General features: G+C 42.6%; 1 protein-coding gene across 1 annotated transcript; it reads left to right on the top strand.

The window, feature by feature from the left end:
* The first annotated feature begins 35,475 nt into the window (after positions 1-35,475).
* Sepsecs (Sep (O-phosphoserine) tRNA:Sec (selenocysteine) tRNA synthase) lies at positions 35,476-68,968 on the top strand. Its single transcript, XM_052734928.1, has 11 exons — positions 35,476-35,647; positions 36,181-36,335; positions 39,019-39,137; positions 39,463-39,621; positions 41,280-41,433; positions 45,273-45,375; positions 50,032-50,161; positions 50,296-50,387; positions 58,903-58,996; positions 60,921-61,011; positions 64,673-68,968. Exons 1-11 carry the CDS (start codon positions 35,534-35,536, stop codon positions 64,977-64,979), a joined length of 1,518 nt encoding a protein of 505 aa, XP_052590888.1. The 5' UTR covers positions 35,476-35,533; the 3' UTR covers positions 64,980-68,968.
* The last annotated feature ends 2,964 nt before the right edge of the window (positions 68,969-71,932 follow it).

The following is a 71,932-nucleotide window of genomic DNA, read 5'->3' as shown; positions in this document are numbered from 1 at the left end:
ACTGCTAAATTACCTGCATCAGAGATAAACATTGCTAGGAATTTTTTCATGCCGATCTTGAACTTCAGGCTTTTCATACTGATGTATAAGGTTTAAGTGTTGTTTTTCTGGGCTGGACTCTTCTGTTCTGTTGAGGCAGGGTGTCTTAGAGTTTCTATTCCTGTGATGAAACACCATGACCAAAAGCACCTTGGAGAGGAAAGGGTTTATTGCACTTCCCACTTCCACAGCTCGGTTCATCAGGTTCATCATGGAAGGCAGTCAGGACAGGAACTCAAAACAGGGCAGGAACCTGGAGGCACGAGCTGAAGCAGAGGCCATGGAGGGGAACTGCTTACTGGCTTACTCCTCATGGATTGCTTGTCCCGCTTTCTTTGTTTTGCTTTGCTTTTCTCTGAGAAGGCCAGGCAAATACCATGACAGGCTCCAAATGACCCAGTTAAGAATTAGACCTCAGTTCCTGCTTCTTGAAACCGAGCAGACAGTTTCTGAGGAAGCCACGAGCAAAGGACAATCAATCATTAATGACTCTGATAGCAACTCAAGGTATACTAGACCTGAGCCAGCCCTGCACAGCCCCATAGTAGCCCAAGGTAATGACCACATAAGGACAAAGCCTAGGACTTGTCCAGGCCTGCCCCTAAATGGAAAAGCTATAGCCTTAACTAGCCCTTGCTAGCTCTAGCCAGTTAGGAATGTACTAACATAATTGCCACTCACCTAAGCCAATCGCTGATAAAATGACCTAACTGCCCTAAGAACTCCCCTTAGCTATGCTTAAAAGATGCCTGCACTTAGCCAGGCGGTGATGGTGCATGCCTTTGGTGCCAGCACTCAGGAGGCAGGGGCAGGTGGATCTCTGTGAGTTCGAGGCCAGCCTGGTCTACAGAGCAAGATCCAGGACAGGCACCAAAACTACACAGAGAAACCCTGTCTCAAAAAACCAACAACAACAAAAAACCAAGAAGCCTGCACTGTCCCTCTTGAGGTCTTTGCCATTTTGTACAGGTATATGACCCCACATGTATGCTGGTATAATAAACGCTCTTGTTGTTTGCATACGTGGATGGTGGTCTTTTGTGGGATTCTCCAGGACCCTAACATTCTCCTTTCCCCTGCCTCTCTCTCTCTCTCTCTCTCTCTCTCTCTCTCTCTCTCTCTCTCTCTCTCTCTCCTCCTTTTCTTTTTTCCTTCCATCCTTTCTCAGAATCTCTCTATGTATACCTGGATGTCCCCCAGTTTGCTATGTAGACCAGACTGCCCTCATAGCTGGCCTGCAACCTGCTTTCTTATAGTACCCAGGACCACAAGCCCAGAGGTTGTTCCACCTGCAATTAACTGGGCCCTTCCACATCAATCAATAATTTTAAAAAGTCAGACTGGGTGGTGGTGGTGCACGCCTTTAATCCCAGCACTTGGGAGGCAGAAGCAGGTGGATCTCTGGGTTCAAGGCCAGCCTGGTCTACAAAGCAAGTTCCGGGACAGCCAGTGTTACACAGAGAAACCCTGTCTTGAAAAAAAGAATGGGCTTGCTTACAGCCAAACCTTACAGAAGTGTTTTCTCAATTGAGTGAGGCTCTTTCCTCTCAGATGACTCTAGCAGTTTATGTCAAGTGGACATAAAAAATCACACTGCACAGAATCTCATTTAGGTGAAGATGTCCTTGAACTTCTATGTAGCCAAAGATGACCTCAAACTTGTGATTCCTTTGAGTCAGCCTCTGAGTGCTGAGATTTCAGATATACATCACAAGTCTGGGTCCAGTTTTTCACTGTTATGAATTGTACAATTACTATCTTTGCATATCCGTTCTTTTCTTGTATATGTTGGCAAGCTCTGTGCATAAATTCACACTCCAGGAGAGGATGTTCGTAGAATTATGAGCTATCTCTGGCCTATAGTTACTCTGGACATTGTTGTACATGACTCTAGTAGACACAGAGTTTCTCTCTCTTGAGTGTGTGAGCTTTGGTACTGTTTCCTGTCTCTTCTAGGAAGACGGGTTTTGAAAGTTATTGCTATGGCTGAGATGTGGTTTGTTCATACTGCTAGAAGCTTGTTCCCAGTGTGACAGTGTTGGGAGGTAGCAGGCCCTTGAATATGTGGGGCCAAGTGGGAGATGATTAGGCTATCGGGAGCATTAGCCTTGCTTAGATTAAGGTGAGTTCCTGAGAGAGCAAGTGTTATAAAAAGCCTGGGCCCTGAATCTCTCTGGCTTCCTTTTTCATCACATGACCTACCTTGTGGACCCCTTTCATGTGGTCACCTACCATGTTGTAACACAGCTATGGGGGACTTAATCAAAGGCTGGACAGTTGGGTTACTCAACCTTTGACTCTCAGCCTCCAAAACAGTGAAATGAATAAACCTCTTTCCTTTATGAAACACTCAACCTCTCCCATGTTGCAACAGCCACAGATAATGGATTAGAACAGTGATCTACTTATTCAATAAGTGTTGAGTGTATGTGATGCTGAGTTTTAACTGCCAGCTTGACACAATCTAGAATCTCTTGGGAAGGGGGGCCTCAAGGAGGAATTGTCTAGATTGGGTTGGCCTGTGGGCATGCCAGTGAGGGATTTTATTTATTTATTTATTTATTTATTTATTTATTTATTTATTTATTTATTTATTGGTTTTTCTTTTCTTTTTCCTTTTTTCTTTTTCTTTCTTTTCTTTTCTTTTTTTTTTCTTTTCTTTTTTCTTTTTTTTTTCTTTTTTTTGATTTTTTCGTGACAGGGTTTCTCTGTGTAGCTTTGTGCCTTGCCTGGAACTCACTTGGTAGTCCAGGCTGGCCTCGAACTCACAGAGATCCATCTGGCTCTGCCTCCCGAGTGCTGGGATTAAAGGTATGTGCCACCACCGCCCGGCGAGGGATTTTTTTTTAATTGCATTAATTGAGGTGTGACGATCCACCCTGAATGGGGAAGCACCATCTCAGGGCTAAGGGCCCTGGACCAAAGGAAGAGGCGAGAGCGAGCCGAGCACCAGCATGCCAGCGCTCATCTGTCCCTTCTTCTGACTTCAGACTTGATATGATCAACTGCTTCCGGTTCCTGCCAAGTAACTTTCCTGTGATGGTCGGCTGGAATCTGGAACCCTGAGCAGGCAAACTTTCCCCCTTCTGTTGTTTTTGTCAGGATGCTTTATCACAGCAGAGGGAACGAACCTAAGGCAGGGCACCAGGCGTTAGCCCTGAGCTGGGAGGAGTCCCAAGGTCAGTTAAGTGAGAGGGTCAAAGGTGTCATTAAGATTCACTTCTCATCATCTTTAGTGGAATACTGACCTTTCTCTTTAGGTTTGCAATCTGTGGTCTCAAGATAGCTCCCACAGCTCCTGTATGTCATTCCGTGACTGTATCTGAACACAAGGAAAAGGAAAGTGGGGGACTTCTCCTCGTGACCATGCATTTTATTGTGTTGTTTAGTGTGGAAGAAATACTTTCCCAAATTCCCAGCAGGCTTACCCCCTGTGCCCATCGGCTGGGTGGAGTGATCAGCTCAGGCCCCAGCAGCAAGGATGTCTGAGACAGTAGACCAGTGTTTTGAATGTCCTGAGACACACATGAGGCCTGGAGGAAGTAAGGAAAATTGTTGTCAGGGTTAGCACTTAGGGATCTGTACTGGCCTGCCCTTAGGGTCCTGATAGGATATAATACGTCAGCTGCAGTTACTAAGAGCACCCGCTGTGCGCATTCCTTACGTTTCCTTATAAAAGGTGGGCCTTGTACACCTCCTATCTCTCTCTCCTTTCTCTTTCCCTTCCTGGTCCCTAGGGACCAGTCCCTGCTCCCTTCTCTGCCCATTTTCTCTCCCCTTCCTCTCAATAAACCCCCTACGTGGGCCCTGTTGTATGGTGTGACTCCTTCCCGCCATTTTTAAAATACGACAGTCAATTTACACCTACAGTGCCTGCCTTAACTGCTGGCAGCATTTTAAACTTGGGTAAGTAATTCTCTCCTTTTGCAGCTTTCCCACCGGAAAACCAGAGACATTAACACTTGCTTTGAAGACTAGAGTCCGTATTAATTGAAATGACTGAGTGTGGGGGCATGTGATAGGGATCAGTAAATGCTAACACTCTTTCTTGGTACTCATCCTATTTCCATGGTGCTCCATCTTCATAGAAATTCCACTAAGAATCGAGTAAGCAAGAGGCCAGGGGGGAAAACGCAAAGAGAGACAGAGAATGCATTTCATGTAACAATACAAGTCTGTGCAATTCATCAATGGTGTGGCTGAAGAAATCAGAGTTTATTAGTCCAGGATGCCAGAGAGAAAGTGGAAATTTGAGCCAGTTACAGGGAGATGGATAGCAGCTAACCAAACTGTGCGGCTCCACATATACATAAAAAATATGATCGGGCAAAGGATACCAGCTACCAAATGGGCTTTATTTTTAACTGTTTAATAGTTCATGAAAATATGGTGGTGCTTTTTAGTGGGTGTAATGAACTTTAGGCATGTGAGACGTCGTGTAGCTTTCTAGTGCTAAATTTTTTTAGTGCAGCAATAGGAGACTTAGTGTGCAGTTGTCTCTCTGTGTCTCCTGGCTGCTGACTCCTCTAAACTCTGCAGGGTGTGGGTGTGGGTGGAAGGGAGGGCTGGTTAAGACCTGGGGAATAGATCAATCCCTAATGAGTTGAAGTTGCCTTCTTTGGCCTGAGTCTCATTTCTTCCCTACAAATCTTTCCCCTCTCCTGTGTAAGGCACATGTGGCTATTTTGGTTTCTGGAGTGTTTCAGAGGCAGCTGCTGATATGTGGGTCACAGGGTAGGTGACTATTTAGCACTGGGAGCTAAGTCCTCTATATTCTAGGAAGACACAAATTTGAAAGGTTGCAGGTCATTGATCTGGTTTATAGAGTGGAGTTTCACATGCTGGAAGCTTGGAGGTGATGGGCTCTTTAAGAGAGGCGTGGTGGGAGGCAGTTGGGTCATTGGAAACATTGCCTCTTAGGTTTCAATATCAGAAACTCAGCTTAACTTCTTGACTATAAAAAGAGAATTGATTGGTCCCAACAACTAAAAATGTCTAGGCCATACTGACTTCAGATATGACTAGATCTAGAACAGTGGTTCTCAACCTTCCTAATACTTTGAGCCTTTAATACAGTTCCTCATGCTTTGTTGACCCCCAAACCATAAAAGTATTTCACTGCTACTTCATAACTATAATTTTGCTACTGTTATGAATCATAATGTAAACAAATAAATCATAATGTAAATAAACACATAATGTAAAAAAATGTGTTTTCTGATGGTCTTAGGTGACCCCTGTGAAAGGGTTGTTCAACCCCCCAAAGGGGTCGCAACCCAGATTGAGAACCACTGATCTCGAAGGGTTAGTTTGCATGTCTCCTGTCTTGCCTGTTTTCCTCTATTTTGGCCTCAGATAAGGCAACCCCTAGTTCTGGCAGGGTACCTGTCAGTACTTAGTCTTAGCAAATCCAGCAGGAATAAAACAAGCATAAACACAAACAAACGCCATATCGGAACTTTCCCAGCATTTCCAGGAAAAGCGATCTATCTACTCTAGATGAAAGTAGTAAGGACAAAGCTGATGCTGAGCCAACCAGTGCCAGTGCAGAAGGACCATGATTGACAGTTGGCATCAGATTGGCAGTGCTACATCTCATACTTGCTATTTGGGGGGAAGAAGTGGCAAATGACTGATCCCGTTGGCTCTTTTGCAGCATCTTGTTCCTCCTCATCCTTGTTTCCCTTCTTGGATGCTGGAAACTCTCAAGTAGCATCTGGGTGAGAGGTGATACTGTTTGGGGTGGATGAGGTTGGTAGCGCTGCCGAGATGAGCCTGTGCCTGAAGTGAGAGAGGAGAGCGTGTGAGGTTGCACATTCTGTCTAGTCAGTGCTCATTTGTTAGAGGCCATGTTGAGGTGCTTGGATGTTTCTGTTTGAAAACTGAGGGAGCAAAGATGTCCCTGTGTGTCCTAAGTGAGAGAAGAGAATACTAATCAGGGTGACTGCGTTCAGTTTCACCCTGGAGAGAAGTCAGTGGAAGAGGTAAGGTGGTTCCCATGTCAAAAGAAAGGCCAGCCTCCAAGGTCTTCAGAAAAAGACCTATAGGACACCAGGAATCTCCTCCTGACAACACCCCCCAAATTACTGGGAAAAAATTCTCTGAATTGAGGCAAAGGTTTAGAAAACTTCTAGACTAAAGGCTGTTTGTATTCTGCTTAGAATTGAACGTTGATCCTGAAATTTGTACATTGCAATGAGTCTAAGAAAAACACAGCATTGTGATCAGTGTGGAGGTGGTTAGGATGAACCTTAATATATCAGTATACACACTCATACATATATATATACATATATATCAGTATATAACTGATATGTCTGTGCTGTAGTTTGTTGTCTAAAGTCTCATAATGCTGGACGCCTTGCCTCCGGGGTAACAGGGGGTATTGGCATCTTTAGGAAATAGTCTAAGTGGAGGGTATGTCAGTCAGGGGCTCTACCTCCAAGAAGAGAATGATGTTTTCTCGTGGGACTGGGTCAGGCCTTGTGGGTCTGGATTAGTCACTGAGAGGATGGGCTGACAGTAAGCTTGGTACTCCCTAGGTCTTCTTACATGTGTCCCTGCCATGTGATGCTATCTTCCATGAGCTCCTCACCAGAGTCAAATAAATGTTGGGCCATGTTTCTTGGCCTCCAGATCCTTTCTTTAATAAAGTACCTAGCCTCTGGTAGTTTGTTATAGCAATACCAAGCAGGCTAACACAAAGTATTTGTAGAAAGAGAAAGATGCCTGTAACAAGTATGAAAATAAGGATATTCATGATGTTAATTTGCTTGATTATAACAATTATTTTGCTACATATATTTATTAAAACCTTGCATTGTACATCTAAAACATTCATTAACTCAAAAGGCTAAAAATACTATAATTTGCATATGAGCCCCAGGATAGCTGTAAATGTGACCCAACATAAAACTGTAAGCTTATTTAAAACATTGATGCTTTGCTTTGTTTCGTTTTGCTGTTGTTTGTTTTGCAGCTCTTATGCATGAACTCTTTAGATGATGTTGTATTGCAATGTCAATAGGTTGGACACATGTCATTTACTTATAGGTTGGACACATGTCGTTTACTTCGAAAGGTACAAGTATTTGCATAGAAAATGTTTCAATGGCTCTATATAAACGATAATAACAGAGGATATTACTCTTTGGGTAGTGTTTTCAAAGATACTTGTTTTCTCTAGATCTCATTTGATATTTGATACTTTTCAGAATGGGCATCTACTACTTTTATGAACAGAAGAAACAAACTATCTTTAATGATGTTTTGAAAGTATCCAGAAGTATCATCAGTCTCAGAAGACGGACTTTGGAGCCTGGTAGTAGGTTATCCATGACATAGGGAAGTCCTATAGCACAAAGGTTATCCCAGATAGCAGGGCAACAGTGTTTACTTCCTGCCCAGATTGACCTAGCTCGATGCTTGCGCTGGTGTCCTGTGTTATGTAGAAGTTAAGCGGCTTCCTAAGCTTGACTTGCCTATTGGATTGTTAGGGGCTCAATCCCTCACCTGTAGCCCCACGCTTTCTCCAGAATGTGATTCTGTTTGGAGATAGATATTTGTGTGTGTGTGTGTGTGTGTGTGTGTGTGTGTGTGTGTGTGTGTGTGTGTGTTACATGTGTTCAGGAGTCTGCAGAGATCAGAAGGGGAGATGAATCTCCCCAAAAGCTAGAGTTTAAGGCAGTTCTGAGCTGCCCAATGAGTCTTCTAGAAGAGCAACAAATGTTTTTTGGCTTGTTTGTTTTCTTTGTATAGACCAGGCTGGCCTGGAACTCAGGGATATGCCTGTCTCTGCCTCTTGAGTGCTTGGATTAAAGGCATGTGCCACCTTCCCTGGCTACAAATACTGTGAGCCATCTCTCCAGTCCAGGAGACAAATTTTTAAACAGGTATTAACTCATTAGAACAACACTCCATCCAATCTGACAAGTGCTTCTATAAGAAATTCAGATAGAAAGATCCAAAGTGTCCTCATATACAACAAAAGCCACTGGAGACCATGAGGACAAGACAAGACATATATAAGCCAAGAGAGAGGACATCAAACAGGCTGGCATCATGACCTTGCCTCCCAAGCCTGGAGAACTGTAGGAAGTATTTTTCTGTTGTTAAAGCCAGCTGGGCTGTGATATTTTGTTACAGTTGTTCTAGGACATAGGGCACCAGTACAAAGATAATCACTGTCTTCAGTGTCTGATGAAACGTGGAAATATTTTAGCTAGTCACTGTCACATATGATCTCTTCTTCATTCTGAATACCTTTCTTCAACAAGTATTTCCTAGACAAAACTGTCTCTGTTTATGATCTCATGTAATTATATGCCTCCTCCATTTCACTCATCCCATTTCAGAACATACATTTATTCAATTAAAAATAGGTGCTTAAGTCAATGATTCATCCTTGAAGTCGAGACACGCAGTAACATGATGGCAACATTACTGTGTGCACCGGTGAAGAGCCATCCGTTAATTTGTTTGTTACTTCCTGCAGCTATATTAGGCAAACCTGGGCTTATTTATTTGATTTTTATTTTTTGGATGATGCCTTGAGAATTTTAGGCAAGCACTATACTACTGAGCTATATCACCAGGATAAAGTTTAAGTTTCCTTATTTACAGATCATGCTTCATTGACTATTTTGGCACTTTGTGTGTTGAGTTATTGATAGGAAGAGGTGCTCAATTCTATTACTTAACGGGAAAATGACAATTCAAATCCACACTATCGCTATCCAGTAAAGTGGACAAGTCATGAAGATGAACACTACTAAATGTTGACAAGGGTATATGACAACTGGAATTTGTCATACATTGCTGGTGAGAATGCAAAAATTGCAGCGACTGGCAACCTGTATGACATTTTTGTTTTAGGGCCTGTGGATTGAACCCAGAGCCTCATATGTGGTAAGCAAGAACTGAGCTACATCCCCAGCCCTTGACGTTATCCTTCAAAATTAGATGCATCGCTATCCAATCTGGAAATTCTACTTCCAGATACCTAAGCAAGGGAGATGAAAACATAGGTCCAAATAAGAATGCATGCATAGCAGCTTTATCATAACAGCCCCAAGCGGGAACAATCAAATGTCTATCACTGTTAAATGGGTAAACTGAGTATAATAGATCCATGCCACAGAAAACCACCCATCAGAAGCAGAGAACAGCTCAGTAGCTGAGCAGGAGCCTAGCAAATGCAAAGCCAGGTTCTATCAGCAGAATTGCAAATAAAATAACATCAAGAAGCCCTCCCAGCAATAAATAAATAATAAATAAAATAAGAACTGTATTGACATAGATAAAATCAATACATCTCAAAGGTATGGTTTTAAGAGAAAAGTCAATCACAAAAACTTCCACACAATATAAATCCATTTATATGCAAAACTATAGTAGCTGGGTGTGATGGTGCATGCCTGTAATCCCTTATTTTAGAGATAGAGGCAGGAGAATCAGAAGTTAAAGGTCATTCTTAGTGTGGTGATTTATGTGTAATTGCCCCCCATAATCTCACAGGGAGTGGCATCATTAGGAGGTGTGGCTTTGTTGGAGTGGGTTTGGCCTTGTTGGAGGAAGTGTGTCATTGTGGGGGCAGGCTTTGAGGTTTGCTGTGCTCAGAATACCACCCAGTGTCTCAGTTGACTTCTTGTTGCCTGCAAGATATAGGACTCTCAGCTACTTCTCCAGCACCACATCTGACTGCACACCACCCTGCTCCCCACCATGATGATAATGGACTGAACCTCTGAAACTATAAGTGAGCCACCCCAATTAAATGTGTTCATTTATAAGAGTTGCTGTGGTTGCCGGGCGGTGGTGGCCCACGCCTTTAATCCCAGCACTCAGGAGGCAGAGGCAAGCAGATCTTTGTGAGTTCGAGGCCAGCCTGGTCTACAGAGTGAGATCCAGGAAAGGTGCAAAGCTACACAGAGAAACCCTGTCTCGAAAAACAAAAAAAAAAGAGTTGCTGTGGGTCATGGTGTCTCTTCACAGCAATAAAAACCCTAAGACACTCAGCTACAGAGTAACTTTGAGGGCTGTCTGAGCTATGAAAGACCCTGTCTCAAAGTTAAATTAAACCCGAAAACAAGCAAACAAAAACTTTATAATAACAAAAAGCAGATCAATGATTGTCCACAGCCAAAGTGAGGGTGTTGAATATGTTCTAGTCAGGTGTATGTAGCAGGTGCCTGAACTAAATGAACTTATCAAGAGCAAACACGTGGCTCACAGTATTGATGGGTCCAGTCCATGGTCATGTATGTATGGCCCCATTATGTATGGCTGGGAAGCAAGAAAGAACAGAGATGAACTGAATGGTGGCCCTTCCCCCCCCACCCCCCCCGACCTAAAACCTCTTACCAGGCTTCATATTTTAAAGGTTCCAAAGAAAATAAAAGGCCAAAAGTAAGAAGCAAAACCATCCACTCTCTGACCTTAACCAGACCTTAATAGCTGGAGCCTGACCCAGTGGTTCCTGATGCCCTGTATGATCAATTAAAGCCTGACTTCCAATTGTCCCTAGTGCCTTGCCTCAAATGGCCAGTCTCAGGAAAGACAAATGGTGTCATAAAATTTACTACCTGACAAGATAGCGAGCTGCCCACATCTTCTCTCCTCAAGTGAAAAGCCCAGGAGCCAATGACGGGTAACTTCATCTAACTGCTATAAAAAGGACCCCCTTCCCCTCCGGCAGGATCTCTTTCTCCTTCTCCCTCTCCTCTCCCTCTCAGTATTCCCCTTCATTTCTCTACACAGCGTCTATTCTTTCTTAAACCTTTTATATCAGTTTGGGTCTGGTAAATACTCTTATTCCTGTGCCCTGAGCTTGTTCCCAGCACAAATTCTAGCACCTTCCAGTAGCTGGGGACCAAGCATTTAGTACATCGACATTTGAGGGACTCTCTAGACCCATATATATGCAAATGTGAGCAAAGTCTCTTCCTATTTTGATTTTTGCTGAAGTATTGCTCAAAAATGTGTGTGTGTGTGTGTGTGTGTGTGTGCGCGCGCGCGCGTGCGCACAAATGTGTGGAGGTCAGAGGAATAGGTTCTCTCCTTCGACCATGTGGATTTGGGAGATTAAACTCAGGTGATCAGTCTTGGTGGCAGGTGACTTTACTGCTGAGCCATCTTGCTGACCCCGAAGTATACTTTTGTATGCAACATCAGCATTGTCAGAATAGTTTTTGATTCAGTTATTCTGTGCAAGTATAAAAATATTTACAAATTTTGACAAGTATAGTTTGTTTTGGGTAGCTAAAATCATGATTTTTTTTGACAGTTAGAATGCAATTATGAGTTACATACATTGTAGCTGAAGTTTTCCTGGTCCTGCTCGGCTCCTGAGGCCCTGCAGCTGCTTGGACCCAAGTAAACACACAGAGGCTTATATTAATTAAAACTGCTCTGCCATTAGCTCAGGCTAACTATTGACTAGCTCTTAAATTAATCCATAATCTTTATGTTTAGCCACGTGGCTTGGTGCCTTTTCTCAGTTCTGCCTTCACATCTTGCTTCCTCTTTGTCTGGCTGGTGAATTCTGACTCAGCCTTCCTCTTCCCAGAATTCTCCTCTCTGCTTATCCTGCCTATACCATACTTCCTGCCTGGCTAATGGCCAATCATCGTTTTATTTATCAACCAAATCAGAGCAACACACATTCACAGCATACAGAAAGACATCCCCAGCAATACGTACCACATCCAATTGGAGACCTATCAAGTAAAAACAAATTTTTCAAAATTTGTGTTTGTATTAGAATCACAAGAATCCTTCATTTTTTTCACTCTGGAAGTTTTAATTGATAATAGTGTGACAACCGTAATGACTCCATTCATTTAACCTTCGAGAAGATAAATTTAAAAAAACCTCCAGTTCTATGGGCTGGGTGGGAAAACACAAACAGTGATTAAGGTGAGCTGGTTTTCTGTCTGAAGCAAATGACGGTGACATACAACGCTGACCTGTGAGTGGTTTTTGTTGTTCTTATTAAGATAGGATCTTGCTATGTGGCCTAGGTTGACTTTGAACTCATGATCTTCCTGCTCCTGCCTCCAAGTGCTGACGTGATCCATCATGCTTACTAGGTTTTTCTTCTTCCCACAAACTATCACATTTTCTACATACCTGAGAGTAAAATGGGAGACAATAACAAAGACATCTGTCACAGAATGATAAACAAGCTCTCCCTCTGCAGTCACCCATTCTGAGTGCCGTATTGGAGGTCTTTACATAGTCTGAGTACACGTCTTTGCTAAATATGTGTTACAATTTTTTCTCCCAGACTCTGGCTTCCTTTTCATTTCCTTAATTATGTTTTTACGGTAGAAGTGTAGAATAGTGATAAAGGTAAATATGTCAGGTTATTTTTATACTTACCACTTTTGGTGTCCTGTTTAAAATGAGTTATTTTCTTTAAAAGAAATGTTTATTATTTGTGTGTGTGTGTGTGTGTATGTGTGTGTGTGTGTGTGTGTGTGTGTGTGTGTGTGTGTGTGTGTATGTGTGTAGGCCATAAGGTGCCCTGGAGTTACAGGTGGTTGTAGGCTGCCTGACATGGGTATTGGGCACTGAATTCACATCTTCTGGAAAGAGCAGCAACCATGCTTCGAGTCGTTTCTCAAGCCCCTAAAGCAAGTCACTTTCTTAAAAGCACTTGGTGATAGGAATATTAATTTTGATGGAGTCTAGGGTATAATTTTTTTTCTTTTAAAGTTAGTGTTTTTGTGTTTCTGCTAAGAAATTTTGCCTACCCCAAGGCTAGAAAGTTATCGTTCTGTCATATTTTCTAAAAGTATTGTAATTCTAGCTCGTATGTTTGGTGTGTGATTAATCTCCAATTACTAATTGTAAATAATGTGAAGTAGGAATCGGAGTGGTTCATTCTAACCTATATTATACCAAGCAGCTTATTTAATGTCTGTGTCTCATTTACTATCTGCAAAGTATTAAAAGTCTGCCTCTGAGAGCAAACATTGAGTTAAATAAGTCAATAGAATTTGTCACATAGTAGGTGTTGAATAAGCAGTTCAATCAAGATCATTTTTTTATTTTTGTGCATCCCTGGAAAATGCTCCAAAATCATCCTCCTGCCCATTTTTCTCTTGTTCCCATTACTAGACAAGACCACCAATTAATATTAAGACAGATCCTAAAGCTTCCTCTGGCCGGGCGGTGGTGGCGCACGCCTTTAATCCCAGCACTCGTGAGGCTGAGACAGGTGGATCACTGTGAGTTCAAGGCCAGCCTGGTCTACAGATTGAGTTCCAGGACAGCCTCCAAAGCTACACAGAGAAACTCTGTCTTGGGGAAAAATGCTGCCCTCTTAGTCACATGATGGACTTGGTGTATGTTGTGAAACACCATGAGAGAAGCCTTGATGGGTTTGAGCAGAGGAGACATGCCACGCGGGAGGCGGCCAAGGGGACACGGCAGAAACTTAGACCATGCAGGCACGGCATCCACGTGGGAAGTTTATTATTAAAGGGGGAGGGGAGAGGGAATAGAGAGAAAGAGGGAGGGAGAGAGAGAAAGAGGGAAAGAGAGAGAGAGAAAAAAGGAAAGCAGAGGTGCCTCTTGAAGAGAGAGAGGGAAAGAGGAAGAAGAGGAGGAGGGGGAGGGTTTTTTCCTCTTAAAGAGGGCTTTATGTCAGGCGCTGGGCGGGTCCCCAAGGGGCGGGCTAGAATGCCCACTGTATGCACTGCCCCAGCTCTTGGAGGCAGTACAGTCTATAGTTAAGATAAAGCTCAGCGGGAGTATAGGACTAACTTGCCCAATATGGTATCCAGCAAGTATTGAGACTTGGTTCCAAATTAGACCAAGCTCAATGCTCACATCCTTTCCTAACTTCATAGTTAGACTTGACATTTAACCTGGACTTTTGGAGTCCTTTGAACATGCTATGATCTGTGCCTATCTCCACGTGGATAGTGATGCTCTGTCTGTGGTGTGCTGAGCCTCAGGTCCCTCCCCTGATACCCCGAGCTCCTCAGTCATGTCATTTCTCACATTCCCCTTTGCTGTCCACTAGTGGTTCACACCTAGTGAAGTACAGTCCTCCGGGAGTATTTGAAAATGCTGGGGTGGAGAGGTACAGCGTGCACCAATTGGTACTTGGTGGTCAAGACTCACTGAGGCTAAAAATGTCACCCAAGACCCTGGGGTAAATCCTCCAGCCCTGGGTGCCACGAGTTCTCCCTCCAAAATGCTGGCTGAATCCTGATTATGTCTAGACCCATTTCCAACTCACCTCCTCTGCCAGGCTTTGTGCCCTACCCTCGAGTTACCTCTCTGTCACTGGCACTCCTGTTTCCCTGCCTTCCTTCTCTTCATGGTGTAAAAGCCTGTCGAGGAACATTGGAGGCACTCTGGCCTCAGGAAGCAAGTCTGCTTAGTGAACTCCATCTAGCGCTCCCGGAGCAGCACAATGTTTCATTGCTGAGCCACTCAGTCAAAAAGTGGTTGCAAAAGGCTTCAATCAGTAGAGCTATCAGGATTTCTATAGAGGTTGTATTGAGAGAGACGTGAACAGTGGCTTTTCCGTTAGACGGAGTATAAATATGTATGCCCCAGATGCCTGTGAGAGAGCTGGGGGCAGGGGAGGTGGGATGTGGCACTTCCCTGGTAGCTGCTCCTCGCCTGGGGCTCAGGATGGTGGCAGAGTCAGGAGAGAGCAGAAACAAACCTCCGGTCAGCACTTTGTTCTGCTCTGGCAGTCACTGTGATTCATGGACCAGGCATTAATCCAGTAAGAAGCCACTAAATGGGCAGATGAACAAAAACAGGAGGGCCCTCCGAGAGCTGTCAATCATCTTTCCTAACACCTTTATGTAGTTGAAAGTGAAGGGTATTCCAGGAGCATGTGGAAAGTACCCAGAACCCCAGTCTCTAATAGGAACCTGGGAAATTTGATTCAACGGCTAATAAATTGAGAACTTATTTTATACAAGTGGCTGGGCAGGCACAGCGATAATAGGAAGAGTGGGGTTGATCTTTCAGGAGTTCAAAACGGGTGAGAAGTCTCAAGTTCTAGACGCAGCCCTTCATGTGTCCTCCAGAGTTTCCTCATTCCCTGGCTGGTGCCTCTTTCCTGACACCGACGGAATGGCTGCATCGGCCTCTCACCTGCTTTCCCTGACTAGCCCCTGTCCCATTCTCTGTGTTTTAGCACTGGGCATGAACCCAGGACCTTGCACACACTGGGCATGCATTCTGCCACTGAACTGCACCCCAGGTCTTCCTGTCCCATTCTTATCTAGAAGAGAACACCAGCATGTTCTCATTCCCTAAAAGCAATATGATCCTATCGCCATAACTGGCAGGAAGGCTTTCTCGAGCTCTCCCTTGTTTTAAGGAAGAAACTCAAGCTCCTTACCAAGGCCCTTCACCTTCCTTACCCTGTTGGCTCTCCCAGCCTGCCCATAGTGGGATTGTCTAATCCAGATATCCTCTTCTTGTTTTTCAGATGTCTTAGCTACTGTTCTGTTGCTGTGATAAAACACCCTAACAACCACAACTTAAGGGAGAAAGAGTCTATTCTGGCTCATAGTTCGAAGTCACAGTCCATTGTTGGCGAAATCACAGCCACAGGAACTTGGGGCAGCTACTCTCATGACAAGAAGCAGAGAGCAATGAATGCTTGCGCTCAGCTTACCTCCTTTGTATACAGCTCAGGGAATGGTACCACCTGCAGTGGCAGTGAGCAAATCTCATTTCAATTAACCTAATCAAGATAATCCCCCACAGGCATGTTCGCCCATCTCCCAGGTGATTCCACATCTCCTTAAGTTGACAATAGAGACTAAGACCACAGCAGACCTCTATGTTCTAAGCAGCTGCTCCCCCTACAATATACCCCCAAACCCTCATCCTGCTAGCCAAGCTTTCAAGACAGCCCCACCCCACCCCAATCTCCTCCTACTGCATCCCGGGTAAAGGTGTCTCCTATCTCTGCTTTCTCCTTTATCACATGCACTACACCTGAGTCCTGCTTGTCTCTTTCAGTCAACCATAACTGTCCCAGCACTGCAAGAACTCTGATTCCTCTTCACTCACTCAGCACCTGGTAGAGTCCCAGGCATCTGCTAGATGCATAGTGTTTGCTGACTGTACTTGAATGAGTGCTTCTGCAAGGTCATCATAAATAAGACAGGAACGGCTTATTCAGGGACAACTGTAATGTGCATTTATCTCTGTGTAATCTCTGCTTTGCTTTTAATACTGCACTTAGAAAAATTGTCATGGGCAATTGAATGCCTCATTGTTCCTGACTGATGGTTGGGAGTGGTTTGTTCTCAGAAAGGAGACAAAGTTTATTATCTGTGAGGAAATCAAAACACAAGTCTTCAGTAGAACACTGCCACTCTGACGTGAATGCTGGCTCAAATGGTCCATGTACAGAAGGTCCATGTGCTAGCAGGTTGAATATTTACATACGTGCTTGAGTTCGAAACTTTGTGATTTGATTAAACAATTCGCCTTACTTTGACTCTGTTTTACTTAACAGATTATACATCTGCTTCCAGAGTCTGTTATAAAAAATGCCATAAATTTGGTTAAGTTACAAACCTGTTCTTTGGGGCTGTAGAGATGGCTCAGCATCAAGAGTGCCTGCTGTTCTTCCAGGGGATCTGAGTGCAGGTCCCAACACTCATGTGGAGCAGCTCACAATCACCTGCAGTTCCAGCTCTGGCGAATCCAACACCCTCTGGGCTCCGGGGCACCCATCCACACATAGCAGATGCTCACACGTACACACACACGTACCCACTCAAACAAAAACAAACAAACCAACAAACAGGCAAACTGTTCTTTCACGATTCCGGAGGCCAGAGAGCCAATATCAAGGTGCTGGCAATCTGTCTTTTCCCATGAAGGGTCCAAGAGAGAAAGTTCCATTGCCTCTTCCGGTTTTGGTGGCTTCAGGCAGCCTTTGGCCTATGACTGCATCACCCCCGTATCTGACTATGTCTTTGCAGAACTTTCTCTTCCGCTTTTTACAGGGACACTTGACATTGGACTAAGGCAATTATTTGAATAGTCCAGAGTGACCTCATCTTGAGACACTTATTACACCTGCAAAGATTTTTTTCCAAGTGAGGTCACACCGACAGGAATTAGCATGTGAACATATTTTGAGGGCCACTCTACCAACGGTAGCCATTTTGTGTGTGTTTGTTTTGAGACGTGGTTCATAGCCAGGCTGACCTTGAACTCCCTGTGTGTCTGAGGGTGACTTAAGTTTGTGACTCTTCTCTTTCTACTTCTCAGGTGCTGGAATGGCAGGTTATGTCACCGTACCTGGCAAACAAACAAAAAAACAATTCACAATTTGTTTTGAATATTATACTTTCGTCGAGGCCACTGGGATGATGCCAATTTGCCTTGTTATTTTACCTTAACTGGGAAGAACTACCTGACATTCTTGAGAGTGGTGGTCTTCTATTTGGAAGGGGCCAGCTACAAACTGGGAAATATAAATAATATAAATATTAAGCGTAAATATAAATATTAAGTACAATGCCACCTACTGGTTGGTAAGAGTACCACATGGCAGTGCTTAGAGGAGACTCTGAATGCAGAAAGAGACAGCAGCACTACCGGCCAGCACACACAGCAGCACAAAGGGATGTTCAGAATCAGCTCCTTTTCAGCGCTGAGCCTCAGCATACTTACCTGTCAAAGTGGGAAACCCACGCCTTCATTTATCATCGAAACACTTATTATTTGCTCCTCCTCTGGGTGATAGGAGCTGGGAATACAATGGCTGGCCAGCAGGACCACAGTCCCTTCCAGTTATTAACTCCCTTTTGTTGGATTGTTGTATGGGTAGAAGGCACTAATTCAAATAAAGGGTCCCCTATCGTAGTTATGACATTATTGCTAGCCTTACATTCTGTCAGATCCAAATGTCTAACTACAGCATGCTTGGCACTGGTCTTGTCTGTTGGAGATCTCCAACTTTGAGGTGGCTGTGGGACAGTTTTTTGTTTTTTTTTTTTTTTTTTTTTTTTTTTTGGTTTTTTGAGACAGGGTTTCTCTGTGTAGTTTTGGTGCCTGTCCTGACTCTTGCTCTGTAGACCAGGCTGGCCTCGAACTCACAGAGATCCATCTGCCTCTGCCTCCCGAGTGCTGGGATTAAAGGTGTGCGCCACCACCGCCCGGCTGGGACTGTTCTTACATTCTGCTAGGTTTTTGTCCTCATCTAGCTTAGGTAACTCTTCACATCTGAACAATTACCAAGTCCCTGGATTTTCAAAGCAAAAAGAAGGAAGGGGTCCTAAATACACTACAATACACTCTTCCCTTTTTCCACCTCATTCTAGATGGTCCTTGGCTAGTGCATTCCAGGAGGGACTTTCCTGGTCTTGGCACTACTGAGTATCATCTACACAGTGGATAATGTACTTAATCTAGAATATTCAAAGACAATGGACTGGTGTCCTTAAGACTCAAAGAAATTCCAAATTCTAAGTCTAAAAATGGACCAGACAGACCTCAAACTCTCTTGGACAAGAGCTGTTCTTCATTGGGTGTTGAGGCACCATTGTCTAAGTCTCATGATTTAAAATGTTTTTATATTATTTATTTCCTGTGTATGAGTGTTTTGTCTCTATGCCTATATGTATGTGTACTACCTGTCTACCTGTGGGGGGGTCAGAAAAAGCCTCCAGGGGATGCTGGAATTGAACTCCCCGGTCCCCTGCAAGAACAGCAAACGCTCTTAACCACTGAGCCATCTCGTTAGCCCCAGGTCTTAGGAATGTTAAACCTAAACACAATTTCTTCTTCTCCTTTCTGCTAAGATCAAGCATCCTTCCTAGTCTTATTTGCTATGCCCTCTCTCCAAGGGCAACATATTTGAAGGGCTAGAAAGACTTACCCTGATACAGATGTTACATAATGTTTTCCTGAGTACACAGTACCTGTAAATATACACTGTTCTGATGTACAAGTTCAAAAAAATCCAAACTGCAACACAGTTTCACGTGGGTTTGGGGTGTTCTTTGATGTTTTTGTCACCTGCCAATGAGCTTTCACCACATCCACTCCACTCCCCCTCACATCGAGAGATGTTTCTAAGCTATAAAGAACTTGGAATGTATTTTTCAAAGGTACACTTTCCAACACTGAAGAAATTTCCTGAGCCTCGCCATTTGCCGCAGGGCAGATGATTTAAAGATCTCTCCTGTGATAGGTGAGTAACTGGAAAGCTGATGTAAGGACTCCGCAACATTGTTACCATAGAGCTGCTTCAGAGGAGGAAGCTGCTTGGGGGAATGTTTTCCTCCTGACATTTTATGCCTGCTGAAATAAGTCAAAACGCCCCGTGTTCTTTGTGTTCGAAGGTGACACTGGTACCAGCACGACTGTCAGCTGCTGTCAGTCCCCAGCTTTGGAAGCAATATCACCCCGCTTTTATTTTCGTTTGCTCAGCATGTCTTTGAAGCATCGCTGGGCTGTCTCTTCCACAGCTCACTGTTCAGCCAAATTGCACCATTTCAGCAGGAAGTCAGCTAAATACTTAAAAGCTAGTGGGACAGTCTTCCCTTGTTGAAGGTTTAAGCCTGTGCTTTTCAAAGTGTTTCTGGGAGAGACAGCATAACCTCCCCTGGGGTTCCCAGTGCGCTGTAGATTCCTGTACCTCATCTTCAGACCAATAGACCAAAAGAACTGCATTTTAAACAATATTTCATGGGGACCCCTATACACTCATGGGGTCTGAGCTGAGGGGTTCCACACACAGCACCCATGCTTGGTTGACTCCTCTGCCTTTGTTTACACATGGGTCATCAACAATTTTCAGAAGCTGGTTCCCAGAGTGTCTCCACAGGGGAGGCACATTCATCCGATGTAAGCCTTCCTTTCAACCCCTTTAAATAAAATCCTGTACAGTCAAATAAGGTCTTCTAAATGACCAGGTAGCTCCTGAACAAAGAAAACAACCAAATTCGTAATGTAAATATATTCCGAAAGAAGACAAGTTTGAGTAGTGGGAGCTGACTTACATGTAATCTTCAGCAGCAAGAGAAAAAGCCTCCAATTTGGCGGATAGACGGAACCCTTTCTGGTATATGCTAAAAAAACACAAACATGACCCACTGGCATCTTCCTCCTGAGACAAGTCGGTTAGGTCCAGCCAGGACATGTTGCTCTGCCCTCTGGTTTCTTAGATACCATCCTGCTGGCTTAGAGCTCCACTCCCAGCCATAATTCTGTTCAACCAGTGTTATGGTGTGTGTGTGTGTGTGTGTGTGTGTGTGTGTGTGTGTGTGTGTGTGTGTGTACATGTGGAGGCCAGGAGACAATCTTGGCTGTCAATCTCCAGATGTGCTCTTGTGTTTTTGTTTGTTTTTTTGGACAGGACTTCTTGGCTGCTTAGCAATTCACCTGTCCCTGCCTCTGAAGTGTTGGAGCTTTATGCCTGTGCTACTATGGCTGGCTTTTTATACAAATTCTGAGGGACTGAGCTAGGGCCTCCTGCCTGCAAAGCAAACACTGTACTGACTGAACTATCATTCTAGCGCCCTCAGATGCTCTTTTTATCTTCCAATTTTGAGTGATTATAGATTTGCAGGGAATCTGTAAACAACAAAAGCTATAGTGTAGAGAGAGATTTCATATACCCTGCATCCATCTTCCTCAACAGAAATTGGTGTGACCATGGTATAATGTCAACAGTCAGGAAACGGATCCTGGTCATTAGAGCGATCCACAGGGCTTTATGAGTTTTTACCAGTTTTGTGTACACTGTGGGTATGTGTGGTGTGTTCTTTAGTGTGCACTTTATCGAACGAAGGTGTGGATCAGGAGAGCCACAGAAAGGCCTCCTTCATAGTCATGCCCATCCTTTCCCACCCCTGTGCTTAGTCCTAGAAATGATAATCTATTTTCCATCCCTCTAACTTCATACAATCATTTTAATAGCATTTTAATAGCCTTGAGGCAAACTCCAACCAAGCAATGCTGCCTGCCTGGACCATCCAAGCATCTCTCAAGATACCAATTACTGTTTTGGTTAACACTCTAGTTACAAAGTTGCATAAAATTTTAGTGGTCAAACTATAATCCTAATATTCCTAAAAGTGTTCTTTTTTAATGGATAATTTTGCTGAGTGTGTGGTTTTCAACAATATCAAGTCTGTGTCACGGGAGAAATATTTGCATAGCGGCTGAAATAATGGAAGTTTAGTTTTCACTCACAGAAGAGTTGAAGGAAAATGTTTAGCGAGCATTTTGTCTTTTTTAAGTCAGGATCTTATGTCACACTTGCTGTGTAGCTGAGGCTGGCCTTGAACTCCTGATTCTCCTGCTTCTATCTCCTATGTGCTGGATTTACAGGGGTGCACCACTGTGCCCAGTCATGGCAAGCATTTATTTTAAATTACTGTTCATGCTCATAAACTTCCAGACATGTTCTTTGCTAGTGATGTAGTCCATTTTTGTTACAGTAACAGAGTATCAGAGACTGGGTGCCGTACATGGAATGAGGTTTATTTTGGCTCCTGATTCCGGAAGCTGGGAAGTGCAAGGCTGAGAAGCCATGTGTAGCAGGGACTGATTTTGACACACTGTGAAATCCAGACGTGGTAAACAGTATCATGTGGACAGTGGAATGCTTACAAGCGATAGAGCGGAGTAGGTCTTAAAAGAGATTCCCCCACACAGATAACCCATTACTCTGCAAATGGATTAATCCATTGATGGGGAGACAGAGCCCTCCCAACCTAATCCTCTCTTAATGGGTCCACCTCTTAATTCCTTAACAATAGGGATTCCATTTTAAATATGAATGATGGTTGGGGCATTTAGATCACAGCAGTTATCCTTAGCTTTATCACAAACTCTAATATTACTTTTAAAACCTCACAGAGGACGACAATCTGCAGTTTTCACTTCAGCAGAAGTTCACATCATGAATCTTCATTAAAGAGTGTTTCCAACCAGGCGATGGTGGCACACGCCTTTAATCCGAGCACTTAGGAGGCAGAGGCAAGTGGATCTCTGTGAGTTCAAGGCCAGCCTGGTCAATAGAGTGAGTTTCAAGACAGCCAAGGCTACACAGAGAAACACTGTCTTGAAAAACCACCCTCCACCCCCCAAAAGAGAGAGAGAGAGAGAGAGAGAGAGAGAGAGAGAGAGAGAGAGAGAGAGAGAGAGAGAGAGAGAGAGAGAGAGTTTCTAAACAATGTGGCTCCTAAGAAACTTCTAAGCAACAGTGATGACTGGATATTCCAGGCTTCATCCCTCCTATTACTACTACCACTCACACATCTCTAACATCCTGGTACTTCTATTTAGTTATTTATTTTGGTGATGGAGATCAAACCAGAGCCTAGTGCATACTGAGCACTGGGTACCGCTGAGCTACACAGTGCAGTCCCTAGAGTTTCCTGTGGTGTACATACAACTTCCCTCCCTCGATCTAGCCCCGCACTCACTTCTATCCTTTACCTAGCTGGACCTTTCTTTTCTCTGCCAGTGGGAAGGGGAAGAGACTGCCTGGGGCAGCAGTGATCATGGGCAAATCTGTCTAATTCCGGATCTTGCAGAGGAAGCCCATTTGGCCATGCCTCCAACAAACTATCTGATAAAGATAACATTGTGATCTACAGCTTCCTTATCCCCACCTCCTCTCAGAGTCTTCTGTAGCCCAAGCTGGCCTTGAATTTACAGCAGTTTGATTTTCAGCCTCCCAGAGTGCTGGGATTACAGGTCGAGGAGCCAGTTTAAAAATGTTTTAGGGCCAGGCAGTGGTGGCACATATCTTTAATCACAGCACTTGGGAGGCAGAGGCAGGGGGATCTCTGTGAGTTGAGGCAAGCCCTGTCTACAAAGCAAGTTCCAGGATGGCCAGAGCTAAGTGAAATCCTGTCTCGAACAACCAAACCAAACCAACAACAACAACAACAGCTTAGGGCTGGTGAGGCAGCTTGTTGGCTAAAGTGCTGTCTGAGGATACAGGCCTGACAAGCACAATTTGAGCCCCAAAACCAACCTAAAGATGGAAGGAGAGAGCCGACTCCACAAAGCTGTCCTCTGTCTAGGTGATCTGTGGCATGGGCCTCACCCCCACAAAGAATGTGATTATTTGTTCAATTGCTTAAAAACCTGCACAGGGAAAGCAATTGTATTTGTTGGTTTCCATTAAAAGTTCATAAGAAACAGACACACATTTTTTCAAAGAAAAGGTAACTGTTTTGCTTTGTTTGTTTGTTTGTGACAAGGTCTCTCTGTGTAGCTCTGGCTGTCCTGAAGCTCTCTATGTAGACCAAGGTGGCCTTGAACTCACAGAAATCTTCCTGCCTCTGCCTCCTGCGTGCTGGGATTAAAGATGTGCACTGCTATGTGCAGCTTTTTTTGTTTGCTTTTTGCTTTATTAAAAATTAAAATTATGGTTGGGAGCAAGGGAGAAAGCAATACCTAAGCATCAAAGCGGAGAGGTCTCATGAGAAAAAAGATGGAGCCGGGAATCATTGCTCCGGTTTATAAAGGCTGGGCCGCGCCTGCGCACACAGGCCCATGTGGTTATTCCAACACATGCGCGTAGATCACATGGTTGCCATGCGAACTTTACGCAACCACGCAGAGCCACAGGGTCCTGGTCACGAGACGTTTTGACCCGGAAATAACTAGGCAGAAGTGACTAGGTTCTGCCGGACATGTGCAATCATGCCGAACCGTGGGGAGCGTGTTGTGAATCCATATCAAAAACTATGGGGGAGAATAGGGAGGAATTGGAAGGTAGAGATGAAGGATGGAATGGATCCAAACATATTCCATGCATGTGTGAATATTAAATAAACATTTAATAGAAATAATCAGTGAGAATCCTCAGATCTGGAATGGGGCCCAGCTCCTACCTAAGTTCTTAGTGGTGCAGATACCTTGAGTAAAAGGCTGAACTATCATGAATTCCTGTCGTTTATCCTCAGTAATCACTTGTCAGCTTGTTTATTTTAAGGCAGATTTACACTGATAATTATTTTGATGAACCTAATATGATCCATCTCAGGTTTCCGAAGGCCACAGACATCTGGATGGCATTTCACACTCGCTCCTGTTGCTCATCTGCCTACACCTTTTAACAGTTCCCTGTTATTAGCAAGCTTTACCGGTGAGTGTGTCTGAGTGTGTTTGATGTACGTGTGTGTACATACTCATGTGTGGGTGCACTGTGTATGTAGGTGTGTAAAGGTCAGGGGCCAAATCTGGGTGTCTTCCCCAATCGCTGCTACCTTACGTTTGTTTTGAGAACCTGTGACTTTTCAATTAACTCATCTAGACTGACTCTGGCCGGCACGTCCCAGCGATTCCTGTCTCCACCACCACAGCTCTGAGATTACAGAGGCTCGCCACCACACCCAACTTTTCAGCCAGAGATCTGAATTTAGGTCCTCACGTTTGCCTGGCAAGCACTTGACAGATTTGAGCCATCACCCACACCTACCCCTCAGCAAGCTTCCAACTTTTTCAAAAGGTACCCTAAAATACAGTGCCTTAAAATGGCCACCATTAGCCGGGCGGTGGTGGCGCACGCCTTTAATCCCAGCACTCGGGAGGCAGAGCCAGGTGGATCTCTGTGAGTTCGAGGCCAACCTGGACTACCAAGTGAGTTCCAGTAAAGGCGCAAAGCTACACAGAGAAACCCTGTCTCGAAAAACCAAAAAAAAAAAAAAAAAAAAAAATGGCCACCATTAATTTTGATCATAGTTCTGGCTTGGGCTCAGTTGAGCGGCTTTTACTGTTCCTAACCAGGCTCAAACTAGGTTGCTGCCACTGTGGGTGCTGGCTGTTGACTGAGCCCTGACAGAAGTCAGGATCACATGTTTCCCATCATCCAATGGTCTAGAGCAGGTTTGCTCCCATGGCGGCTGAAAGACTCCCAAGTGGAAGGGCAGTGTCAGCCCTCAGGTGCAAGCTCTTTGTTCAACTCCACTTTGGTCCTGTTGGGCAGACACAGTGGCGCGGCCAATGCCAGGGTCAGGGTGGGACAGGGAACGGAATTGCCTAAGGACACCGTTGCTGCAAGCAGGAAGCATTTGCTGGAGCTTTTGAAATCTGACCACACAAGTTCAAGCAGGCCTTTGAAGCTGGCCCAGAAAGGTCTATCGGGTTGTTTTTATCACACACAATGGCTCTTTCACTTCCCTCTTCCTGGAACTTTCTTTTTCCCTGTCTTTGGCCAGAACCCTAGTGTGTTTCGAAATCCTTCCTCCATACTGCATGAGGGTTTTTAGTCATGTGCCACAACTCTGTACTCAGGCCTGCATTTATTCTCCCGCAGGACACCGGCTATTTCTCAAGGGCTTTGCTCATTTTTGCCTGTCTATAAGGTCAAGCAAATACTAATTACTGATATTTTATTTTTACTATTTTCATACAATATATTTCAATCAGGTTTTTCCACTTCTCCAACTCCTCCCAGAACTTCCTCACCTCCTTGCCCACACAACTTTATATCTTCTAGGTCTTTCCTTTTTTTTTTTTTATTTTTTTATTTTTTTATTTTTTTTTATTTTTCAAGACAGGGTTTCTCTGTGTAACAGCTCTGGCTGTCCTGGAGCTTTGTAGACCAGCCTGGCCTCCAACTCACAGATATCTGCCTTACCTCTTCCTCCTGTGTGCTGAGATTAAAGGTGAGCACCACCACAGCCTGGCTTCTCTAGCTCTTTCCAAAAAAAAAAAAAAAAAAAGACAAAACAACAAACAATTCACAACCAGGTGTGGTGGTACACACCTTTAATCTCAGAACTTGGGAGACAGGAAGTTGGATCTCTGAGGTGGAGACCAGTATGGTCTACGGAAGGAGTTCTAGGAGCAAGGCTACACAGAGAAAGCCTCTATCAGAAAAAAAAACAAAAACCAAAAACCCAAGAGCAAAAATCAAGACAAACAAACAAAAAACCAGTAAGACAAGAAATGGCAAAACAAAGCATAAAGTCCACAAAACAACAACAACAACAAAACCACCATGGAGTTCATTTTGTGTTGGCCCTACTCCTGAGCATGGGGCCTGCCCTGTGGTTGATAGACCCAGTGAGGCTCCACGGAAGAAAATGGATTTTCTCTTGGCTAGCAGATACCAATTACAAATAGCATCTTGGTTAGGGGTGGGACTCCATGTCCATTTCCCTCTCTCTGCCGTGGACCCCTGCAGAGCTTGTGCATGCTGCCACAGTCTCTGGGAGTTCATAGGTGTACAGTCGCGCTGTGTCTGGAAGGTACTGTTTCCTTGGAGTCATCCATCACTTCTGGCTCTTACAATCTTTCTGTCTCCTTCTCCACATGGATCTCTGAGCATGGAGGGGAGCAACTTGATGAAGACATCCCCTTTAGGACCGAATGCTCCAAGTCTCTCACTCTCTGCACATTGTCGAGTTGTGGGCCTCTGTGTTAATTCCCATCTACTGCAAGAAGCAGCTTCTCTGATGAGGGTTGAGTGAGGCACTGACCTGTGAGTACAGCAGTATGTCATTAGTCATTTTATGCTATGTTCCTTAGCAGAATAATAGTATTAGGTTTTCCCTTAGGGCCTATGGCCTACTTGGTCTTCGGTTCTTGGCCTGATGGTAAGGTCCTACTGCTGAAGCTAACACTTACACTTACTTAAGTCATCAAACATGGGGAAGTTGAGCTGGTGCCTAACTAGAATCTTCACTCCTACTGACTAATGTTCATGGTGCTGGAGGGTCCTCTGCATGCTACCAGAGGAGGCGCTCTATATATAACAGTGACTGGCTGGCAAGATATACTGGGACGACAGTGGCACAAACGTCACAGGAGTGACAGTGATGGCTAAAGAAACTCCGTTTTATTTTAAGCATCCATCTCGGTGCCCACTAGTCATTTGTCTTTGGCTCAAGGCCCTGGAAGATAAGTTCCCAGGAACTCTGACTCAGTGACCCCCATACCCATGTACAGCTGTGACTATCTGCTTTTTATGATATGACTAATTGCATTTTGGCATCTGTAACTCGCTTACACAGATACCCAAAGTTTGTTTGGGGTCACTTAACTTGGCAGAACAGATCAGTTTTGGCTTGCTTGCATAGACATTGAAGGTCTTGTGGTTTTCCCCTTTAAAAATCTTTCCCTTACCCAATCTCACAGCAATCTCAAATTTGGCTCAGAGATTGTTCATTCTGCTAGCGGCTAATCAATAAATCTTTTAATTATAATTGGATTGATTCTATGGTCTTTTCCCAGGGGTCACAGACTCCATAACAGTAACTAAACATTTTTTTAACTTGGATTTAAGGCCCACTCCACAAAATGGAACCCCAACCCGACACCGCTAAGGTAGTCAAGAACCAATTCCTACTATTTATTTAGTGTTGGTTATGCCGCCGAGCTGCCCCTCGTGGCTGGTCACCGCCCGCGGCGGCCATGCCCGCAGAGGAGCGTGCCCGTGGAGGAGCATGCTGATTGAAAGAATCATAGCCATGGTTACCTTTTTAGAGCTTTATTGGGGGGGGGGGACAGAGAAAGACAGAGAGAGAGAGAGAGAGAGAGAGAGAGAGAGAGAGAGAGAGAGAGAGAGAGAGAGAAGGGGGGGAGAGGGAGAGAGGGGGACCGATGGGGGGAAGGAGCGCAAAGGAGAGGGGACAGAGAGAGCCCACAGAGGGCCCAACCGCTTTTTAGGCTGGGAAGCCGGCGAAGGCTGATGACGTAATTAAAGGACGTAAATAAGGACCAAAACCTTACATTTAGGTCTGCTATTTTATGCATTTGTAACCTCTGTGTGAAGAAGGTATTCCCATGGAGTCCTTTAAAGGACAGGGAACTGAAGCACAGAGAAGTGAAGTCAGTTACCTGAGATCACAAAGCACATCAGGACATGCTTTGAACCCCCACCTTTGATCTTGAGCCTGGCTGTTTCAGTTAGGCAACTATTTGAATGAAAATAATTGCTTTTGAATAAGCCCCGTGCAGATAACTAAGAACTGACCAGGGAGTGTGTTTTTGTCCATGTTTTGACTGCAGGTCAGACTTTGTGGGAGTAGGAGATGATTGGAGGGTTAGTGAATTCCCACCTCAACCTCAGATTTTGGATTTAGATTTATGGTGTAATTCGGGTAAAGCAGGAGGTTTGAGAACTGGGAGAGGAGGCAGATTCTCAAAAAGGCAGCTGAAAACTTTTCGGATGCTAACACATCAGCAAGCAGTTCTCAAACTGCTTGTCACTGCTTAGTTAAAAACAAGCAGCTTGGGCTGGGTGGGGGTCGCATCTGTAATCTCAGCACTCAGGAGGCAGAGGCAGGTGTATCGCTGAGTTCCAGGATAGCCTGGTCTATATAGTGAATTCCAGGCCAGTTGAGAGTACCAAGTGAGACCCTGTCTGAGAAAGAAACAGGCGAGCACACACACACACACACACACACACACACACACACACACACACCAAACAACAAACAAACCCCGAAACGAAAAAAGGCACAGCTTAAGATTTTAAACTGGCCATGGAGCTAAAAGAGAAACAGATGGCAGCGAGTCTGTGCCTTGCTGGCCAAGGCCACCGAAACTAAGAGGTCAAGTGCACAGCTCCCTTATGTCAGACACCTAGCCCTAGTTTGCAGCCACAGGGAACAGCCTTCAGCTGACTGCTGCAGTAACAGAATGTAGTTAAAGTTTTCTTCCTCGGTTGATAGGAGAGGGCTGGGCATAATTTTTTTTGCCATTCTCCATCGTACAGTTTCAATAAATGCCTCAATGGACAAAGACTCATGGTGGTTCTTTTTTTTTAATCTTTTAAGGTGGCTCCTTCTTAGGCCTCCCCCCAGCTCACCAGCTTGTCCCTCCTTGTTTGGTGCGCTACCATTTTCCCCAGCTTTGGTTTCATTAAAGGTTTCCTTGAACTTTCTTCCAGTTTCCCAGACACTTTGTACGGGAAGATGAACTAGGGCAGGTGTCCCTAATCTTCAGCCATGCCACCCGAGGACTGCAGTGCTTCTCCAATTGTCAGGGGACAGATTCACACATTTTCCTTGGGCACCTTAGAGATCCGCAGGCTCAGTTGAATTGAATCTCTCCCACCGGCATTACAAAGGGCTCAGAAAGAAAACAGAGGGCTAACAATAACAATAACAATAACAATAATAATAATAAACAGAAACGGTCTATTTCCAATACCAATGGTGCCTTCGTAGACTTAAGTTTACCACTTCGCAAAAAAGCTGGAGGCCCCTGGTCCCTCCCCTAGCTGGTGCCTGGCCTCTGCTCAGTTAGGCTAGCTCAAGTGGGGGCATGGCTCAGTGGTAGAGAGCTCATTGCTCTTTCAAAGAAACCTATTTGGGTTCCCAGCACCCAACATTGTAGGTTCCCAATTTCTGTAACCCCACAGAGTCAACACATTCTTCTGGCCTCTGGGGGCACCCATACATACATGCCATACATTCACACAGACAAATATATATTCACACAAATAAAAATAATTATTAAAAAATATTACAGCCTGCTCTGTGACTGAGCCTGCATGTCTGAGAGAGGAGGAGGGGATCTCATGCCCTAGAATGGTGGGGAGTTTGGGATAGGGCTACACTATATGCTGAACACGTACCCAGCCAATGGGGGAAAAAGCAGTTACTCTCATATATTACATCCTGACCACAATTTCCCCACCCTCCAGTCCTCCCAGTTCCTCCCCTACCTCCCCAGATTCACTCCTCCTCCATTTACCTTAAAAAAAAAAAAGAAGAAGAGAAAAGAAAAAAGAAAAGAACATGGTGCCAAACAAGATACAATAAGACTGGACACATGTCCTCATATCAAGGCTGGATGAGGCAATCCAGTAGGAAGAAAAAGGTCCCAAGTGCAGGTAAAAACAATTCCCATTGTTGGGAGTCCCACAAGAACAGCAAGCTATACAACCATAAGGTATATGTAGAGGATCTCGCTCAGACCCCAAACAGGATCCTTGTTTGTCGCTTCAGTCTGAGCCCCTATGAGCCCTGCTTAGTTGATTCTGTGGGCTGTGTTCTTGTGGTGTCCTCAACCCCTCTGGCTCCTACAAGCCTCCTCCCTTTCCCCTCCCCCGCAGAAGTGGGGCATCTTATGTGATTGGTTTGGGAATGGTGATCCTGAGATGGAGCAGGAGGAAAATACATACAGACATATCTTGGAATAGCATTCCTAAAGCACAAGAAGTATTAGTGTGAGGCAAATAGGGTTAGGTGTCTGAGGAATGGGCACAGGACACACCAAGACCAAGTTCTCAGCACAAAGGAGACAGCAGAGGGACAAATACAGGTGACAGAAGACAAGGCAGAGGGGAGAAGAGGGACAAGGGAGAGAGGGAAGGGATACTTGTCCTGGGAGGGGCAAAGGACTGCCTCGGAATAGAGAGGAGACAGAAGAGGCCCGCAGGCAAACGACAGTTTATAAAAGGAAAAGAGTAACCCCCTGTGTTAGGATGAGTTGGTTAATTTTGTTTGTTTGTTTTTTTGGTTTTTTCGAGACAGGGTTTCTCTGTGTAGCTTTGCGCCTTTTCCTGGAACTCACTTGGTAGTCCAGGCTGGCCTCGAACTCACAGAGATCCGCCTGGCTCTGCCTCCCAAGTGCTGGGATTAAAGGCGTGCGCCACCACTGCCCGGCTTGAGTTGGTTAATTTTGATTGGATGGCCTGATGGCTGGACCTTGGTGGTCAGCCTCAGGAGGAGGAAGTGGCCAAATGAAAAGACCTTGGTGGCCAGCTTTAGAATGTAATCTAACAGTTTAGCAAGGCAGAGGGAATGGGGGAGGGCAAGGCCTGCCAGAGCCATGTTTGCCATGCTTGTGCCTACTAGAGCCCTTCAGTGTCCTCTCCAAATGGAAGGTGGATTCAGATGGGGACACAGGGAGATACAGGGACAGGGGAAGTGGTGACTCACGACACAAGGTAGAAACCAAGGCTTTCTATTAGCTGGGATATATATTTGCATCTCAACTAGTCACTTCCAGGTGGCCAGGATTTGGCCCATTACCTATTAAGGTTGTTGAATTCAAATTCAGAAACACTCTTGGTCTGATCAATATTATAATGAAAATCTTTTCTTTTCAGGGAGGGATGGACACAAGTAAAGTGATAGGCTGAATCATTTATGATCACTTGTTCATGTAATTGCAAGCAGGAGCCCCAGTGGTTGAGATTCCCTCTGGTCTTGTTTAATGAGGTTGAAATTGCCTGGGTGTTTTAATCACTCGGACTAGTGATAGATGGTCCATGTAGCATTCACTGTGAGTGAGGGAAGTGAATGGCATCAGAATAACTGTGTCCTGGCCTACGCCAACACAAGAACAAAAAGAAGAGAGGCTAAAAGCCAGGGCCTGTCTAAAAATGAGAAAGGAAGTGAGCAGATTTTATAGCTAAAACAAGTAGATGGGGACCTTGGTTTAATGCCTGGAAAGGAGCCATCTACTCTGAGGTCATCAGCTTGTTCTGAAGGTCCTGTGTAGCCTATAGCTTTAGAAGATGGGCTGTTTCTGAAAGATCTCTTTAAAATCCTCTTTGAAGTATCTTGTCGGGTTAACTTTTCATTCTGACACAGTTCTGATCTGCTTTCTTTTATGAGTAAAAAAAAACATGTTAGTACACAGAGAAGTGGGTTTCATTCTGGTATTTCCATACATACTTTGTTCTTGAACCCCCTTTCTCTCTCCTTTCCTCCATCCTTTCTCTCTCAGTGTTCCTTTCCTTCCCCCAAAAGCCTTGTTTGCTTGATGTTGCATGTGTTTGTTACCCTCTTTATATCCCTGTGACAGGGCAAGAGTGCCGAGGTTCCTCCATCTCCTATTATTGCTGAGGCCATTTTAGGTTTGACTAGAATTTGGTCTTCTTGATGGAGAATCCTATGGAAAATTATCCAAGTCTACTCTAGGTACTTGAGGCCAAGATGCTCCAGCTAATTTATCTTGGCTTCTGTTAAACTGCCTGCTTGTGCAAAACCTCCCCCTCCAGCTAACTGCTTGCTTGCACAAAAGTTACCCCTGAAGCTGCTGAGCAAAATAACACAATGTGGTTTTTGCCTTTAAAAGTTGTCTGCTCTATGCACTTGGGTCCCATATACCTGAGTGTAGTCCCAGCCAATTGGAATAAAGACTTTCAATTGGCTATAAACTGTATCTGAGTGGTCTTCTCTAATAGTCTCCCCATAACACCTCCCCTCTTAAGATTTCTTTTTCATGATCCCTTTCTTTGTTCCATATCTACCCCCTCCATATATATATATATATATATATATATATATACATATATATGATCTAAATTTGAGAGAAAACATGACATATTTGTCATTCTGAATCTGGCTTTTTTCCCTGAATAATAGTTTTCAATTCTGTCCATCTTCATGAAAATGTTATGACTTAGCTTTTCTTTATGCCTGCATAAAATTCTACTAGTTATACATGCTCCATTATTTTTTCCATTCATTTCTTAATGGACATATAAACTGGTTTTCCTTTTTTTTTCCTTTTGATTTTTTGAGACAGGGCTTCTCTGTGTAGCTTTGGTGCCTGTCCTGGATCTCGCTCTGTAGACCAGGCTGGCCTTGAACTCACAGGGATCCACCTGGCTCTGCCTCCGGAGTGCTGGGATTAAAGGCGTGTGCTACCACTGCCCAGCATAAACTGGTTTTTAATTTCTTAAATATTATGACTAGTGAAGCTATAAATGTGGATGTGCAGGTGTCTTTGTGGCAGATCTATAGTACTACTTTGTAGGCTTTTTTTGTTCTTGGAGACAGGATTTCACCACATAGCCCTGGATGATCTGGAATTTACTACATAGTACCAGGATAGCTTTGAACTCACAGAGATCTGCATCTCTCTGCCTTCAAGTGCTGGGAATCAAAGAACTGTGCTCCTTGGCCCAGCCTCTATTTTGGAGTTTTTGAGAAACCTTTCTGCTGACGTCTGTACTGGCTGCTCCACATTGCTTCTCTAGTTGTGAAATGTGAGCCCAAAGACTGACTCTCTAGAATTTCACGTTTGTGTTTGATGTTAACTGTACCAAAGAAGATTCCTTCCAGCGAGGGCCAAGAAGAGTCTCTTCTGTCCCTTCCAAGAGATGAACGTTCTTTGTTGAGATTACAATGAATAGGCTGCTTGGGAAGATGCTGTGGGAATACTAGAATAGTACTAGGCTAGGTCTAGGTATTGAACATGGATCCTGTGCAATATTTTGTTATATCTATGTGTGTAGGGCAGATTCTATTACTAGAGGTGAAATTTCTAATTCATGGGCCCTCCAGCTAATAATTTATAGGAAAAACCTATGTATCCCTAGAGTAATGGAGTACACAGTCATACAGATTTGTGGGAGTGGAAACACCTTTGGCCAAGGAAGCTTAAGGATGTCTTAAAGTTTTGCTAATTTAAATGTGAGGATGTTATTGGTCCTTTCAACTCATCAAAAAGAATTGCAAGGGCAGTGTAGTTTTCAGTAAAGATTATATATTCTTCAGAATTGCAATTGAGTAAGGAGTAATGCCTTACAGTAGTAATTGCATAAGGTATGTGCCTTAGTCACTATTAAGATTTTTTTTTTGAGCTGAGTATCGAACCCAGGGCCTTGCTCTTGCTAGACAAGCGCTCTACCACTGAGCTAAATCCCCAAACCTTGTTTTGTTTTTTTAAGACAAGGTTTCTCTGTGTGTAGCCCTGGCTGTCCTGGAACTCACACTGTAGATCAGGCTGGTCTCAAACTCATAGATATCTGCCTGCCGCTGCCCTCCTGAGTGTTGGGATTAAAGGCATGCACCACCACCCAGCAGGATTTTCTTTTCTTTCCTTTTCTTCTTCTCTCCTCTCCTCTCCTCTCCTTTCTTCTTCTTCTTCTTCTTCTTCTTCTTCTTCTTCTTCTTCTTCTTCTTCTTCTTCTTCTTCTTCTTCTTCTTCTTCTCTCTCTCTCTCTCTCTCTCTCTCTCTCTCTCTCTCTCTCTCTCTCTCTCCCCCGACCCAGGTTAAAACAAAATCAAATAACTTTCAGTGACCGCAAAGGCTGTAGCTTTTGGCAAGGAAATAGTGTAGACCATACTGAAAACAGACATACATACAATAGCTAAAAGGTATTTAAAAAATAAATCTAAAAATGGTGAAAAGGTCATGGCTCAGTCCACTATTTAGATTTTTCCTAGACTATGTTGTAGGCAGGTTGCACATGATTCTCAGCTAACCTCAGTGATATTTGTAAAGCTTCACAGCTAATGTTGACTTGGGAGAGTAACCAGCTTGTCTATGAGTGGCTTCATAGAGACATGTGATATCCTTTGAAGATATCTGATAGCCCCAAGCCACTGTCCTGGGAGGCCCAGAGATTAGCTGAGTAAAAGGTCCAACCACATTTCCTCCACTCTTTCTTTTCAAAGGCAAGGAACGAAACACTGGTATTGTACAATGGCGTCTTTGGATGGCAGAAGAGCTGTGACCTTTATATGGTCAAGGATTAATGGATAAGAATTCTAGCTTGGCACAGTGATCTCTCAGAACATTGTCGTTATTTTCCACATATCCTTTCTTTTCATATGAGCCTTTATTTTTATTTGGCTACCAACCTAAAAAGTAGGAGTGCATCACAGAATGCCTTAGCTTCTCCTCCCTTTTGGTTGTGGGTTCCAGCAGAAATGAGGAACTTTTCTCCCCTCAAACATCTCATAGTCATGTAGAATTTGTAGGCCATGTTTGCTCTCTTGATGGCATGCAAGTACATATGTTCTTCCATTGGGTAGAGTACTACATTCTAAAGATAGACTATTCATGACCAAGAAATATTAGTACAAGGTTCTCAAAGGAATTCTGTACATCTAAATGAAGTCCAGAAAGCTCCAGGACTCAGGTAAGACACTCCTTAAGTTCCTCTTCCAATAGTAGGGTGATGGACTCAGTTATTGCATAACTTGAAATGAAAAAAGTATCATGAGCTAAATCCCATAGGAGTAGGGCTTTATCATTTCCTAAATGTAATGTAAATATAAATGTTGAAACACATCAAGGTATGGATGTAAGGTTCTGGAATCTGACGCGGTCTGGGGAAGACTGAAACAACACGCCTGGAGCAGATCAGAAATCTTCATTTCTGGAGAAGCCCCCACAGTGGCACTTCCGCTTTCTCAGCTTTCTCCTGGAAGTCCTGGAGTTCCTGCTCTAAGAGGGTTTACCTAGCCCAAGTTAACGCCTCTTCCCCCCGCGCCTGAAACCTGCTAAACCTGCCAACTCCCTTAGGAATGCTCAAGGCCTCTACCCTCTTCCCAGGCGATGGTGGTGGTGGTGTGTGTGTGAGGTGTGTGAGATGTGTGTGTGAGGTGTGTGAGGTGTGTGAGATGTGTGTGTGTGAGGTGTGTGTGTGGGGGGAGGCGTGTGTGGAGGCGAGGGGGAAGAGGAGTGCGGGCCGCCGGCTCGGCCCATGCGCAGAAGCGGAAGCCGGCGTCCTGGGGTGTTTTGGGTCCGCGGTCGCCCCGTACCGTCCAGGCGGCGCGCTGCATCCTGGGTCTCGGCGTGTGTTTTGCTTGCGGGCGTCGTCATGAACCCCGAGAGCTTCGCGGCGGGCGAGCGGCGAGTTTCGGCGGCGTACGTGAGGCAGGGCTGCGAGGCTCGGCGTGCGCACGAGCACCTCATCCAGCTGCTTCTAGAGCAGGTATTCCCCGGCCTCGGTGCCCGGGTTCTGCGTCTTCGGGGAGGGGAGGGGCAGCGCGCTCCTGAGTGTGCGCGGAACTGCCAAAGTCCAGGTCTTCGGCCAGCCTGGGCCACCCGGGGAACGCGTGTTGTTGGCAAACCAGCTCCAGAAGGCAGCTTTCCGCCAGAGCCCTCAGGCAGGCCTCGCTCCTGACAGTAGCCCCGAACTCGAGTGCCCCCGAAGTTTGAAAACTCTGCCTTGAGGGCATTGCCTTTTCAGTTACCCTAACTTAACTGAGATTTAAGAATCCCGGCAAACTTAAGTGTCTCTGTATTACATCTATTCGGAATCTCTAGTTTGTAGTCAAGTAGCATACACGAACGAACGTTTGGTCAGTTGGCAGTGTCTTCATAATTGCTGAGTTTATTTCTGATTTGAGGAATCAAGGGGCATAACACAAAACACATTTGAAAAATTCAAGCACATTGACGTGGGGTTTTAGGGAACGATAATTTTTCTGAATATCAGTTATCACTTTTTTTTTTTTTTTTAAGGGCAAGTGTCCAGAGGATGGCTGGGATGACAGCACACTTGAACTCTTTCTGCATGAGCTTGCAATCATGGATAGCAACAATTTCTTGGGTAATTGTGGTGTGGGAGAAAGGGAAGGGAGAGTGGCCTCTGCTTTGGTTGCTCGTCGCCATTACAGGTATGTTCCTTAAATTAGTTCTGAAAACATTTGGGCTCCCCCTGCCCCTCAGGTGGAGTGGGAGGAGCTTAAAATAATGGTGATGATATTCTTACTGAATTTTAAAGTTTCCACTCAGAAATAATTTCTTCCTTTTTCAAATTGGCATGGAAACCAAGTGGAACTGGGAGATGGGAACACTCTGAGCAGGTGCTTTTTGTGACAGAGTTGAAGTTCTAATATGTGGTGGTTTCCCCTTTGGATACTTCATGGTCAACAGCTCTGTGTCTTGATAATATTTAACCTAGTAAATCTATCTGGTTGTCAATACAAAAAACACAGTTGACTTCAAAAGGAGTAAGAGTACCTCCAGTTATGTGTATGTGACAGGTGACACCAAATGTCATGTTCTGATGTAACAGTTTCATAAAATGTTTATACTAAAATGGTCACAGAACAGAAAATCATAGACCCTTTTAAAATACACTAGTAGAAATATGGAGATAGACCAGTTACAGCAAAGCAAGGAAATCCTGTCGTAAGCCTTTGGGTAGGTGAAGTCCATTCCAGGTCTCTGTCCTTTCCAGAAGGATTTACCTAATAGTCATGGAGGTAAGTCATACACAGGAAAGATATTTTGGTTCTGGACCTGCAACTTGCCAACTTACCACAATTATAGAAGTTCAAACAGCCTTGTAGAATGTTTAATGTTGGTGTGGCTTTTTTTTTTTTTTTTTTTAAATTTCAGTTGACATACATCATAGTTATCTTTCTTTCTTTTTTTAGTTTTTAGGACAGAGTCTCACTGTGTAACTGTGCCATCCTGGAACTCACTATGTAGATCATGCTGGCCTTGGATTTATAGAGATTCACCTGTCCCTTCCTCCTGAATGGCAGGATTAAAGACATGTGCTACCACACCCAGCCATATTTCCTTTTTAAATTGCAGATTTTATTGGAGAAGAATGAACTTGAAAGCATGCTTTATCAGCATCTGACTCCCATTTTATTATTTTATTATTTTTTTTTTTGTTTTTTGAGACAGGGCTTCTCTGTGTAGCTTTGGTGCCTGTCCTAGATCTTGGTCTGTAGACCAGGCTGGCCTTGAACTCACAGAGTTCTGGCTCTGCCTCCCGAGTGCTGGGATCAAAGGCGTGTGCCACTGCCGCCCAACTGAATCCCATTTTATAAGTGCTTCTTTTTGTTGCAATCGATGGAGGAACAGGGTTATTAGATGATTACATTATTCGCGTTGGTTTTGAAAGCTTTTTTTTTTAAATCCATTCTGAAAGTGGTTTATTTATTTATTTATTTATTTTCTTCAAGACCTGCTTCTGTGTCCTAAGTGCTAGGATTAAAGGCATGAGCCACCACCGCCTGGCAAAAATGATTTAATTATTGATAGTGCTTTTAGATATGAATGCTTATTTTCATCTTCTACCCTTTCTGTGAGAAATATGAACTCTTAAAAAACCTTCTTGATTTTTAAATCAAGGTGCAGTTTTTGAGGCATACTAAAATTTTATTTTAATAAGAGCATTTGCAGAATGAACTGATGATAAAGAGTATGGATGTAGGTTTCCCGTCTAACAGTGCCCTGGTAACATGGTTCGTATATAATATATGTAGAAGGCTTATACGTACAGTGTGCTTGTGAGGAAGTACAGTACTAGTACTCTGATACTCTCCTTATACACAGTTTCTGATCTAGTGGAAGTAAGAGATTGAGTTTACAGAAGGATCATTTCTTCATTTAAAAGAGCATTCAGAGGCATCCGTAAGTGGATAGGGCTTTTGAAGACAAGTGGATTTGTATACTCGTTTTAAAGAAACATAATTTTAAAAAAATTGGGGCAGTTTTTGCCAGGTGTGGTAGAATTGCCTGGAATCCCAGCACTTAGCAGAAATGGGGAGGGAGCAGAAATAGTGAGATCCCAGCTCAAAAGACCACTGTTACCACCAGCAGCAGGTCAGGACATTCAGTTCCTTCAGGTTAGGATCTGTCCCACTGCTGTGTTTGCGGAAGGAAAGAGGGAATAGAATGTTCTCTGTACCATGGTTTTAAACAGAGCACTCTAAAGGTTAATGGTCACTATTTCATTTCTCCAGTTCTGTGTTAACTGAGCTCAGTAGCTGAGTGTTTGAGTTTCTGGTGCAGTTGTCAAATGTCAGCTAAGAGTATAGTTTGTTGAATGTTAGAGTCAGCAGTCTATAAAGATGACTTGGATTACATGACTGAGTGTTCAGCCTGCCTCTTCCTGTGATGTGAGCTCCTCCCAACATGTCAGCTGGATTTTGAGAGGCAATATATACTAGCAAACTCTCCAAGAAGTCTGATGAAGACTTCAGTGCTTCTTATGACCTTCTAGAACTTAGAGGCTCCAGACAATCGCTTTTTATATTTTTCCCAGTCAAGCAAGATAGGACACCCCCACATAGGGATTTAGATATGTGAGAGAATTAGACTATCTCTTGGTGTGGACCAACAGGAGAAGAGAAATTGATATGGTTGTCTCTGGAAATTAGCTACTATAACACAGTGAAACTTTCACTTAAGGTATTTCCACGTTAGTCATTTATGAAGTGCACGTAGAACAGTGGAAGTCTGACTTTGCTAGTGTTTGGTTATTTATTTATAAGCCTGTGTATTGATTACTGAACACTGAATGTATTTGTACAGTTTTTGGTCCATTTTTTTGCTTAGGTTCATCCATGGAATTGGACGATCCGGTGATATTTCTGCAGTGCAGCCAAAAGCTGCAGGCTCTAGCCTCTTGAACAAAATTACCAATTCTTTGGTGCTTAATGTCATAAAGCTGGCCGGTATGTATCCTGTCAATCATAATGTGACTTGTGAATAGACAGCACACTAGTTTCTTGCATTTATAGCTCTTCAAAAACAATATGAGTAGTTTTTAAAAGGGCACATATGTAACCCTGTTTCAGAACAAGACAGAAAATAGCCCTAGAAAAGACTTTTAATAATGAGTTTCATGAGAGCAAATGAGAAAGAAAAACACTAGCGTTACAGTCTATGTTATTTTATAAAAGAAACTTCATCATTTCTTCCAGAAGGATGTTGACTTTTAGTTTAGTTTTGTTTTTTTTTTTAAATGGGATAATAAATTGCTTTATTTCTTATTTGTAGGTGTTCATTCAGTGGCCAGTTGCTTTGTAGTTCCGATGGCAACCGGCATGAGTCTAACCTTGTGTTTCTTAACATTACGACACAAAAGACCAAAGGCCAAGTATATCATATGGCCACGGATAGACCAGAAGTCCTGCTTTAAGTCCATGGTCACTGCAGGTAAAAGACATGCAGCATATGTAATGTTTTAAACATCCAATGGGAAAACTCAGATTTTTATATAGAGATAGGTAAATGAAAAATTAAATGTGCTCCATATTCATGCTTTAAAGAAATTGTAGTTAAGTATTCATAAAATTTAGCATTTATTTTGTTTTAGCAACTTGTAAGCTTATATATACTTACACTTACCATTAAAGTTTGCATAATTATTCGTGGGGTGATCTTTAATTATATGCTAGTTAAGTGCAGTATTTCAATTAAAAATCTGAAGGACTCTTGGGCCATGAGATGGATCAGTGATCTCCAGGTGACTGAAATTAATAGTTTTCTTTAGTGGTAAAACATAAAGTTTATGGGTGTGATTTATTTCAGTACTTGAATTTTATTATTAGTTATAGCTATCTCTGAAATAAAGTAAACTCAACTGAAACTGATATGTTCCTAGAGAATTGAGTAGGCTTCATTTTATTTGACAGAACTTGAACTGGACTAGTAGTCTTTTGGTTACCAACACCTGAGCAGTTAACCTCTGTAGACCTCTGGTTAACATGCGCTTTCCTTACTTTACAGAATCCCTTCCCTATCATTTTAAAGTGCTAAAGATCCAGGCTGGTTGTCTAGTTGTCCTTCACACTCTTTGACTTGTTTCTCATTAATGCCAGTTCTTGTCTTAGTCAGGGTTTCTATTGCTGTGAAGAGACACCATGACCACAGCAACTCTCCTAAAGGAAAGACATTTAATTGGGGGTGTGTTGTTGGAGGTTTTTGCTCTTTTGGGGATGGGGGCTGCCACCCAGCTCCCAAGTAAATTACACATGGAGGCTTATTCTTACTTATGAATACCCGGCCGTAGCTTGGCTTGTTTCTTGCCTGCTTTCCTTAACTTAAATTATCCCATCTACCTTTAGCCTCTGGGCTTTCCTGTTCTCTTACTTCCGTAAATCTTACTCTTATTCCGTGGCTTGCTGGTTGTGTAGCTGGGTGGCTGGCCCCTGATGTCCTCTTCCTTCTTGGGCTGCTAGATCTCTCCTCCCAGATTTTTCCCTCTATGTATTCTCTCTACCTGCCAGCCCCGCTTATCCTTTCTCATGCCTTGCTATTGGCCAGTTCTTTATTAGACCATCATGTGTTTTACATAGGCAAAGTAACACAGCTTCACAGAGTTAAGCAAATGCAACATGAACAAAAGTAACACACCTTAAAACATTCTACTACAGGGGTGCTTACATTTTCAGAGGTTTAGTCCATTATCATCATGGTGCAACATGGTGGTGTGCAGGCAGACATGGTGTTGGAAAGTAGCTGAGAGTACTATATCTTGATGCTCAAGCAACTGGAAGTGGTCTGAGACACTGGACAATGCTTGAGTATAAATGAGACCTCAAAGCCCACCCCCACAGTGACATACTTCCTCCAAGAAGGCCATACCTACTCCAATAAAGCCACACCTCCTAATAGTGCCACTACCTATGAATTTATGGGGGCCAGTTACATTCAAACTACGATACTGAGCCACTGTTTATTACTAGAGGAAAAGCTTGCTAGTTGAATAAATATTTAGAGTTCTAGTGTGCAATTGCATTGCTTCTTAGAGTTCTAGATTCATCTTGCATTTAATTGACACTAATGCTTAGATTTCTGGTTGACTTGGTTAGGTTTCAAACCAGTGGTGATAGAAAATGTTTTGGAAGGCGACGAGCTGCGCACTGACCTGAATGCAGTGGAGGCTAAAGTCCAGGAACTTGGGCCTGATCGTATTCTGTGCATTCATTCTACTACATCCTGCTTTGCTCCAAGGGTGCCTGATAGGTAACTGACTTGTGAATATTGGTCTGTACATGCTTGCTCACCAGTCTTTTGAATAAATTTTGTCCAATAATTCTCAAGCACGTTGAGATAACATTTGGTAGTAAATAGTGAGTATACTGGCCTAAGAGAATAGGTGGATCCTTGGGAAAATTATTGTTGAGAAGTTTGATGCTGAAGGAAAAACAGCTGATGTGGAGGTGGAGATCCGCGTATCCAAATCTTAGTCCGTCTTATTTGTCTGCCTTCCTGCTCTTGCCAGTGTAAGTCTCTCTCAGAGTCATTTTCCATTGCTTAAGCTTTTCCAAGTGAACTGCTGACTTAGTAGTTTTCCCCATCGCTGTTTCTTTGGCTTTGCGATTCATTTGCTAAGTAGGAACTATCGTCCTAACAGATTACAAATAACATAGTTTAGGATTACTTACATTTCTTTGATTGGGAGATTAAGCTAGGTGTGTACAGTGGTTGTACACATTTTGAAGATAATATAAAATAGAAAATTAAAGCCATAAGGGTGGCAGATGTTCACTGTTATAAAAGATAGCCACAGATTTTTTATTTTGAAAGTGTCATAGGGCTGAAGTTTATTAACAGAAATTTCTGTTTTTGCCAGAAGCTCTGGTTTGGTCTCATTTCAACATCTTTAACAGAAGTGCTAATAAGTAGTAAGAATCGTGTTGACTTTGGACTCTGGTTGCTAAGCTTTTGTGTTTGTAGACTCATTGTTTGGCAGTGATGATCACATGTTAGCTTTTATTATCTTACAGGCAAATTTTAAAAGATCATATTGACGCCATGCTCTTGCAAATTTGCCTTGGGTCACTTATGAACCTATGAGTTCTGTTTTAAAATTACATTTCATATGCTGTAGTAGTTTATTAATGACCAGCCATTTTAAATTTCTATTGAAATATTAAAGAAATGGTATTCTTTGATATCTAGAAAATTTTAATGGAATAGAAATAAACCTCAGTTCCCCAAACAGCAAGCATGTGGGTGTTTGTGTTAGTAGAATTATTTTTCTCTGGTGAGTTTTGCTTCATTTTGAGCCCGTTTTCAGTGTGTGTAGTGTTGCATTGTTTTACACATAGACCTGTTAGAAGAAGAGTCAGGAGGGTTTAATAGCAAGTTGTCATTTGTTACTTTTTAGTTGTATGATGTAATGAATGCTTTTGATGAGTGAGGTTATGAAAATGGCGGTGTAAAGTTAGTAGTATATTTTATTTTCTGATTTTATAGTCTTAATTTTAGTGGTATACCTTTTTTTTTTTTTTTTTGGTTTTTCGAGACAGGGTTTCTTTGCGCCTTTCCTGGATCTTGTGCTGTAGACCAGGCTGGCCTCGAACTCACAGAGATCTGCCTGGCTCTGCCTCCCGAGTGCTGGGATTAAAGGTGTGCGCCACCACCGCCCGGCTTACTTTTGTTTTTATTGGTCAGTTATTAGGGAATATTGAATAGGAAATCCATGTAAAAGAAAATTAAAAGAATGTTACTTCTATTGACTATTAAAATTAGCTTTTGATTTAGAATATAGTGGGATTCACATGGAAAATCTGTTTTCTGATTTTCTTTGCCTTTCATTTAATACCTTTTTTATATCCTGTTAATACATCTGATTAATTTAGATGATTTAAAAGTTACAAGTTTGTTTGTTTTTTAAATAACTTTAATATTGTGGTACCTTATTTTCAAGGAATTTATCAGAGTATTCTTTCACTAGCGCACACACATGAAAAAAGTGCCTTTTATCTTCTGAAGAATATATGTGTGTGTATTCCAAGTTTATTTTGTTAGTAACAGAAGAAATTTTGGTATTGATTTTGAGGCAGGGGTGTGTGTGTACATGCATGCTTGTGTGTGTGTGCCCCAATGGTTGATTTTGGGTGTCTTCCTCTATCATTCTCCACTTTATTTTTTGAGACAGGGTCTCTCATTGAACCTGGAGCTCCCTGTTTCAGTTAGAATGGCTAGCCTCAAGACCCAGAGATTGTCCTGTCTCTGCCTGCCTGGTGCTGGGATTATAGGCACATACTGCCATGCCTGACTTTTTTTTTTTCCCCGAGACAGGGTTTCTCTGTGTAGCTTTGCGCCTTTCCTGGATCTCGCTCTGTAGACCAGGCTGGCCTCGAAATGCCTGACGTTTTTAATGTGGGTTCTGAGGAATTGAATTCCTATGCTTGCAAGGCAAGCACTTTACTGACTGATCGATCCATCTCTCCAGCCCTAAAAATTAGGTTTTATTCATGTCTTAGTCAGTGTTCTATTGCTGTGAAGAGACACTATGACTACGGCAGCTCTTATAAAAGAAAACATTTATCTCTTAATAATAATAAAAAAAGAAAACATTTAATTGGGGCTTGCTTATAGTTTCAGAGGTTTAGTCCATTATCATCATGGCAGGGAGCATGATGGCACACAGCTAGATCTGGTGCTGGAGCAGTAGCTGAGAGTTCTAGATCCAGATCCGCAGGCAGCATGAAGAGACACTGGCCTGGCTTGCACTTGTGAAACCTCAGAGCCCACCCCCAGTGACACATCTCCAACAAGGCTATACTTCCTATTCCTTCTCAAGTAATGCAACTCTCTGATGACTAAGCATTCAAATTTATGAGTGTATGGGGGCCATTATTATCCAAACCACAATTCATAATACTTAAAGGAAGCAAATTGAATGTTTCTACAAATAGACATAATCTTATTCCCATTTATAGTTTTAAAACATACTTGTTCACATCTAGAAAAAAAAGATGTGCATACTGCTCATTTCTTTACTTATTTGAGAACAGGGTCTTGCTGTGCATCTCTGACTGGCCTGGAATTTACTATGTAGAATTGGGCTGGCCTTGAACTCAGAGATCTATTTGCTTCTGCCTCACTGTGCCATGTATTTTAAATACCTCCTTTTGGAAAGAAGCATAAAAATGCTTTGCTTCCAAGTTCTATTTGTGAAACAAAAATTTTTTAAAAATCAGTGTAATTGCATCACAGAATTTAGTTATAGTATTGCAGTGTGCTGACATTTTTAAGGTGACTTTAGTCACAAGTAGTATTGGGTTTTGAGAAGGAACCTCTGCTGTGTTGTGGTTCATTACCATACTTACCATAAATGAGACTTTCACACTGCCTTTATATGAGAGGTGTCAAATGAAAGAGTGAAGAAGGGGAGATTTTTAAGCCAGCAACTTTTTAGAGGATGTATCCAAGTTATTAGGCAATGTCAGTGAGTTTTGGTACTGGAATGTTGTAAACCTGCCCCCCCCTTTATTTTGTAAATTAAGGTCCACTTGAAGTGCATCTTTTAAAAATTTGTGAGATTCTTAAGGTTTCCAGCTATGCTTAGTATTTTGTCTGTGCTAGCTTCAGTGTGGTGAGCAGTCAGAGCAGTAGGAAGGGGATGGCAGCTCTTTGTGAGGTGTCATCTAATCTCTGTGCTTTGTCTGTAAGAAGTCTGGAAATTATTTAAAAGTTGCTGTCAGAGATTTTTTTTTTTCTTTGAGACAGGGTCTCACTATGTAGCCTGGCTGGCCTGGAACTCTCTATGTAGACTAGGCTGGCCTCAAACTCACAGAGATCCTGCCTCTGCCTGCCAAGTCATAACCTCTTGTAAATATGTTTTTTTTTCTCATTTATTGGTAACATTAAAAGGTTTTCTAAGTTTTTCTAAAGTGCTATGTATTTCCAGGCTGATGAATTACATGCGAAGATACTGCAGAGGGAATAGTTCAGTTTGTCATCCCCTCTTCCTTTCCCTGATATACCTTAAGACTATTAATAACAGTTTTCCATAATTATTTATAAAGCACAGTATGAGTATGTCTTTCTGTAAATGTTTATGTTTGTAGATTAGAAGAACTGGCTGTGATTTGTGCTAATTATGACATTCCGCATGTAGTCAACAACGCTTATGGATTACAGTCTTCCAAGTGCATGCATCTCATTCAGCAGGTGAATTATTATATTAATATTATATACTATAGGATTATGACTTTTTTTCCTTCAACCTAATACAGTGAAAATTATTTAGCTCTCTCTACTTTGGAGAGCATTAGAAACTTGTATCCAGTATTCTCTTAGTAAAAGTCATTATTCCTAGGTAGTATGATGGTAATTGGATAGTAGCTTTTAAATATTTATTTGTTTATGCTTATATTTTATGTGTATACATGTGTCTGTGAGTGTATGCATACCTATGTATCTCTGTGTGTGTGTGTGTGTGTGTGTATGCTTGTTTGTGCAGTTGGGGGCCAGAAGAGGGTGTTGTGTGTCCTTCTGTTGTTCTCCTATTCCACTGAGGCAGAGTAGTCTCTTCTGAACTTGTGGGTTGAATTTTCTCAGGTAGGCTGGAAGCCAGCAAGCGCCAGTGGTCCTCCAATCTTCACCCTTTCTGGAGCTAGGGTTTTAGGTGTGTGTGAAACATCTCACTTGTTATGTAGGGTCTGGATCCAAACTCTGATCCTCATGGTTATACACCAAGTGTTCTTAATGGATGAGCCATTTCTCCTGCCTCTGGGAAATAGCTTTGATGGTCCCAAATCAACACAGAAATATATCAGTAGCATCCTTAACTTCCTGAGAATTTTTTTTAAACCCAGGATAGTCATTTTTCTAATGTATTGAATTACAGTATTTCAAAAACTATATTGGTGATCATATTTTATATAGAAGAAAAAGAAAACAGAAAGAGTAAGAATGAACCATGTAAATACATAAACATATATTTTCAAATCTTAAAAAAAATACAAAATATTTAAATATTTTCCAGGATCTAAAGAATCTTTTAGTAGCTGCTGCTCTATAATCTTTACTTATTCACTCTTACCTTTTCTTTGGTGGTCTTCTCATCATTCCTTAACTTTTCAAGGCTGCCTCACAGGTGTAGATGGATCATGTATGATGTGCATGGAGCAGAAGAAAGGTGTATACAGTGTTTTATGCTAGAACTTGGGAAAACACATGGACGACTCACTTTTATTGCCCCTCCTTTCCTCCTGTTCTTCTCTTTCATTTCTAATACTTAAAAAGTACTACATTTATTTGTGTGTGTGTTCATGTGTGTGACATGTGTGCCATAGCATGCATATGGAGGTCAGAGGACAGCTTGGAGGAGTCAGTTCTTTCCTTCAGCCACGTGGGTTGTGGAGCTTGAACTCGGGATATCAGGGTTGTGGTGAGGGCCTTTAACCACAGAGTCATCTCACTGTCCCTCCCCCTTTTTTGTATTTTTAATGCTTTCAAAATTCAAATGCATCAGCATCTAAAAGTTTAAAAAAGGAAGGAGCAGGTGATCATAGCAATCTTATAAGTACCTCTAATCATTTATAATGAACATTTTTCTGTTTCTGTGAATGTTCTGTTTTCACATAATTGTAGTCACTGTGTACATTTAACAGAATACTTAAGCCTTGTTACATGTTTATACTTTCTATATGCCTGTACTGTTTTCACATACATCATTTTGAAGGTTTATTTTGATTTATTTATTTAGTGTGTGTGAGAGAATGAGAGAGAGGTGGCCTGAGGAGGCAGAAGAGGCATTACACCTTGGAGCTGGAGTTAAAGATGTTTTGTGAGCTGCCATAGGTGGGTGCTGGGATCAGAATTCTGGTCTTCACGATAGAGCACCAATTCCTCTAATTGCTCAGCTATCTCTGCAGCTCCATATGAGTCATTTCTGCAGACATTATTCCCTAATTGAGAAGTACTCGGGGTTCTGGGCTCACAACATACTTTTTTTTTTTTTTTTTTGGTTTTTCGAGACAGGGTTTCTCTGTGTAGCTTTGCGCCTTTCCTGGGACTCACTTGGTAGCCCAGGCTGGCCTCGAACTCACAGAGATCCGCCTGACTCTGCCTCCCGAGTGCTGGGATTAAAGGCGTGCGCCACCACCGCCCGGCTTCACAACATACTTTTGAATACTTGAAAAATGGGGTGGTGTGCTTCCACAGAGCAAGACTAAGGGAAGCAGTTGTGGAGCTGATGTGAAAGTTGTCCTTGGGGCCGCTCTTCCTGGTACACCACTTTGTCATCCGTGTGTGTGAGATGTTTCTCAAATGCAGATATTGTCTTGTAGGTATTCTATTACCTTCTAAAATCGACTTGTCTTTAAGGAGTAAATAAATATTTCTGCAGACTGACCTATATAAGGAGAGGTCATTACACTGTTGGTTTAAACAACATAAACACATAGGTCTTATTGAGTTCTGACTGCTATTTCATGACAATCTAAATAGAGTTAACTTTCACTCATAGCTGTGATAGATAATGCAGTTTACCAAGGACTCATCATGTGTGTTAGGCATCCGGTCAGGCTGTTAATGTTTTTAAACTAGTCCTAATATGTTAAGGTGTACTTTTCATTGTTCCTGTTTGTATATGAGGAGACATGCTCAGTGGTTTATGTGATTGGCCTGAGGTCTCATCGCTGCAGAATAGCTTGTATAGCACAGTCTGACACCAGGGCCCCAGATTTCCCTTAACCAGAGCACACTAAAACCACAAGTTCCAAGAAAGCAGGATCACGGTAGCCATGTAATTAGTGAAGAAAACAGTTGGAGATGAAATGTCATAGCATCTTCAAAAGATGCCCTGGAATGACTTGGTTCTGAGCAGATAAGATACTCTGTTATGTTTGTGAAGTCTCAAGAAGTACACTTGTGCTTCTATTTACTGAAATGCCTAATTTGAGATGTTAGGACAGGTTAATAGAGAGGCACATAGTAGAGCTATGAAAATGTGTGGGATTGACTGTTTAGAATGGAGTGTGAAGTTCCAAAGTGTGGGAAGCAGCGACTTCACTTGTTAAGAATTGGAGCAAAGTGGGTGTTACTGCTTCTTAGCCACATGCCTGATTGTTATTTCATTCAGTAGATTTTCTGAGTTCCCAGTAGTGTGTGAGCTACCAAAATATGTGCTGGGGCCACAGTATTGCAGCCTAGTGCCCGTCAGCTAGATACTTCATTTTCTTCCTTAGTGGCAGCTCTCTGTTAGTGTGGGGAGTGCGGCCCTTGAACATTCCTGAGGTCTAGTCTTTTTTTGCACTGGAGTGTGCAGTCTTCGTGGTGAGAGGGTGGGTGTAGCAGTCTGGAGCACTGATTCTTCGTGCTCTCGTCCTCCCACTCCCAGGTCAGGTTCCTGTTCCTCTCCGAAAGCCGAGACAGGGTTTGTGGCCCCTTCTACCTGGTACCACTTGCTGTGCCTTGTCATCATCGTTTGTTCTGCTGCTGTTTATGCTGCTCCCTCTTCCTGGGGTGAGCTGGCTTTCCTTCCATTCCTGGTTTGCTAGGAAACAAGAATAAGGCTGAAACAGTCAGCTGATGGTCTCTGAGCAGTCCGTTCCCCTCCCTGGCTTCTGCTGCCTCTACCTGTTGCCTACATCTGGTCTGTCAGATTAGGCCGGCTGTCTGCGATTTCCATTCTCCCTGAGATACAGAAGTGGGGAGGAAGTGTGAAAATGAAGGTCAAGTGTGCTTATAATATTAATAGGACTGTAGATTGTGAATGCAGATTGAAAATCTGCAGCTGCAGATAAAGAAACGGTGGGAGTGGAAATGTAGATGGTATCTCCATTTTTAAGAGGAGGAAATTGCAGCACATTAGACAGAAGGTCATAGCTGTGTGGGACGGGAAACAGACCTTGGTTCCACATTTCTGGGAGGTCTGTGTTCAGCTCTGTGCTGGGATATTAGACTTCCATTTGAAGTTCATTTGCAGTGGAATGAGAGCACCTAAGATCACAATGTTAAGGAGTTATGGAAAAGCATTGATTGGGAACTGCCAGGAATGTACAGATGAAATTGCTATTGGTTGATGATAAACATAAAATTTGGCTTTTCTCTTTTGTGGTCAGAGCCATCATGGAAGCAGAGCTTGTTTAAAGGCTGGGCTTGGAGCTTTATGCCTGGCATGCACAGTGCCCTGGGGCAGTCTCCAGCACTGTAAACCAAACAGACAAACCTAAAAGAGAAAAAAGTCAGTAGATTGCCCTAAGTGTGGGAGAGAGGCACTTACTTTTCTAACTGCTTGGTTGGCACTGTGGGCAGATGTAGTTTATAGATTATGGTGCTAGTATTTAAAACTCTAATCCCCGTAGACCTTATTGTCAAATAAAAGTCACAGGTGTGGCCATGGGAGAAGTGCTTTGTCTCTTACTCGGTTTTGGACAAAAAGCTGTTGCAGAGGAGTTCCCTCTTACAGTGATAATGAAACCCCACCTGCTTCATGGAGGTTATGAGTTCAGTGGTCGGTCTGTGCAAGCCACCGTGCCCTGCAGGGTGCCTGCGGGTGGTGTGCTTATAGATAGTGAGCACCGCCCAAAGCTGTGCTGCAAAGCTGTGCTGCAGTTCTGTTAACCTGCACTTGGACTGCTACAAAGACAATTACAGCCCTTCACCTGCTTTTGAAGGAAGGTCTATGCACTGTTTTAGGGGTACTCATTTTTACTTTTTAATTAAGGTAAAATTAGTGTTTGTAAATGTGGGAATGAAATTAAATTGTATGTATCATTTTGTACAACATCATTTTTTGTTGTGACCTTTACTTGTTAATAGTAGTTGTTGTCTGTCCTAGCGTGACGAACATGTGACTTACATGTTATTTGATTCTAGGGGGATCGGGTTGGTAGAATCGACGTTTTCGTTCAGAGCTTGGACAAAAATTTCATGGTTCCAGTAGGTGGTGCTATAATTGCTGGCTTTAATGATTCCTTCATTCAGGAAATCAGCAAGATGTATCCAGGTAAACAGATAATTTGTTTTTCGGAAAATAGCTAATGGACAAAAGTGCATGTGCATATAGCCTGCTGTGATGAATTAATTTCCGGAGCCTCCCCCGTCAGTCCTCCTTCATGTGCCCTGTCCATCTGTTTCCAGGAAGAGCGTCAGCGTCGCCGTCCTTAGACGTCCTTATCACCTTGTTGTCACTTGGCTGCAATGGCTACAAGAAGCTGTTAAAGGAAAGAAAGGTGAGTCTCCTCCCTGTTGAGTGTGGCTGTTCTAGCCTGTATATCATCTTTTTCATCTCTGATTTGTGCTATAGAAGCTGATCATCCTGTCTGTCCTCTAGACATGCTGAGGAATAGTTCAGATGCCTTACTTTACTATTAGTAGTTCTTATTTAGAAACATCTGTATTGGGAATTATTTGTTCATTTATCACCTAAAGGTAGAGTGGGACTCGCCTCTTATGTTACTAATTTTTATTAAATGGTTTTCTTTTGTGGTCATGTGCATGTGCTATGGAGCATGTGTGGAGGTCGGGGACAATCTGGGAGCAGGGATTGAACTCAGGTCCTCAGGAGTGAGAGCAGGTGCCTTGCCTTTTACCTGTTTTGCACTCTTACCAGCTCTGCTTTTTTTTTTTTTAAGGACAAGGTCTTGCTGTGTGGCCCTGACTGGCCTGGAATTTGCTTATGTATACAAGGCAGGCCTCAAACAGTGGGCAGTTCTCCTGCCTCTGCTTCCTGAGTGTTAGGACTATAGGTATCCATACCACTTCTGGCACAGAAGCTCTTGAAAGACTAATGGAAAAGTTTTCTTTTGAGTGGTTTGGAAACCTGAAGGCTTTTTGTGGTGTGAAGGGCAGCTAGTCCCAGGTGGGAAAACCAGTAGGAGTCAGCCACCTTCTTATACTAAAATAATAAACCCCTCTATCGTTGCTGAAATGCTGGACTCATGACTTATGTTGGCTTTGAAAATAATAAGTGATAAGCTTCGTGGTGTGGGTCTGTTATCGTTGCAGCTACTCAGGAGACTGAGGCAGGAGGATCACTGGAGCCCAGGAATTTGTGGCCACATAGTGAGACCCAGTCTTTTAAAACAGACTAACATAGAAAAGCTTCATTCAGGACAGTTCCATAATTGTTGATGTGTCAGGTCAGATTAAAGAGTTTATCCATCTCCTATATAGGAATGCTAGAGGCTCCTGGCATGGAATTTGTGTCTTTATAGCTTTATGGCACCAACTGGCAATTGTAATCCTTTGGGTGTACTTCACATATTTTAAAGCATGGACGTAACTATTATCACAGATACTCTAGCAGTCTTACTCCTCAAATAGATTTGATGTTTAACATTTTGTGGCATTTTACTCCAATCTTTCTTTCCCTATTAATTTAATCCATGGAAAAGTAGTTTACTTTTTAAATTGTGAGAATGTTTCTTAAGATTTACATGTACATTCATTAGAGAAATGCAGATTAAAACCACAGTGATCAGCCATTACACACTTACTAGAAATGGCTAGTGCAAAAACAAAAACACAACTAAAACAACAAAAGCCTGACAGCACTGAGTCCTGTCAAAGACCTGAAGCAGGGCGAACCCTTAGACACCGCTGCGAGGAGTGTAAAATGCAGCACAGCTTTGGTGGGTGTTGGTGGGGGTGGGGGTGGGTTTGAGACAGGGTTTCTCTGTGTAGTTTTGGTGTCTGTCCTGGATCTCACTCTGTAGACCAGGCTGGCCTCGAACTCCCAGAGATCCGCCTGGCTCTGCCTCCTGAGTGCTGGGATTAAAGGCGTGAGCCACCACCGCCCGACGCAACACAGCTTTGGAACATACTGTGGCAACTTCCTAAAAGTTAGACACGACTCACACAGAGCAGCTCTTCTGCTTCTCGCTGTTTGCTCAAGAGTGAAAGCTTGAGTTAGTATAAAAATCTGTAGCTGAGTGCTTATCATGATTTAGTTCATAAAAAATTGTCCAAACCAGAAGCAAGTGTCCATCATTTGATGGACAGAGGAACACACTGGTGCATCTATCCTTAGCAGTAGACAGATCCAACTACAGATACAACAAACGGTGACCTAAGTGCAAATAATAAATGACATCATCCTGACTCTGAAGACTCACGAGGTCTTCATCTGTATGCCACCTTGGAAGAGGTAGGTGAGACAGGGACAGAAAACAGATTAGTTCTGGAGGCTAGGGTGGGGAGGTACCTTTCTGGGGTGGTGAGATGTCTTACAGTTATGTCTTTAGTTGAAGTGGTTTTGTGGCTGTTCAAAATTCAGAGATGTGAGCATTTGGAAAGTGGACACTTGAAGTTTTACCATGTATAAATTGTACTTTGCTAAACCAGACAACAAACTTTTTTTTTTAAGATTTATTTATTCATGTATTTTATATATACACCAGAATAAAGAATCTGATCCCATTACAGATGGTTGTGAGCCACCATGTGGTTGCTGGGAATTGAACTCAGGACCTCTGGAAGAGCAATTAATGCTCTTTCTTTACCGCTGAGCCATCTCTCCAGCCCGACAACAAACTTTTATATGGTAGGGATAAAGCTATAGTTTTATACTTCATGAAAGTAGTCACTGTTATAGATTGTCACAGCTACGGAAAGACAAGTCTTTAGAGAACCTTATTCATATAATCAGGACCCTAAGGTGATGGGTTCCTGCTTGTGGGGTTGGAGGACAACTTTCAGGAGTTGGTTCTCACCTTGCACTGTGAGCTTCAGGGATTGAACTAGGTTGTCAGGCTTGTGTAGCCTGCTAGGCCATGTCGCTGGTCCTCTGCTAGGTTCATTATGTCCGTTCTTTGATGTAGTATTCATCAAGTTCATGTGTAGGGATTGTCTCCATTTCTCGTATGAAATTGTGATCTGGGAAGATGAGCTTGCTCAAGGACTGGCTGGCCACTTTGAAGTCCCAGCACTGTGCCGTTGAAGGCTGAGTGAGTGCTGCTCAGACCCCGTGTGTCTGCCTTCCCACTGCCTTCCCACGTTTGCAGTCCCTCCTGCAGAACGGAGGGAGTCATCGGTCCTTTGCTAGGCGTTTGAGCCCTAAAGATGATGACTGATCCTAAGACCCTCCCATTCTATCTAGTGGAGGCATTTAAAACCCCAGAGGCTCTCAAATGCACTAATTGATTTTATTTAAAATTCTTTGTATAGAATTACTTAGAACAAAGCCTGTCTAATGGAGTAATTTCCAGAATACTAAAATGCTGGTCTGAGAACTCTGACATTGTTCTTTAGTGTCTTCACCCAGTAGGTCTTCTTGCTGAAAATGTGGATGTCCTCCATAACTACAATTGCGTATATGTAGCATAAATTTTTTTATTGGATTTGGTGCAGAAATGTAGCCTTTTTTGTCTAAATGGACTTCTCTCTGCTGTGAACATTTCATCATGGTAGTTTATTGGTTCAGCTGTGGAGAAGCTGAGGCAAAGCTATTTTGTGCCAGCCAGAGCTATTTATAAACCATCACTGAGAGCGTCTTTTTATGTTATTGCTGTTATGTGAACTAAAAAAAGGAGTGTTAAAGGAAAACTTGGGCTTGCTTTTTCTTCTGTGCCCTTATTCCCCACAATGGTATTTTTAGAGGTTATTTCTTCCAGCTCTCTCTTCAGAAAAGGCTTACCTTTGTCATATAGAGGAGACGAGAACTCAGCTTGAAGCCATTCCTTTCCTCAGGCTTCCGTTGTGGAGGGGAAAGGATCAGAGAGTGGAACTTGGTGTGTGAAGTGAGCCTCTGCCCTTAGCCCCTTCCTGATCGTGCATCTGCTGCATAGAGGGAGGAATGACCGGCAGTTTCACGAAGAGGACTTGAAGAAGAGAGGTCAAAATACCCGCGACTCTTTCTTTGAGGGTTTTTTTTTTTTTTTTTTAATGCAAAAAGAAAGATCAGCCTTAGAAGTTTGTCCTCACTTCTGCCTTGCTTCCAGAGAGGCGATTATTCTGCCCAGCTCTCCTTATAGAAGAATGCTTTGCTGACCAGGGTGGCAGACAGTCATTTAGTGTTGCAAGTATCTGCTGAGTTGGACAAGTACAGAAGAGGAATGTAGTAGAATGGCTGTCCTGGGGCTAGAACCGTGTTCGAGAAGAACACTAGATTTGTAACTTTGGTGGCTTATGACAGAGGTAAATTTGGAAGAAGTAGTACATTTGTGCCCTAAATGGAATTATTGAATCTCTTGCCAATGTCCAATTTGGGGCCTGGATGTGAGGCTTCAGCACTGGAAAGCAGTGTTTTTGCCACTGAGGCAAGCCTTGTTGAATGTGAATGGTCCTTGGTGGCAGCCGCAGTGGGGACCACAGTATTCAGTACCATTTCCTCTTGTGGACGTCTGTGTGTGTGGGTATATATCCATGCTGTTGTCCATCTCCCCATGCTTTAGTATTCAGTACCATTTCCTCCTGTGGACGTCTGTGTGTGTGGGTATATATCCATGCTGTTGTCCATCTCCCCATGCTTTAGTATTCAGTACCATTTCCTCCTGTGGACGTCTGTGTGTGTGGGTATATATCCATGCTGTTGTCCATCTCCTCATGCTTTAGTATTCAGTACCATTTCCTCCTGTGGACGTCTGTGTGTGTGGGTATATATCCATGCTGTTGTCCATCTCCCCATGCTTTAGTATTCGGTACCATTTCCTCCTGTGGACGTCTGTGTGTGTGGGTATATATCCATGCTGTTGTCCATCTCCCCATGCTTCGGTTCCTTTACTCTCTGAGACAGACATGGAACACCATTTTCTCCTACCCCATCACATGATGCAGCTTGTTTCACAGACATAGCCTAAGACATTTTCTTGGCAGTTTGAACTGTGCACATCTGGATTCTAGTGAGGGTTAGTCTGAATGTTGGGTTTCATGACTGCAGATCATTTTGCAATCCAAAGACCATACAAAAGATAATTCTTAATATAATTCAGCTCCTTTTCCATTAAAAGTATAAGGTTTTGTGTTTTTATTCCAGAAATATAGCTGACATTAGCATTCAGGTATACAGTTCCGTTTATCTGTAGTAAGAGTCTTTTAAAATTAAGTTAAATACAGCACAAAGGACATAGAAAATCAATATTATTTCATTTCTTGTAAGTAAGATCTTTCTATACACATTTGCTTGGGCTGCTTATAAATTTCTCCCGTTACAGAAGTATTTTATAATAACTGTCAGTTATAGATTTAACTGTAGCAGAAAATAGTACAAGTTCTGTAGCATCTTCATGCATCAGGTAAAAACTGCTTCGCTCAGTGTTAGTGTAGGATCGCTATGCAGTCTCCTGAAAGATGCCTTTAAAGTGTGGTGGTAGTAATAGGACATTTAGTACTCTACTGCGTGGACTGTGTACAGTTTGATATACTGCACTTGAGGTATTAGTTTACCTATTACAACCTCTACATTCAGTAAAGAGTCTGTAAGTATTTGTTGTTGAACATGAACTTCATTTGAAAATAATTTTTAAAAATTGAGTTACTTTAACACTAATGATACATGAGATTTAGTTACCTTATGATTATAACATAAAAATTTCTCTCCCTATGTTACTTACAGTTAAAACTGAATTCGGGCTAGGGGTAGAGACATGTACCTGTAATCCCAGTACTCAGAAGGGCAAGGGCAAGGCAGTGTAGGCTTCATGGTGAGACCAGGTCTTAACAAATAAATCTGAACCTCTAAATTTTGCTGGCATTAGCCAGTGATTGATAGAGCTGGTTGAAAGTACTTTATTTTAATGGATTAGAATTGAATATGCACAAATTCAATTTTCTGATCACCATATATGCATGGTTACATTTGCAGGTACCCTCTAGGTAACTTTTCAGAAAAAGTTAACTCAGGTACAAATTAAGTACTCATTAGGTTCCACTCTACAGATGTGACAGCCACACTAGACAGAAGGTTATTTTAAATTTGGCTTCAGCACTGAAGTGCATAAACTGAAGAACTCCGTTTCTTTAATATATCCTTAATAATAAATGAAAGGCGAAGGTAGCCTTGTTGCTATGGGGACATAGGAATCCATAAAGGGCATTTCCTGGCTTTGGCTTATTGAGAGTTTGGAAGTGTTAGACCTACTGATGAAAGTTGGGATTTTAGTAAATAGTATACATAACGAGACTTTAGCATCTCATATCTATGTGGAAATAAGGGACTGTTTTTTTTTTTGTTGTTGTTGTTGTTGTTTGTTTTTTTCGAGACAGGGTTTCTCTGTGTAGCTTTGTGCCTTTCCTGGAACTCGCTTTGGAGACCAGGCTGGCCTCGAACTCACAGAGATCCGCCTGCCTCTGCCTCCCAAGTGCTGGGATTAAAGGCGTGGACTGTTTTTTAAAAAGTGCAGAGCATGCAAAATTAGCAACTTGTGTACTTTGTTGTAGATGAAAATACACATACAACCCATGAATTCTATTTTGGGGACCGATGCAGTAGGAAGAGAGCATGAATTGTTTCAATTGCCGTACACTTCTTGGTGTTTTTACTTCCGTTTGATTCTTTTTTCTTTTTTTTGCTTTTTTTTTTTTTTTAACCGGAGCTGAGGACTGAACCCAGGGCCTTGCGCTTGCTAGGCAGGCGCTCTATCACTGAGCTAAATCCCCAACCCCTCCATTTGATTCTTACATGTGCTACTTTTTGAAGGAGTATGAGAACATTGGTTTGAGGATGAGCTGGTAAAATCTTTGTACAAAATGTCCAGAAATGATAACTTTCCACATAACTTTTCCATCCCATTTCTGAAAATGACCACAGTTGTCTTAAATATTTTTCAATTTTTATTCAAATTATGTTTAATTATAGTTTTAATGAAGTTCTAAATAACACAGGAAAAAAGATGTAAACAGAAACATTTTTGTGATAACCTTTTGGCAGTCTATATAAAGTAGAATACTGATCTTTCAATACTAAGCAGATTTTTGGGGGTTGTATATGACAATTGTTGGTGTCATTATCAAGCATAGCTTGCACATGGAGTGTATTTTGAGATACAGGCAAATATTGAATGTTAATAAATGTGATCAGAAAAAATAGTCTATTAAAAATATTAGTTGCTAGATGAGTTACTGCTCTACACAGCTCTGAAAATGTAGGTGCTGTTGAAAGTAAACTAAAGAATAGAAAGACTTGAAAATAAGGACTGAAGAGATGCTCTTCCAGAGGACCTGGGTTCAATTCCAAGTACTTCCATGGCAGCTCACAATCATCTGAAACTTCAGTTTTAGGGGTTTCAGCAGCCTCCTCTGGTCTCCACAGGCACCAGGCATACAGGCACACACTCAGGCAAAACACCCATGTACAACATTGTAAAAAATATTTGAAAATAATTTATATTTTCAAGAGCTTATGATCATGATTATGTATATTATATAAAATATATTTATATATAATAAATATACATATAAATATATATTTATTATATATATTTATGACAAAAGGATGTCTTATCATATCTAACAGATAAAAATTGTGTTTTTTTTTACTTTTTGGTTATGAAAAGAACTAATTTAGTGATCTAATATTTCATGATTCTGACATGCTAAGAATTGTTCTTATAAAATATCCTAAAATTTAAGAATGGTTATTAATATAACATTTTAGGTAAGAATATAAAATATATATATATTGTTAGCAAGGGTTAAGGCCTTTGTAGCTGTAAGGAAACTGGACAGCATTCTCCCTCCTCTCTCAGTCTTTCTCTGGTACCGGATAGAGTTGCTCATCTATGGACTTTAGACTTGAAAAGCTGCTCTGAGAGAGCTGCCTTAGGGAGAAAGCAGCAGCTTTTGTGGCCTTTGAACTCGAGAAGTGTCGTTTCCTCTGTTAGCCTTGGTGTCTCTTTAGAATTTATGTTTGACCATGGATGGAGGTCAGTCCAACTACAGATAGACTTGAGTAGGTTTTCACTTTTGCACCTTTTCAAAAGCAGGAGCAGAAGAAAGTAACTTTTCAGTTTAAATAACTGCTGACTCAGTTATTCTGCTTTGTCTATAGTGTGACATTTTAGACTTAGAAACATTTATTACGTTTTCTGCTATTGGCAAAGTAACACAAGTTTTAGTTTTAGGTATTGTAGTCTTTGAATTGAGTTAAGAGAATTGTTAATTTTAGCTGTGTGTACCTTAAACAGTAGATTTGGGGCTAGGGATAGAGCTGACAGGTAGAGCACATAACCTAGCACACACAAGGCCCCTAGTTTGCCCTGGGGATGTACACATGAGTGCAGACACACAGGCAGTACACTTTTTAAACTTGCACTTACTGTGTAACTTGTATACTAAATGGATACATCTTAGCATTGAAGAGAGGGAGCATTATGGTGTGGAGGAACCTCTGTGTAGAACAGTGCAGAGGACTGAAGAGTTGGAAGAGAAGCCATCTGCTGTGCTGGTGTTGTGTCCAGAAATGGATGGCTGTTGGGTAGAGGGCGTGCTCTTGCCAGATGTGTCAGTATATGTTTAAATCCCAGCTGTTGGGAAGCTAAGGCTGGAGGAGCAGAAGTTTCCTCTAGCCTGGGTAACATAACAGTATGCTCCCTTCCCATCAGTAGTTCTCCAGTATTAACGCTGAAAGCCCAAGGGGGGCTGGCCTGCCTTTCCCCAGTCTGCTGTTTGCAGGGGCGCTGACTCTCACTGCACTCTGGCAAAGGAGAGACGTGGGAATAACATACAGTTCATACCAGTCAGAGTTCGTAACAAGGTTACAAAAGTTGTATTTATTTGACACTTGGTTTATTTGATATTTTGTTATTTCAGGAAATGTTTGTATATTTGTCCACCCAACTGAAGAAATTGGCAGAGACCTACGATGAAAGACTGCTACAGACACCTCACAACCCTATATCTTTAGGTAACTTTTTTCTTAATAAAAGAGAATATTTCTGAGATGTTCTTAGGAGGAAGTTATTTATAGAAACAGTGAACTTGTTCTGATTATGCTGATATTTCTAAATCCATCCCAGTATTAACTGATAACTTGAAGTTTACTTAGCCTTTAGAAATGGTGTAATGTTTATCTAAGGTAAAACCTATCTAGTGAGCCGGGCGGTGGTGGCGCACACCTTTAATCCCAGCATTCGGGAGGCAGAGCCAGGCGGATATCTGTGAGTTTGAGACCAGTCTGGGCTACCAAGTGAGTTCCAGGAAAGGCGCAAAGCTACACAGAGAAACTCTGTCTCGAAAAACCAAAAAAAAAAAAAACCTATCTAGTGAAGGAATCAGAGTCCACAGGAAATATAATGAACGTACAGATCGTAATTAGGGCTTGCTTCTCATAATGGAAATTGCTCCATTGACAAAGCACCAGCATAGCGTTTTTAGTGCCTGTGCTTATTTCCTCAGCCTCTGCCTGCTGTGGAGAGCTGGGTCATGAATTGATCTGCTGATTTCCGCCCTGATAGTCCTGCCACGTAGTTCAGGGACTGGTGAAGTGAATGTAGTGGGCTAGAGGGATGACCGTGGTTAAGAATGCTCTTCCAGAGGGTTTGAGTTCCTTTCTCAGCTCTGAAAAGGTCAGCTCATAACTGCCTTTAACTCCAGCTCTAGAGAATCCAACACCCTCTCTGGCTTTTGAAGCACCTAAGCATACATGCACATGCCCATAAACAAACCTAAATAAAAAGTATTTCAAAAAGTGAATAATTGACTTTTACATATGACAATTATTTTGTATTTTATATTTTACAATTAGTTTGTGAATGTATGAAGTACAGTATGTTTTATATTTTCCATCCAGTTGAGGAAAGTGAATCATTTATAACTGCAGCCTTTTTGAAATGTGCATTCATGGAGACCATGTGGACACCAACACCTAATACAAAGTCCCTAATCCTTTGCCCACAGAGCAGGTGGGCACATCACCTCTACCTTGTTTTAGTTGCCAATCCCTTTTCCCTATCTCTAAGATAGAGATAATAATCTATCATGCAAAATTGCTTACGAATGGTTGAGACAGTTGTCTTAGGGTTTCAGTTGCTGCAACGAACACCATGGCCAGAAAGCAAGTTGAGGAGGAGATGGCTTATTTGGCTTACACTTCGACATTGCTGTTCATCAGTCAAGGAAGTCAGGGCAGGAACTCAAACAGGGCAGGATCCTGGAGGCAGGAGCTGATGCAGAGGCCATGGAGGGGAGCTGCTTTCTTGTAGAACCCAGGATCAGCGGCCCAGGGAGGGCACCACCCACCATGGGCTAGGCATTCCCCCATTGATCACTAATTGAGAAAATGTCTTACAGCTGGATCTCATGGAGGCATTTCCTCAATTGAGGCTCCTTCCCTGCTGATGACTCTAGCTTGTATCAGGTTGACACACAAAACAATGTACAATAATGTTTGTAAAGTGTCTAGCTTGGCAAGCCAGTCTTCAATAAATGATGGCTATGGCAGTGGTGGGGTACCAAGGATGCAGTTTACTATGAGGTTTCACAGTGGCGATTACACATTTGTGTATGCAGAAGTTGATCTTGGTCTTATATGTACTGAGATACACATATAATATTTATATTGTTTAACTTCTTCCAACTTGGTTGGATTTAGTTAGCAGCTCCAGTGATCATAGTGATATGGAAATTTTGTCCATGATTTGTGAACCTATTTGCTTAAAATTATGTTTGTCTGATATGGAAACAACCCTTGCTATAATTTATCAAGTACACTAAAGTGCTGTTAATCTACAGAACAATGAATGAAAGTAGTTTCTTTATCATTATTTGTCTTGAGTGGTTTTTGTAATCCAAAAGCTTGTTGAATTGTTTTTGTTTTTGTTTTCTCCTAGCTATGACACTTAGGACACTAGATGGACATCATGACAAAGCTGTCACTCAACTTGGCTCAATGCTTTTTACCAGACAAGTTTCTGGAGCCAGGTGAGTAGATTTAAGAGATGAATTTATTTGTTTTTGATGTCACCTCTAGGACACGGTATGTGTCTGTCTGTCTCTCAGCCAGCAGGGACATCTGTACTTTATAATCTGTTTTGGTTTCATCCTATGTTTTTTCTAATGGATTTTTCAAAACTTTTGTAATCTTAATAACTTTGAAGCCCTACTTCCTAAATTTTAAGAACTTGAAAGTTCTAATGGAAGGTACTGTTTATATGCATGCCAACAAGTTAAAGCCCAATGATATGAATGTTTTCCAAGACAATGATGCCAGTTTTGACCTTAGTGCCTTCTGGGTTTGGTGTTTGGCTCTCTGATGATTCCAGTTTCTTGGCTTTTCCTTCTTCAGCTCTTCTTGTCCTTTTCTATCCTGTGTGGTGATTTGGTGAGATAAATATTCTTTTGTCTGACTCCTTAGCCCCAGCCCACACCACATAATGCGTTTCAGGTTTTATTGCAATGAAAGCGCTTATGTTGGCTTTTCTTTTTAAAAAAAGTTTAATCAAGGACTTCTCATCAGTAGCCCTTCACTATATACTGAGCCATGCCTGAGAATTCACTGTGGCCAGAGAGCAAGAAGGTAATGGACTGTGAGGCTGTTAACACCCACCTGGACTGTGTGGTCAGAACTCTGGAAGCCAGGAGTCTTGTTTGCTGTAGTGCCTCTCTGGGTGCCTTGTTGTTGTTGCAGCTGTTGCAGCTGCTGCAGCTGCTGCAGTTTTAGGGATCTAGGGCCCAAGGCATGCGTGCATGGTACACACCTGACCACCGATGCATCCCCAACTCTCCTTTTATTTTCAGACAGGCTACCACTAAGTTTCCAGGCTGAACTTGAACTTACTCAGGCCCAATCAGGCGTAGAACTTGCAAGCCTCCTGTCTTGCAAGGCCCAGCTTCTGTGTAGATTTTTATCTTAATTCTTCCTTAGATGATCTTCAGTATTGTCATATTATACTAGTAGACCAGAAATAAGTAATCTTTGCTATCAATTTCAAGTGGAAAAGTTGCTTTTAAAAAACAAGTGTTTATTTAGCTTTTACTCCAGGTCATAGTCCATCATTGAGGGGAGTCAGGGTAGCAACTGAAGCGGGAACTGAAGTAGTAACCATTGAGGAAAGATGCTTTATGGCTCATTCATTCACCTGTGTTTAGCTTCCTTTCTTAAATAGTCCAGGACCACCTGCCTAGGGATAGTACTGCCCACAGTGAGCTGGGCCCTCCTACATTAATTAGCAATCATGATACTATCCCATAGATAAGCCTAGAGGCCAATCTGATCTGAGGTTTTCTCTTCCAGTTGACTTTAGGTTGTGTTAGGTTGACAATAAAAACTAACTAGCGGTGGTGGCACACGCCTTTAGTCCCAGCACTCGGGAGGCAGAGCCAGGAGGATCTCTGTGAGTTCGAGGCCAGCTTGGGCTACCAAGTGAGTTCCAGGAAAGGCGCAAAGCTACACAGAGAAACCCTGTCTCGAAAAACCAAAAACAAACAAACAAACAAACAAAAAACTAACCAGAACATTAAACTAAGAGAATTATGCCTTTCTTGACCAAGAGTTATCTTACAGGTGTACTTTCTGCTCATATGTATGTGGGCATCAAAATCAGCTATTTTACATTAGAGAAAAATGATGTATTTTGCTTTAAATGCTTTCCATCACATCTTTTTTTTTTTTTTTTTTTTGATTTTTCAAGACAGGGTTTCTCTGTGTAGCTTTGCGCCTTTCCTGGAACTCACTTGGTAGCCCAGGCTGACCTCGAACTCACAGAGATCCGCCTGGCTCTGCCTCCCGAGTGCTGGGATTAAAGGTGAGCGCCACCACCGCCCGGCTTTCCATCACATCTTTATGAAAGCATTTTACTCTGACTACCTCTCTTAGTCAGTGTTCTATTGCTGTGAAGAGACACTATGACCATGACAGTTCTTACAAAGGAAGGCATTTAATTTGGGCTTGCTTACAGTTTCAGAGGTTTAGTCCATTTTCATCATGGTGACAGACAGGCAGACATAGTGCTGGAGAAGGAGCCAAGAGTTCTACATCCGGCTCTTCAGGCAGCAGAAAGAGAAGAGAGCCACTGGGCCTGGCTTGGGCTTCTGAAACCTCAAAAATCCATCCCCAGTGACATACTTTCTCCTGCAAGGCTGCACCCACCCTTAATAAGACCAGACCTCCTAATCCTTCTAAGTAAATTCTTCTAAGTAGTGTCACTTTCTGATGACAAGCATTCAAATATATGAGCCTGTGGGGACCATTCTTATTCGAACCACTTGCAGAGGATGAAGTGCCTGTGTTAAAGGACTTAGTTTTCATTTGTGCTTTGATTGGATCTTCTTGGAGCTGGAGTCATAGGCAGGTTGTGAGTTAGCTGATGTGGATGCTGGTAATGAAATTTGGATACTCTGAGTCTTCTGCAAGAAGAGTATGAATTCTTAACCACTGAGCTGTCCCTCTGGCTCCATTGTTTTGTTTTGAGCTAGTGTCTTGTTATGTACCCTGGCTGGCCTCAGGATCCTCCTGTCTCTCTTCCAGTGTTAACCACAGCTGGCTAAATGACAGCTTGTTCAAAGAAAAAAATCTTAGATCAATTGAGCTTTTAACTTGAGAAACTGTATGCTGTATAGTTTTGATGCTTTTAAAATGGTTTTGTTAAGAGGCCTCTATTTGTCTTTATGTGTGGGTTGATCTTAATTGGTTCTCTCTCCCTCCCTCCCTCCCTCTCTTTTTCTTTTTTGGTTTATTGAGACAGTTTCTTCGCAAAATAGCCCTGGCTGTCCTGGAACTCACTCTGTAGACCAGGCTGGCCTCCAACTCACAGAGATCACCTTGCCTCTGCCTCCTGAGTGCTGGGATTAAAGCTGTGTGCGCCACCACCTCCTGGCCTTTAATTAGTTTCTTTGTTGTTTGTTTGTTTTTTTTTTTTTTTTGGTTTTTCGAGACAGGGTTTCTCTGTGTAGTTTTGCGCCTTTCCTGGAACTCACTTGGTAGTCCAGGCTGGCCTCGAACTCACAGAGATCCGCCTGGCTCTGCCTCCCGAGTGCTGGGATTAAAGGCGTGCGCCACCACCGCCTTTAATTAGTTTCTTAAAAAGTAAAAGATTAGAAATCTGCTTGTGTCTAAGGATGCAATGGAAGTCAACCTCAAATAATGCATATGCTATTGGTGGGCTGTTGCTGTTTGCCGACCTCCACCCACTGAAGCAGTTACACAGTTCCTAGATCTCACTGTGAGCTCTTTCACTACACAGTGCTGGTTGCATGATCGGAATTCTCATTTGTTGATGGTGAGGTAGCAATAAACCAAAGCAGTTTGGCTTACACAGTTGAAGTCAGATTCTAGATTTGGCACAAACTAAATTTCTTATTACTTGTTACTTCTTTGAAGAAGATGTGAAAATAGTGGAATTCCTTGAGCTTCTTGCTATCTATTATAGAAGGTGAGTAAATGGTCATTACTAGGCAGGACTTTTCAGTTGTATTTTACACTTTCATTTTAAGCTGACCGTTTGTTTGTGTAGGTCATGATTTGTGCTGTTTCTGAGCTTCTTAATCGGAGGTTATGTGGCTCAGTGAGATAGGTGCCTTGTTTTTGGGTGGCATTTATTAACATCACCAGACATATCAGGTTGATAAATCTTTTCCCTTTCAGGGCTGTGCCTCTTGGATCTGTGCAAACTGTGAGTGGCCATACTTTCCAAGGCTTCATGTCCCACACAGATAATTACCCTTGTGCTTACCTCAATGCGGCGGCAGCCATCGGGATGAAGACACAGGATGTGGACTTGTTCATAAAGAGACTTGAGAAGTGCTTAAACACAATAAGAAAAGAACAACAAAAAGCAAGTGTTGTGTCTGGAGTTGACGATTGTAACAGAGCCGGAGATGTGGACGTTGAGGAAATGGCTTTGAAACTAGATAGTGTGCTTGGTGACAAGGACCAGCCACCTTCTTCATGACACAGGTGGTTTTTGTTGTTTTTTTGCTACAGTTCATACAAGCACTTTAAAGGATATATGTAAAGTTTTTGAATTGAGAATTTGTAGAGAATGTTCCGTCCAGGAAGAGAATGGTCTGAGGGTAGCCATTGGTGATTGCTTTTTTTTTATCCTTAGAATACCTCAGTCCTTATGATTCTTAACAGGTTATAACATGCAGTTGCAGTTAATGTTTTCTGATTGTTATATTACTTAAGCAACACAATTCAGATGATTCTTACTAATATAAACTGTAAAGTTACATGTAATTCTCATTGAAATACAGAGTGCTTCTTCCTAGCCATTCTCCAGCATTCAAAGATTTCTTTTTTTCTGATCATACAGAGTTGAGAAGGATATTTCTAGTGCTGCTGAATCCTAGGTGTTTGTTTAGCTGTCTCTATGCCAATAAAGGGAGTCCTTAAGGAAGCAGAGCTAAGACATAGCTTACTGTAAACTTCAGGGCAGTTGTTCTCACTGGACTGGCTTGATTATACACAAGCAACATGGAAAGACCCCAAGTGGATGCCAGTGACCTTAACTGGTAGAAGTCAAAGGTTCTGCTCAACATCTTACCTACTGCCCAACACATGGTTTCCACAGAAGAATTCTCCAAATGTCAGTAGTGCTGTGGGTCAAGGAAGTGAGCCCCTCAGCAAAGTTGCTTTATGCAGCAGCTTGGTCATGTGCTGCCTCATGGCATTGCTGTTCGTGGTGGGCTGCAGAGAAGTCAGTAGTGATGGCTCTCTAGGTTGGTTAAGTATGTGTCATGATGTTCACAGATAGATGAAATCAGCTAATTATACATTTTTTTTAGACCATAGCTCAGTGAATGTGATTGCATATCAAAAAAAAAAAAAAAAAAGCTCTGTGAATGTTACCAATTCTGCATAGAGGCTCTTGGGTAACAACCAGAATCATTAGTTCTAAATAAGTTGTTATAAATCATTTTATATAATACCTGCTCATTTTTCCATTTGGGCAACTGAAAACTATTCCCCAACTGTCTTGACTTTAAGCAGCCTTTGTGAACTGACTAGTTCACTCAGGGATTGTGCACAGCCACCATCAGGACCAGCTAATATGCCTGGCTTTGAACATGTTCTTGCTAAGGAGGTCAGAATTATACAGTACAGCAAATCTATGTTTTATATATGGGCAGAAAGAGAATATATAAGTTTATAATACTCTCTGTGTGTGTGTGTGTGTGTGTGTGTGTGTATGTGTGTGTCTGAAATTCCAGGCCCAATAGCTCTTACAGTGATTTTTGTTAATTTAAAACAAACAGAGTGGGGAATTAGTGAAGCCTCCTGAAAACACCACCATGCCAAAGTTGTATTTCTCAGACCTGCTCTGTAGAGTGTCATTCCACCCAAGACAAGACATGGGCAAAGTGGTCCATGGAGAAACAGTATAGGGAAATGCCTTTGTAAATATGCTTAGTGTATTAAGTGCTGCAAGAGGATTCCTTTAGTAAAGGTTGGCCTGCTTTTCCAAAGAGGAGCCAGCTCTCTGAAGTGAAACACTCATTGCTGTCTCCTCCATCAGACTCTTCCAACACAATGGGCCAAATGCATTGACCTCTGGATTCTATTGCTTGTATTAGTTGGCACTGAGCTGTGTGTGAAAAGGGGTCTTTCTTGTGTGCTATCTTAGAGGGTTTATCAAGGTGAGTTCAGCCAGATGCTGAGTGTGAAAATTGGACTGTGTGAGCCACTGATGCCCGTAGAAGTCAAGGCTGGCTGGCTGGCTGGCTGGAGATAAAGAACTCATTTGGAGATGTCTAGGTGATTCCTAAGTACATTCTATACTCTGTGGACCAGACCAGACACTGACATGACTCTTAAGTAGCTACAGTGACTCATTACACGGGAGCAAATCCTGGATTGAAAAGGTATGTGCTCTTTCCTTGGTGGATTCGGGACTGCACTGTAGACCTGAGGAAGCTACAGAAGCCCAGTCTCCAGGAGCCACGAGGGTCAGATGCTGCTGCTGCTGCCGGCGGAAATGCTGGCAGTGCAACTTCCTACGCATTAGGCCAAATGGTTTTCTAGAACAACTCATCTATGTGGTGTGATCATCAGTTTGCTTAAGAAAGGCCAGAGTCCAGAGACTGAGGATGCTTCCTCATCTGCCGAGTATCAGCAGTTCTTGGGCTTCAGCTGCTGAATGGATAATAATTCTAATTGAAGATAAATGACATGAGCTCACATGTGAATGATAGATACGGTATAACAGTTATTCCTGGTGCATAAAATCTGCTGCAGTTTTGGTTTTTAACCCCTTCCTTTTTAAGTAGTTTTAAATTCCAGCTCTGTTCCTCCTGACTCCAAGCTTGACCCTAAAGTCACAGAACTCAGTTTTCTAAAAGAAGAAAACAGTTACTTGCCATCATGCTTGCCTCCCCCCGAACCCTGTATAACTTACCTAGTTCCCTCATATGCACATGCCTATGTTAAAAGACTATATCCAAGTGTCTGCTGTGAGGCACTTAGACCGCTTGGGTGCTTCGTGATCTGCCTTTGTTGCCCTCAGACTGTGCCCCAGCTCCTCTGTGAATAAGGCCGTAAGGTAGATTTTGGAGATTGGCGTTTAGAGTCACTGGGCTGGAGTAGTCTGCAGAGAAGAGAACCGAGTCACAGAATGATTGGTCACTAATGCGGCTTACTCACACTGCAGGGAGAAGTCTCTGCTGATGTGTTCTCACTGTCGGGAAAGATGTAAGACAAATCTCGCGCCCCCCCCCCCCCCATGTAAACGCAAAGAACCTTTATTTCAAGCTCCAGAGCTTGGTCCCTCTGTCCCACACAGCAGTGAGAGCAGAGAGCCGTAAGACAAATCTTAAATGGTCTTATAAATAAAAAACCTGGAGCCAGGTACTGGGTGAAAACTGAGAGATCAGAGGAATAGAACAAGCCACAGCCACCAGCTGTTACCTCACAAACTCCATGAATCCTCTGACTGAAATCCTCAGCCTCAAAGAGAGCCATTTCCTGTATACGCACACCGATATACCTTTCTGTGCCCTGCCATCTTACTTCCTCTCTCCGCCCAGCTACATCATTTCCTCTTTCTGTCCATCTCTATCACTTCCTGTCTGTCTGTACAGACCTACAGACCTCCATGGTTAACTAGTGCTGGGATTAAAGGCATATGCCACCATGCCTGGCTGTGTTCCCACTGTGGCCTTGAACTCACAGAGATCTGAATGAATCTCTGCCTCCCGAATGCTAGAATTAAAGGCATGTGCTACCATTGCCTGACCTCTATGTTTAATATAGTGGCTGGCTTTTTCCTTTGATCCCCAGATAAGCTTTTTGGGGTGCACTGATGAGATTGACCTTATATTGAGTTGAAAAACACTTGATTGGCCTTATGTTGAGTTTTATATGTGTAGAAGTTGGTTAATTTCATAATCTCTGAATAATTTGGAAAGAGCCAATAAGACATGTTAGTAACAGAAGTGTGTGTGTGTGTGTGTGTGTGTGTGTGTGTGTGTGTGTGTGTGTGTGTGTGTGATCCAGACAGGTGTCTGTCTGTTGGTTCTGCTCTTTGGACAGCCTTAGTCCACAGGTCTGACTTGCTGCCTCCTTTAGTAAATTGCCTTACATTTTACTTTCATTTGGCCTCATGGTCTATGTGATAAGATAATGATTTTACAGCTAATGAATATGTCTTTGTAATTTATCTGCTAATATTCTGCAGTTCAAGCTAAGGCCTTGGACAAAGCCAGACTGTTTATACCACCTAAGTGATGCCACCAAGAGCTTTTGGAGAAAGGTGAAAGAAGGTTGAGTTAACTGTGTAACTGAGGGGGTTGGGCCTGGATTGGAGCTATGAGACTGTGGTGCGGACCTGTGTATTACCAAAAGGGAGAAACACTTCCACAAATATTTTTGGTATAGACTGTTTAAAAATGAAAATAAATTGTATAATTTATTACATGAAATAAATTTTTAATAAATCACTGACAGTGCCTTTATATTATTTCACTGAAGCATTACTCCAGGTAAAATCTGAAAGTACAAATAACCTGTACTCAATTCTTGCCCTCTTTTTAATTCCAACATCATTATAAGCTTGCCCAGAAGTCAGCAGGAAAAGTCTGGCTTGGGGTAGGAATCGTGTCATGGCTGTTGACTGTAGAAGGTTGGCACTTAACAGTATCAATCAAAGGCCGACAAGATGGCCCAGTGGGCAAAGGCACTTGCCACCCAGCCTTACAGCCCTAGTGACTCGCATGACGGAAAGAAAGAACTGACTTCTGCAAGTTGTCTTCTGGCCACATACACACACAATCACGCATGTACACACACAAAAACTGATAAATTTTAAGAACTCATTTATTTGAAAGAGATTCCTATCAACTTCAGATTTTATTGTTGACCTGTGTTTTTTTTTTTTTTTTTTTAAATTATGTACTTTCCATGAATTGGGAGTTTAAGTCTCCCTGTTACTTCCCTGTGAACTTATGACATAACCTGCCCAAATCTTGGTAACATCAGAAGTGGAATGGAGACCACCCTAGAGACTGAGGATCAATGGATAATAAATGCAAATAATATTAATAAATGTTTCAGGGCCTGAAACAGCTTGAACTGTAAGTAAATACCAACATTCTGGATGAAGCTATATTGTATTAAATTGTGCTAGATTTAAATGAAAATATTCTGAGGTGGGTTATTGGGGAATTTTACCCATTCTCTAGTGGGAAATCCAAAAAACGAATTTGATTTTAGATGACTTTTGGTCATCTATTTTGGTTTTTAATGAGTTTCCTTTGGTTTTGCAGTTACATCTGAGAACTAGAAAACATATTAAGGTCTACTGACTATTTTTTGCACCAGAGTTACATATTATAACCCAGGGAAGACTGTAGTTGTCTGTTTTGTTTTTTTTTTTTTTACTCTTTGGGGGGGTCCCACCACCCAGCTCCCAAACAAATCACATACAGAGGCTTATTATTAGTTATAAAAGTCCAGCCTTAGCTTGACTTGTTTCTAGCCATCTTTTCTGAAATTATCCCATGTACCCTGCCTCTAGGCTTTATCTTTATCCTGTATACCTTTCTTTTTTTTTTTTTTTTTTTTTTTGGTTTTTTGAGACAGGGTTTCTCTGTGTAGCTTTGCGCCTTTCCTGGGACTCACTTGGTAGCCCAGGCTGGCCTCGAACTCACAGAGATCCACCTGGCTCTGCCTCCCGAGTGCTGGGATTAAAGGCGTGCGCCACCACCGCCCGGCCTGTATACCTTTCTTTACCTCTTACTCCATGGCTTGCTATGTAGCTGGGTGGCTGGCTCCTGCAATCCTCCTCTTTCTCTTGCTCCTAGATCTTTTTTCTCTCTTTTTCTCCTTCTATTTATTCTCTCTGCCTGCCAGCCCTGCCCATCCTTTCTCCTGCCTTGCTATTGGCTGTTGAGCTCTTTATTAGACCAATCAGATGTTTTAGACAAGCAAAGTAGCACAGCTTCACAGAGTTAAGCAAATGCAACATAAAAGAATGCAACACGGGGTTGGGGATTTAGCTCAGTGGTTGAGCACTAAGGCCCTGGGTTCGGTCCTCAGCTCTGAAAAAAAAAAAAAGAATGCAACACATCTTTGCATCACTAAACAAATGTTCCACAACATAAACAAATGTAACATCTTTTTTTTTTTTGGTTTTTTCGAGACAGGGTTTCTCTGTGTAGCTTTGCGCCTTTTCCTGGAACTCACTTGGTAGCCTAGGCTGGCCTCGAACTCACAGAGATCCGCCTGGCTCTGCCTCCCGAGGGCTGGGATTAAAGGCGTGCGCCACCACCGCCCGGCCAAATGTAACATCTTAAAATAATATTCTACAACAGGAGACAGTCAGAGCAAGTTCATGTCCTGGTGACTTCTGCAGAGATGTGTTTTGGTAGAGGCAGCAGGCTTGTGCAGTACAGCCGGCCTGTTCCTATATGACCTCACTGTGGAAGCAGTTGGACATGGTTCCTACACTTACACCTGCACAAGCCTTTCTGGACCCAACTCTAGCACATATTTTTTGGATACATAGTAGTTCTTTTAAGGCAATTCTTGGATCTTTCTTCTCAAAATATGCTCACCCTCAGCCTTCCCACTCAGTTATTCACACTCCTTCCCACTGTGTAGGCCAAAAGTGTGGGAGCTAACCTTGACTGTCTCAAATTCTATAATTGCATCAAGAAGTCATGTAAAGTTGGGCATGGTCGCATATTCCTGCAATCCTGGTAATCAGGAGACTGAGACAGGAGTATTGCGAATTGAAGACCACCCTGGGCAACAAAGTTATGTGACTCTGCCAGTCAGTCAAATAAATATGTAATAGTCATATTGTAGCTACTTAAAAATTCCCCCGGAATCAAGCCTATGTCCTCCGTCACAGGTTTGTGTGTTGATAATGTGTTCCCCAATATATCGTGCCCTCTAATAAACTTGTCTGGGGTCGGAGAACAGAACAGCCACTAGACAGACATAGAGGTCAGAAAATGGTGGAACTCACACCTCTAATCCTAGCATTCCAGAGGCAGAGATCCGTTTGGATCTCTGTGAGTTCTAAGCCACACTGGAAACAGCCAGGCATGGTGGCACACACCTTTGATCCCAGGAAGGGATGGCAGGAAGCAGAAAGGTATATAAGGCATGAGGACCAGGAACTAACCTGGTTAAGCTTTTAGGCTTTTGAGCAGCAGTTCAGCTGAGATCCATTTGGATGAGGACTCAGAAGCTTCCAGTCTGAGGAAACAGGATCAGCTGAGGAATTGGTGAGGTGAGGTGACTGTGGTTTGTTCTGTTTCTCTGATCTTCCAGTGTTGACCCCAGTACCTGGCTCCAGGTTTGTTTTTATTAATAAGACCTTCTAAGATTCACGTTACAGGTTTGAACTGTCTGGGTTTCCTTATGTTGTTATAGGATCTACTTCCTGCTCTCCTAAAGAGA

The sequence above is a fragment of the Peromyscus californicus genome, unplaced genomic scaffold, assembly GCF_007827085.1.
Source record: "Peromyscus californicus insignis strain IS unplaced genomic scaffold, ASM782708v3 Scaffold_13__1_contigs__length_99412109, whole genome shotgun sequence".
In the NCBI taxonomy this organism is placed as follows: domain Eukaryota; kingdom Metazoa; phylum Chordata; class Mammalia; order Rodentia; family Cricetidae; genus Peromyscus; species Peromyscus californicus.
The sequence above is the reverse complement of the archived record's forward strand: the minus strand, read 5'-3'. Positions and strand labels throughout refer to the sequence as shown.

Coding starts and splice junctions, on each gene's coding strand:
- Sepsecs (XM_052734928.1), top strand. CDS start 35,534: ATGAACCCCGAGAGCTTCGCGGCGGGCGAGCGGCGAGTTTCGGCGGCG. Junction 36,336..39,018: donor GTTGCTCGTCGCCATTACAG/GTATGTTCCTTA, acceptor TTTTTTGCTTAG/GTTCATCCATGGAATTGGAC. Junction 58,997..60,920: donor TCACAACCCTATATCTTTAG/GTAACTTTTTTC, acceptor GTTTTCTCCTAG/CTATGACACTTAGGACACTA.